Source organism: Coregonus clupeaformis, unplaced genomic scaffold (genome assembly GCF_020615455.1).
Source record: "Coregonus clupeaformis isolate EN_2021a unplaced genomic scaffold, ASM2061545v1 scaf0309, whole genome shotgun sequence".
Lineage (NCBI taxonomy): Eukaryota > Metazoa > Chordata > Actinopteri > Salmoniformes > Salmonidae > Coregonus > Coregonus clupeaformis.
Window position 1 is genome coordinate 48,448 of NW_025533764.1, and position 72,089 is coordinate 120,536.

Here is a 72,089-nt window from a genome sequence, read left to right on the forward strand (position 1 = left end):
GAAAATAAAATAGTAACTAACACATGAGGAATAAAATAACATACACAAGAATGGGAGTAGCAGGGAGTAGCAGATCAATGTGCAGATGTACAGTCGTGGTCAAAAGTTTTGAGAATGACACAAGTATTGGTCTTCACAAAGTTTGCTGCTTCAGTGTTTTTAGATATTTTTGTCAGATGTTACTATGGTATACTGAAGTATAATTACAAGCATTCCATAAGTGTCAAAGGCTTTTATTGACAATTACATTAAGTTTATGCAAAGAGTCAATATTTGCAGTGTTGACCCTTCTTTTCAAGACCTCTGCAATCCGCTCTGGCATGCTGTCAATTAACTTCTGGGCCACATCCTGACTGATGGCAGCCTATTCTTGCACAATCAATGCTTGGAGTTTGTCAGAATTTTGTGAGTTTTTGTTTGTCCACCCGCCTCTTGAGGATTGACCACAAGTTCTCAATGGGATTAAGGTCTGGGGAGTTTCTGGCCATGGACCCAAAATGTCGATGTTTTGTTCCCCAAGCCACTTAGTTATCACTTTTGCATTATGGCAAGGTGCTCCATCATGCTGGAAAAGGCATTGTTCGTCACCAAACTGTTCTTGGATGGTTGGGAGAAGTTGCTCTCAGAGGATGTTGGTACCATTCTTTATTAATGGCTGTGTTCTTAGGCAAAATTGTGAGTGAGCCCACTCCCTTGGCTGAGAAGCAACCCCACACATGAATGGTCTCAGGAGTGCTTTACTGTTGGCAGGACACAGGACTGATGGTAGCGCTCACCTTGTCTTCTCCGGACAAGCTTTTTTCCGGATGCCCCAAACAATCGGAAAGGGGATTAATGAGAGAAAATGACTTTACCCTAGTCCTCAGCAGTCCAATCCCTGTACCTTTTGCAGAATATCAGTCTGTCCCTGATGTTTTTCCTGGAGAGAAGTGGCTTCCTCGGTGCCCTTCTTGACACCAGGCCATCCTCCAAGGTGTGACTTGAAATCTATTTCAAGTTGTTCTGCCCATGCATACTAAGTGTAGTCCTAAAAGTACATGCCATCCCTTGAGAGCAATCTTGAATGTCTATGCACTCGTGCGCGTCACCTTGTCGCCTCTGCGGTCAACCTTTTTGTACAACCCTTCACGTTCCAAAGCCACGCGTCCAGCGGAGTCCGTTCCATTTTACACCTAGAAATAGGGGTGTGCATTAGAAGTATCTCTAGGCATGTAATATTAGCCACGCTGATGGACATTATTGTAGATTTTGTCAATGCTTTATTTTGAAAATACATTCCAATAATGTATTTTTTGTGCGTTTGTGTGCGCCTTTGTGAACGACCACAGAAAACTCCTGCTACCTATTTTGAGAATGTGGTATCGCCGCTAATTCTCTAATGGGGTATACAAAGAAAAGGTGTTTTGTTGTCAGGAAGAAGGGGTGAAATTCATGTCAAAACATAACTTTACCCTGTATATGCGTTGATAGTGCATGTAAACATTATAGACCCGAAAGGATACGTGCATAATCTTCAGTGATGTCCACTCCAGCGAGAAGGCGACTCAGAGGGATTTCAAAAGGTGATTTGTTGCGGGGTGTCAAGGCATTGAGTTTGTTTACTGTTTGACAAACCTACATAGTGATCTGGATACAGCGCTGCTTACAAATATGTTGATACATCGTAACACTCCGTCCCCTAGTCACTTTGTATTGATTTATTCTCTTCTCATGCATCTGACAGATTGCAAGAAGATCCCCCAGCTGGCGTCAGTGGCGCTCCCTCTGAGAACAACATCATGGTGTGGAATGCTGTTATATTTGGGTATGAAAAGTTGCTTATATTTGCATATCAAATCAAAGTTTATTGGTCACGTACGCAGTTTAGCAGGTTTTGTAGTGGTGCAGCGAAATGCTTACGATACTAGCTCCTAACAATGCAGTCAAATGTAAAACAATTAAAATGTAGCCCAAAAAAAGTCAAGAAATCAGGAACGGTGGGACGAATCCAATGAACAGAAATAGCACTGTAGCAGTATCAAAATGCAATCTATACATATGTACACCGGGGGAATTTACACAAGATAAACTAAGAATGATATGTACAGCAGTAGATATATTACAGTGAGCGTCAATAATTCAGTATATAAATAAATATGCGGTGTGTATAAACAGTGTAACTAAAATACAATTTACAGTAGTAGAAATATTAGAATAAGCTATGTCGGGGATACAACATTTAAATACATAGTGTGAAACGGGGAAGTGGCCAGTGGTTCAATGTCTCTATAACATGGAACAGCATCGTTGTGAGTGTGTATGTAGGAGTGGTGAGTGTGTGTATGTACGTGTGTTCGTGAGTATGATGTGTGTGTGTATGTGATTAGCTTGTGTGAGTGTGCATCACCCGGTAGATGGCTAGTGATGGCTGTTTATCAGTCTGGCCTGGTAATAGAAGCTGTTTTTTAGTCTCTCTCGGTCTTGGCTTTGATGCAGCTGTCGTCTCAATCTGTCTAACCGTAGCGGAGTGAATTCGGGCGACTGAGGTCGCCCGAAGACCCAGCGCCAGTATAAAGTGACAAAGGGGGCAGTTGAAATCGGCAAGGGGTCTACATTTTTGGAGGTTCTTGCATTTTAATTATATTGAATTCGCTTATATAATCATGCTATACCACAATAAACAAAGTTCAAATGCCGAGACTCGAGATCATTGAGTGCTTTTGAAATCTGTAGCCTATCTCTGCTGCGCTGTATCAGCACAATGAACAGCACGCAACAGCAAGGCCGTTTTGGTAATGAATATATACTACAAGATAGATTGGCTGTTTGTAATAGGTGAATTGCCGAATGTGAATGCAGCCATACACACAGCTGTCTTACCAAAATAATGCAAACTAAATGTTGAAAGTAGTAGCCTAGTTATTCATGCATGAAACAAAAAAACAGAATAGCAATTTGGCTTAGAATACCGACACAACTGCGAATGTGAACAGAACAAAACAATGGTACCAAGTAGTAGGCCTAGTAAACAAAATATCAGATCGATAAAGTTAGTTAAAAGTAAACAAACACTAAGTAAACTAAAGGCGAATAGAGATCCAAATAACCAAAACACAGCCTAAAGCCTACTACAGTGAGATGCAGCCATGCACAGCTGTCTTCCCAAATAAATACACCTATAGTCAAAGTTTTAGAACACCTACTCATTCAAGGTTTTTTCTTTATTTTTACAATTTTCTACATTGTAGAATAATAGTGAAGACATCAAAACTATGAAATAACACATATGGAATCATGTAGTAACCAAAAAAGTGTTAAACAAATCAAAATATGTTTTATATTTGAGATTCTTCAAATAGCCACCTTTGCCTTGATGTCAGCTTTGCACACAAATAAAGAAAACCCTTGAATGAGTAGCTGTTCTAAAACTTTTGACGGTAGTGTAGGCCTATACAGGCCCGCTTCAAACATGGAAAATCATGCCCCTAGCTCAAGAGTTCAACAAACACTTTTCCAATACGCACCGTTACATTTACAGCAACGAAAAATCAATAGGCTACCAAGTAAACCATAATAGAATGTATCTATTTCTATGATGAAACATACCAACATGTAGCTATACCCAGGGGCATCATTTGGGTTCCAGCATTGAATTATATTGAATACTGCTTATCATGCTATACCACAATAAACATGAAAGTTCAAATGCTTTTGACCAAGAAGTGACAGGTTCAATGGCACACAATCTCCACTGCACTCTATCAGCTCCATGGACAGCGCCCTACACACTAAAGCAAGATTTTGTTAAAAACCAGCCAGCTAAATTGTTTCAATCTTATCTTTCAAAAGTGTTGCAGCCTCCTTGATGCTCTGTGGAACTTCCTTAGTAATCAATCATTTCATAATCCCAGAAATCTTCTTGTAAGATCCCCATCAAATGCCAGTTGGATTATATTAGCTTCCCTCGGGTGTTGCATGCATCTTCTGTGCTGACTGAACATGTTTGTCAAAGTGGAAAATGAGTTCTCGCATGTAGCTGTGGACGCCCCCTAAAGTCAGTCCATGTTTCAGTGCAGTAACCACGGTGGCGAGAGGAGAGAGGCCCAGAGAATCATTGCAGGATATCAAGTGGGGGTCCATTTGTCCTCATTAGAACCAGAGCAGGCGATTTCAGTCTGCAAAAACAGGCGAGCAACGCTAAACTCAGCTTCCACAAAATCTGTTTTGTTTAGATCCAGCAGTGGTTTCACCTTTCTCACATCTAGAAAGTCATGGCTCTCTGTGTCAAGGGCACACAGGGCCTCCACCAGTTGGCTGTTGTGTTCGCTGAATCGTTCTGACATTTCACCAATGACAGCATCCAAGAACAGTCTCAAATGCTTGATGCGTGCCTAGCAAATCATTTAGTAATATTGCTTGATGTGTGCCTAGCAAATCCTTTGGTACTCTCATTCTTACAGTTAGAATACCCAGCTTGAGTGAAGTCCTTGTCTGCGTTAGCATTGGACCCAACAAAGAACATTCGACATGGGGAAACAAAATGCAGCATCTGCAGTAACCAAGTATTCCAGCCACTCTCTTCCTATGAACCAGTTGCTATTAAATTAACGTTTTGGACAGAACCTGTGGCTAGGGTAGGATTCTAGGCTAACCTGGGCAGCTCCACTGTTCCAAGATCATCAGGCAGCTATGGAGCCATTATCGTGGCGCCACTTGTGAAAGGGTGGGTAGGCTCTGCACACGGAGCTAGCTGGAACTCGGCAGCATCATCGCTGCTGGGCTTGGCGGCAACCTCGTGGTTTGATGCTGCTGCTGCTGCTCATTGCTCTCCTTATCCTTTTCCTTTGTTTGGGTATTTTGGCGAAGCCAATTTCTGATATCATCGTGGCAGATTAGCTGTATTTGCGCTAGCTAAATAGGCTAAGGCTAATAACACTAACCCTTTTTACAGCTAGCTAAGAAGCTAACTAAACTCTGTAATGGTGGGGCGTGAGGCAGAGTTGAGTGAAGCAGCTTCAACAGTAAACTTGACCCAGCAGGCCCGCCCCTTATAAATCAAAATCAATATTAGAGGTGGAGGCATATCATGTTATTCACTTAGCCTACCACAGAGATGAGAAGCGTTTTCCAGCTGTTTATGGAAACCCAAAGGAGTCGTACCTAATCACCCAGTGGCTTTCCATAACCCCCTTTACACACACCACGGTGCGCCCTGTCCATTGTGCTGACACAGCGCAGCGGGATACAGATATTTTCTGTGCCAACCTGTCACTCAATCATTTAAACATTTTAGCAATTTTTATATAGGGACATTAAACTAAAACTGAGTGGGCTCAAGTTTGAACTGAGGGGGCTAACCCCCTTTAACCCCCTCATGGAGCCGGGCCGAAATGATTTTCTTGGCCTTCCTTTGACACCGGATGCTGTAGGTGTCCTGGAGGGCAGGCAGCGTGGCCCCAGTGATGCGTTGGGCTTTCCTCACCACCCTCTAGAGCGCCATGCGGTTGAGGGCGGAGCAGTTGCTGTACATGGCGGTGATGCAGCCCAACAAAATGTAGTTATCTAAACAACAGGGTGAAACTGGAGTTTTATAGGAAGCATAGTCTCTTCTACCAGCTACGTGCTTAATCCATTATGCACAGTTTAGTGTAACCGATGTAAATGGAAAAATATTCTTTATATTCTTTATTTAACCATTGTTTATACAGGTTTTTCTCATTGAGATAAAAATCTATTTTTCAAGAGAGACCTGACAATTAGATGTACCAGTAAACTACTACCTACTATTGCCTACATGACTCACCAAGTTGGCAGTTGTAACCTAGCCCAAAGTTATCTCTAGTTCATCTCCCTGTAATATGGATATCTTCCATACAGGGTTCTAGCGCGATGCGCCTAGTAGAGTGTACCACCACTATGTCAAGTTGATACTTGTAAAGGAAAGTCAATTCTAATGCTTCCTTGTGCATATGTTTGTCCTGTGTAACTGCATGTTTTTCTTTGGGTGCTGAAATCTGTAGTTTTTGTCAACCTGCCCCCCGTAATCCACTGTTTTCCAATGGAGTAGAAAGTGACTTCAAACGTGCACTACCACTCGATACCTTTATAAATATCCATTCTTGAATCTTTACTGTGCACCTGTGCTTGTCCTAATTGTTATAGAGTTGTCAGTTGGATTTGGAATCCATATTTTTAAATACTGTATATTGCATTCTATGCATCCCCTGCCCAAACAAAGAAATCTGCCGTGCAAAGACGGCCTGCTCCTTCTCCTTTAACAAACAATGGCTTCCTTGGCAGAGGTCGTGTAAAATGCTACTTTTATAAAAAAACTATGGATTTCAGCACCAAAAGAAAGCTTGCAGTTACACAGGGCAAACATAGGTTAAGGGGAAAGCATTAAAGAATGGACATTTTTACAAGTATTTACTGATAGTGACTCGATGTCATCGGTGGTACACTCCGCCGACACTCATCGTATCTCAACTCGGAAGTTTGTTTAAATCAAATCAAATCAAATTGTATTTGTCACATGCGCCGAATACAACAGGTTACAGTGAAATGCTTACTTACAAGCCCTTACCCAAAAAGGTAAGGGGGGGTAGAAGGATTACTTTTATCCTATCCCAGGTATTCCTTAAAGAGGTGTGGTTTCAAATGTCTCCGGAAGGTGGTGAGTGACTCCGCTGTCCTGGCGTCGTGAGGGAGCTTGTTCCACCATTGGGGTGCCAGAGCAGCGAACAGTTTTGACTGGGCTGAGCGGGAACTGTGCTTCCGCAGAGGTAGGGAGCCAGCAGGCCAGAGGTGGATGAACGCAGTGCCCTCGTTTTGGTGTAGGGACTGATCAGAGCCTGAAGGTACGGAGGTGCCGTTCCCCTCACAGCTCCGTAGGCAAGCACCATGGTCTTGTAGCAGATGCGAGCTTCAACTGGAAGCCAGTGGAGTGTGCGGAGGAGCGGGGTGACGTGGAGAGAACTTGGGAAGGTTGAACACCAGACGGGCTGCGGCATTCTGGATGAGTTGTAGGGGTTTAATGGCACAGGCAGGGAGCCCAGCCAACAGCGAGTTGCAGTAATCAGACGGGAGATGACAAGTGCCTGGATTAGGACCTGTGCCGCTTCCTGTGTAAGGCAGGGTTGTACTCTCCGAATGTTGTAGAGCATGAACCTACAGGATCGGGTCACCGCCTTGATGTTAGCGGAGAACGACAGGGGTGTTGTCCAGGGTCACGCCAAGGCTCTTCGCACTCTGGGAGGAGGACACAACGGAGTTGTCAACCGTGATGGCGAGATCATGGAACGGGCAGTCCTTCCCGGGAGGAAGAGCAGCTCCGTCTTGCCAAGGTTCAGCTTGAGGTGGTGATCCGTCAACCATACTGATATGTCTGCCAGACATGCAGAGATGCGATTCGGCCACCTGGTTATCAGAAGGGGGAAAGGAGAAGATTAGTTGTGTGTCGTCTGCGTAGCAATGATAGGAGAGGCCATGTGAGGATATGACAGAGCCAAGTGACTTGGTGTATAGCGAGAATAGGAGAGGGCCTAGAACTGAGCCCTGGGGGACACCAGTGGTGAGAGCACGTGGTGCGGAGACAGCTTCTCGCCACGCCACTTGGTAGGAGCGACCGGTCAGGTAGGACGCAATCCAAGAGTGAGCCGCGCCGGAGATGCCCAGCTCGGAGAGGGTGGAGAGGAGGATCTGATGGTTCACAGTATCAAAGCAGGCAGACAGGTCTAGAAGGACAAGAGCAGAGGAGAGAGAGTTAGCTTTAGCAGTGCAGAGAGCCTCCGCGACACAGAGAAGAGTAGTCTCAGTTGAATGACCAGTCTTGAAACCTGACTGGTTTGGATCAAGAAGGTCATTCTGAGAGAGATAGCAAGAGAGTTGGCTAAAGACGGCACGCTCAATAGTTTTGGAGAGAAAAGAAAGAAGGGATACTGGTCTGTAGTTGTTGACATCAGAGGGATCGAGTGTTGGTTTTTTGAGAAGGGGTGCAACTCTCGCTCTCTTGAAGACGGAAGGGACATAGCCAGCGGTCAAGGATGAGTTGATCAGCGAGGTGAGGTAAGGGAGAAGGTCACCGGAGATGGTCTGGAGAAGAGAGGAGGGGATAGGGTCAAGCGGGCAGGTTGTTGGGCGGCCGGCCGTCAAGCAATTCGCAAGATTTTATCTGGAGAGAGAGGGGAGAAAGAAGTCAAAGCATAGGGTAGGGCAGTGTGAGCAGGACCAGCAGTGTCATTTGACTTAACAAACGAGGATCGGATGTCGTCAACCTTCTTTTCAAAATGGTTGATGAAGTCATCCACAGAGAGGGAGGAGGGAGGGGGAGGGGGGAGGAGGATTCAGCAGGGAGGAGAAGGTGGCAAAAGAGCTTCCTAGGGTTAGAGGCAGATGCTTGGAATTTAGAGTGGTAGAAAGTGGCCTTAGCAGCAGAAACAGATGAAGAAAATGTAGAGAGGAGGGAGTGAAAAGATGCCAGGTCCGCAGGGAGTCTAGTTTTCCTCCATTTCCGCTCGGCTGCCCGGAGCCCTGTTCTGTGAGCTCGCAATGAGTCATCAAGGCACGGAGCTGGAGGGGAGGTCCGAGCCGGCCGGGAGGATAGGGGACATAGAGAGTAAAAGGATGCAGAAAGGGAGGAGAGGAGGGTTGAGGAGGCAGAATCAGGAGATTGGAGGGAGAAGGATTGAGCAGAGGGAAGAGATGATAGGATGGAAGAGGAGAGAGTAGCGGGAGAGAGAGAGAGCCAAGGTTGCAACGGCGCATTACCATCTGAGTAGTGAGTAGTGTTGGAGGAGAGCGAGAGAGAAAAGGATACAAAGTAGTGGTCGGAGACATGGAGGGGAGTTGCAGTGAGGTTAGAAGAAGAACAGCATCTTGTAAAGATGAGGTCAAGCGTATTGCCTGCCTTGTGAGTAGGGGGGGACGGTGAGAGGGTGAGGTCAAAAGAGGAGAGGGAGTGGAAAGAAGGAGGCAGAGAGAAAGAGTCAAAGGTAGACGTAGGGAGGTTGAAGTCCCCCCAGAACTGTGAGGAGTGAGCCATCCTCAGGACAGGAACTTATCAAGGCGTCAAGCTCATTGATGAACCTCCAAGGGAACGTGGAGGGCGATAAATGACAAAGGATGTTAAGCTTAAATGGGCTAGTGACTGTGACAGCATGGAATTCAAATGAGGAGATAGACAGATGGGTCAGGGGAAAAATAGAGAATGTCCACTTGGGAGAGATGAGGATTCCTGTGCCACCACCCCGCTGACCAGATGCTCTCGGGGTATGCGAGAACACATGGTCAGACGAGGAGAGAGCAGTAGGAGTAGCAGTGTTTTCAGTGGTAATCCATGTTTCCGTCAGCGCCAAGAAGTCGAGGGACTGGAGGGAAGCATAGGCTGAGATGAACTCTGCCTTGTTGGCAGCAGAACGGGCAGTTCCAGAGGCTGCCTGAGACCTGAACTCCACGTGGGTGGTGCGTGCATGGACCACCAGGTTAGAGAGGCAGCAGCCACGTGGTGTGAGGCGTTTGTATAGCCTGTGCGGAGAGGAGAGAACAGGGATAGACAGAGGCATAGTTGACAGGCTACAGAAAATGGCTACAATAATGCAAAGCGAGATCGGAATGAAATGAACTAAACATCTGGTAAAGGAGAGCGGGGCCTCCTCACCACAACACCCAAATATAACTCTCCCAACTTCCACCTCAGAAACTATAATTGTTGTAAACTACAGCGGTTCAATGTTTTCTAGGAATAGACTAACTTAGTTTATTCAGCTAGCTAACTTGGTACAGTATTCTTCCGTGAAAATCGTCCAGGGCACCTAGTCATAAGACGCAACAGCCAGCTAGCATGCCGGACTCCAACAACACGGTTTAGCACCAATACTCGCCACAACAAAACCACCAGTGTGTCAACACGCCAAGCAGATCGTTCGTGTCCGTGTCTAACGTTGTGGGTTAGTCCCGACAGCTTGAGCGAGTCCGTTGTCAACTTATTCAGCCAGTTAGTTAGCTAGAATAGTTAGCATACTAGCTAGCATAGGACAAAGAAGAAACCCCTCCTTTCACAGCACGAACACACAGAGAGAGCCAAGCTAACGTTAACTAGTCACCCATGTCCCGAATTCCTTGAAACGACTCTGGCTACCAATATGAAAAAAACAAAACACAAATGTAGGTTATAACTTACCCCTAGCAGCTACTGTTAGCTAGCCAAGTGCAAAGCAAGCCACTGAATTGACTCAGCCAGTTCGCGTCTGTTCGCTAGGTCGTTCCAGCTATTGTTTACTAGTAGCTATCCAGGTAGCAACAAGCTAGCTAAATTTCAAGCACAGTAGCCACTTACTACCTAACGTTAACGGTTCAGACAATGAGGTTAGAAAACAGCTGAATGGTAGGCATTATTGTATGTAATTATTGTAGGAAGCCAGCTGGCGCAATTACAGGCACTCTCAGGCCTGAAACAACTATACCGTTGCTAATAGTTGCCAGCAGCTACCCGCCAGCTAGTCCAGGTAGTGGGTTAGCTAGCTAGCTTCGTGCTTCACCGTGCTCATTGAATACAATACTAACCTACAATAATTACATACAACAACCCACGATAACTACCTACAATACCTAACTACAATCTAAATACATAGTTTAAGCTTTAAGCTTTAAGCTTTACTCGACAAAGCCCAAACTATGTATAAAGCCAAAAGCTTACCCGACGACCTCACCCGACAACCTCCTCCTCTCCGACAACCTCCAACCAGGAACCTCACGATACTTCTGTAGGTTCTTTGAGAGTAAGTAATTCAATGCATTATTTTCATTGCAGGCCAGAGGGAACACCGTTTGAGGATGGTAAGTAGGCCAGCCTGCATTCTGACATCTGAAGCCTATACATGTCATGTCAAATACCATTGGTGTTGGTTCACTGGCTGCAGCTCTTCGTCTCACAACTCTCCCATCCATTACAGGCACATTTAAACTCACAGTGGAGTTCACGGAAGAGTATCCAAACAAACCACCCACAGTCAGATTCGTCTCCAAGATGTTTCATCCAAATGGTATGCCATTTGTCTTGTTTTCCTTTTAGGAATCTAATTTGTTACTATTGTGCTTTGATCCTGTTCTTGTGGTTTCCTATATCCCCCAGTGTATGCTGGTGGCAGTATATGTCTCGATATTCTTCAGAATCGCTGAGTCCAACCTATGATGTATCATCAATTCTCACCCTCTATCCAGGTATGTTGTATGGACAACCTCATTATCAAAGTTAACTGACCACATATGCACAGTATGTCTACACAGTGTGTTTGCGTAGCTCAAGGAAGTGACATGCATAACTCATGTACAGTGGACAATGACACTAGCGCAGGATTATCCAATCTTGTCCTAGAGAGCTACTGGTTGTGAAGCCCTGCAGTAACACACCTGCTTGAAATATTCAACTAATCATGGTCTTCTCTCTGTAGTCTGGACCATAAGTAGCTGGGTCAGGTGTGTTACTGCAAGGCTGGAACAAAAGCCTGCACAGCTAGTAGCTCCACTAGAGTTGGAGAACCCTGCAATAGTGTAATCTATCCATAATGTCTATGATCCAAACACAGTTTTAAACTTACCTGCATCATGTTTCATTGTTGCTGTTCGGTCATGGAACTTCTTCCTTGTCTTTCCAGTCTTTGCTGGACGAACCAAATCCCAACAGTCCGGCAAACAGCCAAGCGGCACAGCTGTACCAGGAAAACAAACGGGAGTACGAGAAGAGAGTCTCAGCCATCGTCGAGCAGAGCTGGAGGGACCGGACCCCTCCCGAACGACATCTCACCTCCCCAAAGAACGTTCTTGAACGTTGTGTGGTTTAGCATAGCTGAGTGATTGGTGAAGCATTTCTTACTTTCCTTTCTCTCCATTGTTTTTGAGAAATCATGTGCACTTTAATGGTTTGTTCTACCAAGGGGGGTATCTTGCAGGTTCTTCTGTCACCCCTCGTTTACGTCATCAGTTTACTCTCCCACTAACCTATCAATCAAGTTGGACTGGTCCGAGATGTGGGTCGGGACTCAATGACAGTGACCACATTTACATGCGCACAGTATTCCGGATAGTAGCTTATATCCTGCTTAAGGTCTTATTCGGGATAAGCTGTTTACATGTACCTTTGATATCCCACTCACGACTATCCCTGTAACCATGAATAAACAGAACATTCCTAATTTAAGTTCATATGCGTTAAATGGAATAGTAACAGAAATCTGGACACTGACTGTAGGCCTATAACCTCTCAAATGTAGCCTAATATAATATTAACTCCTGCAGAACTATGCGTTTCTTGCAGTAAAATGAACAAATGTTCATTTTGTCTCAGGAAGTGGAGACAATATGATTTCTTTCTTTCAGCATCTCTTAAGAAAATGCGAATGTGAGTGTAACATGTTATCTTTGACACTGTTATGCATGCAGACAGTATTTAAACCACATGCAATATGCACCCAAGATTAATTGAAGTCTTACCAGAAACGTGTTTCATCATTTTCTCAGCTTCTCATTTCGTTAAAACCGGTCAAACTGATCTTTCCACTGTTTTGGAGTTATTGCATTTTTTCCGGTCCCTAAACGAAATACAACTTAATCAGTGTTAAATAGATTACTAATGCATTCATTATATCGATGTAAGACATTGTTCTGGTGAGCACTGCTTGATTTAGTATTCTAGGGCAACAAGTTATGACAGAAGAGAACCTGCATGTATCTAACTATAGTTGACAAATAAATGGCCTACCAAATGTCAGAAATTATAATATGGCCTACCAAATGTCGGAAATTATAATCAGAAATGTATCTAAATTAGGGGTGAAAGTAGCCTAAGCCAGTAGGTACAAGGTCAAGTACAGAGTATCAGCAAAATAAATTATTATGGTGGATAGAACTGCGCAGGTAGCCTACTTTCTGAAGTGATTTCTTTGGACAATCAGATGAAAACATCACACAACACCCATGATATGTGAAACAGCCTGCGAGACCGTGAAAAACAACAGTAAACGGGATAAGATGTTTACATGCCACTGTATCCTGTCTAAAATCAGCATATCCCAGGCATCTTATCCAGGTTTCTCATAACTGTGATTCAAGCATTTTTGGGATATTGTAAACGGGATATGATGTTTATGTGTTTATATAACTCAAAAACAGAATACTTGAGTATCCTGAATAATAATGGGATATTGGTGTGCATGTAAACGTGATCAGTGATATGCAAGGGCATACTTTGGGGGAGGTGGAGATGCAGCTCTTCCTCAGTGTAGCATCAACTGGACATGTACTGTTACTATCCTGCCCCCATTCAGAATGTACCCCATAGACTTGATTGACCCACATGCAATCCACAACCCGCCACGCCATACTCCCTGTGTTTATGCACGAATGCCTCCGGCAGTGTATGTCTGTCTCAAGAGAACACGTCTGACTTCATGTACAGGTTTTTAAAATGTCATTTTTTCTGCACTTGTAATAAAAAGGGCAACCTTTATTTAAAAAAAATATATATATATAATAAAAAAGCATTTTGTTTTCTTTATTCAAAACGAGAAATACCAGGATGTAATGCAGAGATTGAGATATTGAGCGACGTCGACGTTATATTTTAACGACCATCTAATTTTGCCATTAATCTTAAATAAATATTATATGGAATGTTAATTGTTTAGATCCACTGTGTAACCCACAATAGATCAGGTGAAAAGAGCAACATTCACTTTGCTGCACATTATGCATATTACAAATGGCTACATAAAACCACATACAGTTGAAGTCGGAAGTTTACATACACCTTAGCCAAATACATTTAAACTCAGTTTTTCACAATTCCTGACATTTAATCCTTGTAAAAATGCCCTATCTTAGGTCAGTTAGGATCACCACTTCATTTTAAGAATGTGACATGTCAGAATAATAGTAGAGAGTGATTTATTTCAGCTTTTATTTCTTTCATCACATTCCCAGTGGGTCAGAAGTTTACATACACTCAATTAGTATTTGGTAGCATTGCCTTTAAATTGTTTAACTTGGGTCAAACGTTTTGGGTAGCCTTCCACAAGCGTCCCCACAATAAGTTGGGTGAATTTTGGCCCATTCCTCCTGACAGAGATGGTGTAACTGAGCCAGGTTTGTAGGCCTCCTTGCTCCCGCACACTTTTTCAGTTCTGCCCACACATTTTCTATAGGATTGAGGTCAGGGCTTTGTGATGGCCACTCCAATACCTTGACTTTGTTGTCCTTAAGCCATTTTGCCACAACTTTGGAAGTATGCTTGGGGTCATTGTCCATTTGGAAGACCCATTTGCGACCAAGCTTTAACTTCCTGACTGATGTCTTGAGATGTGGTCCTCTGTAGCTCAGCTGGTAGAGCACGGCGCTTGTAACGCCAAGGTAGTGGGTTCGATCCCCGGGACCACCCATACACAAAATGTATGCATGCATGACTGTAAGTTGCTTTTGGATAAAAGCGTCTGCTAAATGGCATATTATTATATTATTATGTGCTTCAATATATCCACATAATTTTCCTTCCTCATGATGCCATCTATTTTGTGAAGTGTACCAGTCCCTCCTGCAGCAAAGCACCCCCACAGCATGATGCTGCCACCCCCGTGCTTCACGGTTGGGATGGTGTTCTTCCGCTTGCAAGCAACCCCCTTTTCCTCCAAACATAACGATGATCATTATGGCCAAACAGTTCTATATTTGTTTCATCAGACCAGAGGACATTTCTCCAAAAAGTATGATCTTTGTCCCCATGTGCAGTTGCAAACCGTAATCTGGCTTTTTTATGGCAGTTTTGGAGCAGTGGCTTCTTCCTTTGCTGGCGGCCTTTCAGGTTATGTCGATATAGGACTCGTTTTACTGTGGATATAGATACCTTTGTACCCTGTTTCCTCCAGCATCTTCACAAGGTCCTTTGCGGTTGTTCTGGGATTGATTTCCACTTTTCGCACCAAAGCACGTTCATCTCTAGGAGACAGAAAGCGTCTCCTTCCTGAAGCGGTAATGACGGCTACTGTGGTCCCATGGTGTTTATACTTGCCTACTATTGTTTGTTCATTTGGAAATTGGTCCCAAGGGTGAACCAGACTTGTGGAGGTCTACAAATCTTTTTCTGGCGTCTTGGCTGATTTCTTTTGATTTTCCCATGATGTGAAGCAAAGAGGCATTGAGTTTGAAGGTAGGCCTTGAAATACATCCACAAGTACACCTCAATTGACTCAAATGATGTCAATTAGCCTATCAGAAGCTTCTAAAGCCATGACATAATTTTCTGGAATTTTCCAAGCTGTTTAAGGCACAGTCATCTTAGTGTATGTAACCTTCTGACCCACTGGAATTGTGTGATACAGTGAATTATAAGTGAAATAATCTGTCTGGAAACAATTGTTGGAAAAATTACTTTTGTCATGCACAAAGTAGACGTCCTAACCGACTTGCCAAAACTATAGTTTGTTAACAAGAAATTTGTGGAGTGGTTGAAAAACAAGTTTTAATGACTCCAACCTAAGTGTATGTAAACTTCCCACTTCAACTGTAACAAGACCCATGGGGCGGTTGTACGACAATTGGCCCATGCGTCGTCCAGGGTAGGGGAGGGATTGGCCGGCAGGGATATAGCTCAGTTGGTAGATCTCCCCTGACTCCTGACGGGAGAGGTTGTGTTTTCTCTAGCAGGAGGTAAGCTTGGCTTTCGTTTATGGTGTTGAGTTGAGCTTAAACCATGTATTTAGTTTGTAGGTAGGTATTGTAGTTTGGTATTATAGGTAGCTTACTCCGGTAGTTATTGTAGGTTATTACTGTAGGTAATTATTGTAGGTAAGGATTTTATTCCGGAGCCCAGGCCCGAAGATCTGAAGCTAGCACCCACTACCTGGACCAACAAAGCTAGCTAGCTAGAGGGTAGCTACCGGTAACTTTTAGCAACTGTGGGTAACTTTTAGCAACTGTGGTTAGCTGTTTCAATGTTATTTCACGCTTAAGAGTACCTGTAATTGAGCCAGCTAGCTGCCACCTTCCTGTGTTTTCTAACCTCATTATCATTAACGTTAGGTGGTCGGTAGCTGCTGTACCTAATTTCAAGCTACTGATTGCAGTCTGCCAGTTTGGCTTTATACATAGCTTGGGCTTTGTCGACTAAGGCCCAAACTGTATTTAGATTGTAGTTAGGTACTATAGGTAGGCATCGTGGGCTGTCATATTATTAAGTAGTATAGGTAGGCATCGTGGGCTGTTGCGGGTAGCTGTTGTGTGTAATTATTGTAGGTTACTTTTGTATTCGGCGAGTGCCGGATGTAGCACGAAGCTAGCTAGCTAACTCACCTCCTGGATTAGCTGGCGGTAGCTATTAGTACGGTAGCAACTAAAAACAATATCCTTTTAGCCAGCTACATTCACGTCACAGCGACGCCAGCAAACAAAGTCAACACAGTAGCCATTGCTAGCTAGCCAACACTACCAGCAGGCTGTGGTAACTAAATACAATGTCTTTGTGCTAGCTACCCAACGTTTAATCATTGCTGCGTTTATGAAAGGTAAGCTTGACTTCTTATAGTGGTGTTGAGTTGCTTAAACCATGTATTTAGATTTGTAGGTAGGTATTGTAGTTTGGTATTATAGGTAGCTTACTCCGGTAGTTATTTATTACTGTAGGTAATTATTGTAGGTAAGGATTTTATTCGGCGGAGCCCAGTGGCGGCAACGAGGCTAGCTTACCCACTACCTGGATAACAAAGCTAGCTAGCTAGAGGGTAGCTACCAGTAACTTTTAGCAACTGTGGGTAACTTTTTAGCAACTGTGGTTAGCTGTTTCCAATGTTATTTCATGCTTGAGAGTACCTGTGATTGGGCCAGCTAGCTGCTACCATTCAGCTTGTTTTTCTAACCTCATCCGAGGCATTAACGTTAGGTGGTTGGTAGCTGCTGTACTTAATTGCAGCTACTGATAACAGTCTGCTGTGAAGCTTCAGCAATTCTAATTTCTAAAGTGGAAGTTGGGAGAGTTTTATTGGGTGGTTCAGTGAAACAACTATAGTTTCTGAGGTGGAAGTTGGGAGAGTTATATATTTATTTATTTTTTGGTGAGGGAGGCCTGCTCTCTCCTTTCCCTGATGTTCAGTTCATTTCATCCCGATCTCCTCTGCATTATTGTAGCCATCTGTTGCAGCCTGTCAACTATGTCTCTGCCTATCCCTGTTCTCTCCTCTCGCGCCTACAGGCTACACAACGCCCCACACCGCGTGGCTGCTGCTCTCTCTAACCTGGTGGTCCCTGCACGCACCCCACACCTGGAGTTCAGGTCTCAGGCAGCCTCTGGAACTGCCGTTCTGCTGCCAACAAAGCTGACTTCATCCCAGCCTATGCTAATCTCCAGTCCCTCGACTTCCTGGCGCTGACGGAAACATGGATTAACACTGAAAACACTGCTACTCCTACTGCATCCTCCTCATCTGACCATGTGTTCTCGCATACCCCGAGAGCATCTGGTCAGAGGGGTGGTGGCACAGAATCCTCATCTCTCCCAAGTGGACATTCTCAATTTTTCCCCTAACCCATCTGTCTATCTTCTCATTTGAATTCCATGCTGTCACAGTCACTAGCCCATTTAAGCTTAATATCCTTGTCATCTATCGCCCTCCGGGTTCCCTTGGAGAGTTCATCAATGAGCTTGACGCCTTGATAAGTTCCTTTCCTGAGGATGGCTCACCCCTCACAGTTTTGGGGATTTCAACCTCCCCTATGTCCACATTTGACTCATTTCTCTCTCGCTCCTTCTTTCCACTTCTCTCCTCTTTTGACCTCACCCTCTCACCGTCCCCTACTCAAAGGCAGGCAATACGCTTGACCTCATCTTTACTAGATGCTGCTCTTCTACTAATCTCACTGCAACTCCCCTCCATGTCTCCGACCACTACTTTATTTCCTTTTCTCTCTACGCTCTCTCCTCCCACACTACTCACTCTGCCCCTACACAGATGGTGCCTTGCCCTTCTCCAAGCTCTCTCTCTCCCACTACTCTCTCCTCTTCCCCCATCCTATCATCTCTTCCTCTGCTCAATCCTTCTCCCTCCAATCTCTGATTCTGCCTCCTCAACCCTCCTCTCCTCCCTTTCTGCATCCTTTGGCTCTCTGTGCCCCTATCCTCCCCGGCCTGCTCGGCCCCTCCAGCTCACGTGGCTTGATGACTCATTGCGAGCTCACAGAACAGAGCTCCCGATGGCCCAGACGAAATGGAAGAAAACTAAACTCCTACTGCCGACCTGGCATCTTTTCCCTCCCTCCTCTCTACATTTTCTTCATCTGTTTCTGCTGCTAAAGGCCACTTTCTACCACTCTGAAATTCCAAGCATCTGCCTCTAACCCCAGGAAGCTCTTTGCCACTTTCTCCTCCCTGAATCCTCCCCCCCCCCCCCCCTCCTCTCTCTCTGTGGGTAACTCCGTCAACCACTTTGAAAAGAAAGGTTGACGACGTGCGATCCTCGTTTTGTTAGAGTCTAATGACACTGCTGGTCCTACTCACACTGCCCTACCCTATGCTTTGACTTAACTTTCTCCCCTCTCTCTCAGATAAAATCCTGCGACTTGTGACTGCAGAGCCGCCCAACAACCCTGCCCGCTTGACCCCCCCTCTCTCTTCTCAAGATCATCTCCGGTGACCTTTCTCCCCTACCTCCACCTCGCTGGTCAACTCATCCTTGACCGCTGGCCATGTCCCTTCCGTCTTCAAGAGAGCAAGAGTTGCTCCCCTCCTCAAGAAACCAGCTTGCTCGATCCCACTGATGTCAGCAACTACAGACCAGTATCCCTTCTTTCTTTTCTTTCCCAGACTGGCCAATTGGCGTGCCGTCTTTAGCCAACTCTCTTGCTGAGCCAAACCAGTCAGGTTTCAGGACTGGTCATTCAACTGAACTGCTCTTCTCTGTGTCACGGAGTCTCTCCGCACTGCTCACCAAGCTAACTCTCTCTCCTCTGCTCTTGTCCTTCTAGACCTGTCTCCTGCCTTTGATACATGTGAACCATCAGATCCTCCTCCTCCACCCTCTCCGAGCTGGGCATCTCCGGCGTGGCTCACTCCCCTAGTTTGCGTCACCGCCTGCGGTCGCTCCCACTGCAAAGTGGCGTGGCGAGCTGGCATCTCCACAGCCTCCACGTGCTCTCACCACTAGGTGTCCCCAGGGCTCAGTTCTAGGCCCTCTCCTTTTCTTCCTATACACCAAGTCACTTGGCTCTGTCCCTACGCATATCCTCACCACTGGCCTCTCCTATCATTGCTACGCTGACGATACACAGCTAATCTTCTCCCTTTCCCCCTTCTGATAACCAGGTGGCGCGAATCGCATCTCTGCCATATCTGGCAGACATATCGAGTATAGATGTGATGATCACCACCTCCAAGCTGAGCCCTGGCAAGACGGAGCTGCTCTTCCTCCCGCGGAAGGACTGCCCGGTCCATGATCCTGCGCCATCACACGGTTTGGCTGCAACTCCGCTGTGTCCTCCTCCCAGAGTGCGAAAGAGCCTTGGCGTGACCCTGGAAACACCCTGTCGTTCTCCGCCAACATCAAGGCGGTGACGGCGCTTCTGCCCGAGTTCATGCTCTACAGCATTCAGAATGCGACCCTGCCTTACACAGAGGCGGCACAGGTCTAATCCAGGCACTTTGCATCATCCTCCCAGTCTGGACTACCTTTCGCTGTTGGCTGGCTCCCCTGCCTGTGCCATTAAACCCCTACAACTCATCCAGAATCGCCGCAGCCGTCTGGTGTTCAACCTTCCCAAGTTCTCTCACGTCACCCCCTCCTCCGCACACTGCAACCTGGTCCAGTTGAAGCTCGCATCCGCTACAAGACCATAGTGCTCCTATGGAGCAGTGAGGGGCTTACGGCACCTCTGTACCTTCGGGCTCATGATCAGTCCCTACACCCAAAGCGAGGAGCATTGCGTTCATCCACCTCTGGCCTGCTGGCTCCCTTCCTCTGCGATGCTGGTTCCCGCTCAGCCCAGTCAAAACTGTTAGGGCTGTCTGGCTCCCCAATGGTGGAACAAGCTCCCTCACGGGCCTTGAGGACAGGCGGAGTCACTCACCACCTTCCGGAGGGCATTTGAAACCCCACCTCTTTAAGGAATACACCGGGATAGGATAAAGTCATCCTTCTACCCCCCAAAATTGTAAAGTGGTTGTCCCACTGGCTCTCAGAGAACGCACCTTTACATTGGTGAGTCGCTCTGGATAAGAGCGTCTGCTAAATAGACAGTAAATGTGCCTGTGAGCAAGGCACTTAACCTAAGTGCTCCTGTAAGTCGCTCTGGATAAGAGCGTCTGCTAAATGACTAAAATGTAAATGTAAATGTAAATGTAGAGCATGGAGTTTGCAACGCCAGGGTTGTGGAGTTCGAATTCACACGGGGGCCAGTATGAAAAATGAAAAATAATGCTCTATGCACTCACCTTGCTAACTGTGAAGTACGCTCTGGATAAGAGCGTCTGCTAAATGCCTAACTATTTATGTAAATGTAAATGTAATGCTAATAATAATATCAGAACTAGTTTGTATAGAAACACAAAGGGCACCAATTGCAGCAACACAATTGTACATGTTGAGGGATGAAAATCTGTTGAAACAACCGGAAACCTTTTCAGGTTGTTTTATTGAAAGTAAAGGAGTCATATACACGTTTTTTGGTAAGTATTTTACAGCTGCTTTATGGTGTGCATTTTCCATGACTATTCATATACACTGAGTATACAAAAACATCTTTCCATGACAGACTGACCAGATGAATCCAGGTGAAAGCTATGATCCCTTACTGATTTCACTTGTTAAATCCCGCTTCAATCCAGTGTAAAGATGAAGGGGAAGGAGACCGGTTAAGAGAAGAATTTTTAAGTCTTGAGACAATTGAGGCATGGGATTGTGTGTGTGTGCCATTCAGAGGTGAATGGGAAAGACAAAAAAATCTAAGTGCCTTTGGATGGGATATAGGAAGTAGGTGCCAGGCACACGGTTTGTGTCGAACTGCAACGCGCTACAATGTTTTTCACGCTCAACAGTTTCCCATGTGTATCAATAATGGTCCACATCCAGCCAGCTTGACACAGCTGTGTGAAGCATAAAGCATTAGGAGTCAGCATGGGCCAGCAAATCCCAGTGGAACACTTTAGACACCTAGTAGAGCATACCCTGGCGTGGTTGAGGCTGGTCTGAGGAGCAAAGATTGAGTGCAGCTCAGAGGAAGGTGTACTAATGTTTGCTAAAATTCTGTGTCTGGAATAATCTTCGCTTCATGGGTTGGCTTAACTAAGGTCCCCGTCCTTCAGCTCGTTCAGTAGGCGTCAGCGAGAAGTGATGTGGTTACTGAGTATCTTCATTGTGAGCTGCGAGATAACAGCGGCCCGAAGACTTGGCTTCAAAGCTGGACAGTATATAGCTTTAAGGATATGTATTGGTGCATTTAAATCAACATCTGTTTGTGCCTTACTATTCAGGCGGGTGAATGCCTTTGGATATACAGATAAATAGTCATTAGCTTATTTATTGGGTTAGGTTGAAAAGCTGTGAGGAGTTGAGCATCCCACTGCTACTGTTCTAGATGACTGTTGGGAATACAGTGGGGGAAAAAAGTATTTGGTCAGCCACCAATTGTACAGAGTTCTCCACTTAAAAAGATGAGAGAGGCCTGCTTAACTTTTCATCATGGGTACCACGTCAACTATGACAGACAAAATGAAATGTTTTTTCCAGAAAATCACATTGTAGGATTTTTATGAATTTATTTGCAAATTATGGTGGAAAATAAGTATTTGGTCAGCCAACAAAAGTTTCTCAATACTTTGTTATTATGCCCTTTGTTTGGCAATGACACAGGTCAAACGTTTTCTGTGTAAGTCTTCCACAGGGTTTTCACACACTGTTGCTGGTATCTTGGCCGCATCACTCCATGCAGATCTCCTCCTAGAGCAGTGATGTTTTAGGGGCTGTCGCTGGGCAACACAGACTTTCAACTCCCACTCCAAAGATTTTCTATGGGTTGAGATCTAGAACTGGCTAGGAGCCACTCCAGAGCAACTTAAATGCTTCTTCTGAAGCCACTCCTTACGTTGCCCGGGCGGTGTGTTTGGGAGTCATTGTGTGCTGAAGACCCAGCCACGTTTCATCTTCAATGCCCTTGCTGATGATGGAAGGAGAGTTTTCACTCCAAAAAATCCTCCACGATCCATAGCCCCATTCATTCTTTCGCTTTACACGGATCAGTCGTCTGGTCCTTTGAAAAAAAAGCCCCAAAGCATGTGTTTCCACCCCATACTTCACAGTAGGCCATGGTGTTCTTTGGATGCAACTCCTAGCATTCTTTGTCCTCCAAACAAAAGACGAGTTGAGTTTTCACTATTTTGGTTTCATCTGACCGCCTATGACATTCTCCCAATCCTCTTCTGGATCATCCAAATGCCTCTAGCAAACTTCAGACAGGCCTTTGGACATGTACTGGCTTAAGCAGGGGTGACACATCTGGCACTGCAGGATTTGAGGTCCTGGCGGCGTAGTGTGTTACTGATGGTAGGCTTTGTTACTTTTTGGTCCCAGCTCTCTGCAGGTCATTCACTAGGTCCCCCGTATGGTTCTGGGATTTTTGCTCACCGTTCTTGTGATCATTTTATTGACCAAAAAAATTTCTCAATTTGTCTGTCACTAGTTGACGATACTATGATGAAATTACAGGCCTCTCTCATCTTTTTAAGTGGGAGAACTTGCACATGGTGGTGGCTGACTAAAACCTTTTTCCCCCACTGTGCCTTGCAAAAGTATTCATCCCCCTTGGCGTTTTCCTATTTTGTTGCATTACAACGTGCAATTTAAATTGATTTTTATTTAGATTTTATATAATGGACATACACAAAATAGTCAATTGGTGAAAGTGAAATAGAAAAAAATAACTTGTTTCAAAAAAATTCTACAAAATAAATAACTTGGAAAAGAAATAATGCGTGCATACCTGTGATAATTTCTGGCTCAGTTGGCTTCTCCTCTGTCGATCCGCCATGCTATGTTTTGTTGTCTTTCTCCTTTGCGCTGCTGCTGTGTGAAGCCGATGGCGTCACGGATAGGCAGACTGAATGCAGAGTAATGTTTAAAATATATCATTAAAAGTGCTAAGAGTAAGCTATCCATATAAAGTCTGACGTGCTTAAATACAATGGGTTATTTCCTAAGTATCGATACAATCGATTTATTGCAATTTAAAGCGATGTTGGGATTGATATATGTTGTCCAAAGGCCAACTCGCCGAGCACAAATCGATGTAGTTGGATCATAGGGCTGTACATGATACACCTTCGATGTAGTAGATGAATCGTTACACCCTAGTATTCACCCCCTTTACTATGAAGCCCCTAAAATAAGATCTGGTGTAACCAATTACCTTCAGAATTGTCGCGATCATTGAGAGGCGGGTCAGACCAGGTGCGGCGTGGTATGCGAACATGTTTATTAAACTCAATAAACATAAACAAAACAAGGAAACAACGTAACTTGTGAAGTCCTCAGGCTATACACAGACAGGCCTAAACACGGAACAAGATCTACAACTAAGGTGGCAAACAGGCTGCTTTAGTATGATCCCCAATAAGAGACAGCTGCCTCACGATTGGGAATCCCCCGGCCAAACCTAGAAATACACATCTAGATCCCAAACATAGAACTACTAACATAAATCCTCATGCCCTGACCAAACCAACTAAAGACAACGGGCCTCTCAAGGCCAGGGCGTGTTTCACCCCTCCCCCCAAAGGTCGCGTAATCGGCCGCACCAACTGACTCATTGGGAGGGTCGGGTGGGCATTCAGCTTCGGAGGCGGATCCGGCGCTCCGGGCGTGCGACCTCTCCCTCTCTCTGCGCCCCGTTGCGCCCCTGGTCTGGTCCTGGACCTCGGCGCGATGCTTCCCCTCTCCTTCACTCCCACGATGCCCCAAGCCCTGTCTGGACCTGGTGTGGGAAACCCCGGTTCACTGAGGGGCTGATGTCTGGGCCTGGATCGGCAATCCTCTACAGCGATACCAAGCCCTGTCTGGACCCTGGTGTGGGAGACCCCCGAACCTGGAGAGGGGTTGGCGTCTGGGCCTGGATCGGCAATCCCCACGATGCACCAAGCCCTGTCTGGACCTGGTGTGGGAGGCCCCAGCACTGGAGGGGGGCTCACTTCTGGGTCTGAAGTGGAGTCGCTGACCCCGGAGCTGAACTTCTGGGACCCGGTGGAGCGGGCTGCTCTGGCTCCCGGAATGGAGCAGCTGACCCGGTGCTGGACCCAGGCACCGGTGGACCGAGGCACGAGACGTGCCGGACCCACAGGAACACGCACCACTGGTCTGATGCGGTGACGGGCCGGCGGACTGGACACGCACCACAGGTCTGGAGTCGTGAAGCAGGAGTAGGGCCGGGCTGGACTGGAAGACACGCACCACTGGTCTGGTGCGGGGAGCAGGCAATAGGGTGTTCACCGGGCTGGCGGACACGCACGCACTGGCCTGGTCGCGGCGGAGCAAATGCGGGCGCTACCCGGGCTGGCGGCGACGCGCACCACTGGTCTGGTGCGAGGAGCCGAGAGCGGGCCAGGGCTGGGCTGGGGACCCAGCTGCACCACAGGTCTGTTCACTGCGCGGGGGAAGGCGGGCCGGGCAGGACTGGGAACCGCGCACCACAGGTCTGGGTGCGAGGAGCAGAAACGAGGCCGGGCCCGACAGTTTGAAACTCTGCCTGGCCCAGTGCGGGGAGCAGGTACGGGTGGCGTGCTGGACTGGATACACGCTCCACTGTGGTTGGGTGCGGGGAGCAAGTATGGGAGCTTGCGGGCTGGTGAGGCGCACTGGTGACACAGGGCGTGGGAGCCCAGGGCAGGATATACTGGACCGTGAGCGTGCTGGAGGTCTGGAGTGTAAATAGCTGGAAACCGTCCTGGCTGGATGCCCACTTTCCGCCACGACACGTGCGGGCTGCTGGCACAGGCGCACTTGGGCTGTGCATGCGCACTGCGACACAGTGCCTATCTCCGCATGCCTAGGTTTCTCTCTATGAACACCACGCTCGCTTCTGTTGCCTGGCCAGCTCCTTTCTCCTTACACTCCACCGCTTCCTTCTCCCTTTGAGCCTCCTGTAGTGCCTCCCTCTGGACGGATAACTCCTGCTCCCTCTGAGCTTCAGGCCCCGTAGCGTGGTGGCCTCCTCTCTCCAAGTCTCCGATCCGCCCAGGACTTGGAGGACCTCTAGTAGCGGCCTCCTCCTCTCTGGTCAGCCACCTTTCACAGCCTCCTGCTGCCTGCGCCGATCCACCCCGCCTGAGCCCCCCAAAATGTTTTCTTGGGGCTGCTTTCGGAGCTTCCTCTTCGGCCGGCACCGTGGGTGTCGCCGTTGCTCCTCTCTTCCCGGGTCCTCAGTCTGTTCCCAGGACGGCGATCCTTCCCAGCTTGGATCTCCTCCCCATGTCCAAGATCCCCTACCATCCAGGATCTCCTCCCATGTCCAGGATGTCTGCTCCCTGAAAGCCCGCGCTGCTTGGTCCTCGTTTGGTGGGATCTTCTGTCCGTTCGTTGAGGGAGCGGGTCAGACCAAGGTGCAGCGTGGTATGCGAACATGTTTATTAAAGCTCAATAAACATAAACAAAACAAGAAACAACTGTAGCGTGGGGTCCTCCAGGCTATTACACACAAGCCTAAACACGGAACAAGATCCCACAGCTACAGGTAGGCAAACAGGCTACTTAGTATGATCCCCAATCAAACAAAAGCGACAGTACTGCCTCTGATTAGGGAATCACAGGTCAATCCAACAAATACACATCTAGATCCTAAACATAGAAATACTAACATACAGTGAGGGGAAAAAAGTATTTGATCCCCTGCTGATTTTTACGTTTGCCCACTGACAAAGAAATGATCATCTATAATTTTAAGGTAGGTTTATTTGAACAGTGAGAGACAAGAAAATCCTCAAAACAATCCAGAAAAAACGCATGTCAAAAAATTTTAATGATTTACATTTTAATGGAAATAAGTATTTGACCCCCTCTCAATCACAAAGTTTTTTGGCTCTCAGGTGTCTTTTTTACAGATAGCGAGCTGAGATTAGGAGCACACTCTCAAAGGAGTGCTCTAATCTCAGTTGTTCCTTACAAAAGACACCTGTCCAAAAGCAATCAATCAGTCAGATTACAAACTCTCCACCATAGCCAAGACCAAAGAGCTCTCCAAGTGTCAGGACAATTGTAGACCTACACAAGGCTGGAATGGGCTGCACAGACCATCTCCAAGCAGCTTGGTGAGAAGATGACAACAGTTTGGTGTGATTATTCGCAAATGGAAGAAACAGAAAATAACTGTCAATCTCCCTGCCGGGGCTCCATGCGATCTCATCTCGTGGAGTTGCAATGATCACTGAAGCGGTGAGAATCAGCCCAGAACTACACAGAAAGGATCTTGTCCAATAATCTCAAGGCGCGGACCAAGTCACCAAGAAAATAATTGGTAACACACTGCGCCGTGAAGGACTGAAATCCTGCAGCGCCCATAAGGACCCCCTGCTCAAGAAAGCACACATATACAGGCCACGTCTGAAAGTTTGCCAATGCAACATCTGAATGATTCAGAGGAGAACTGGACTTGTGAAAGTGTTGTGGTCAGATGAGACCCAAATCGGAGCTCTTTGGCATCTCTGCTGTGTTGGAGGAGGAGGAATACTGCCTATGACCCCTAGAACACCATCCCCACCGTCAAACGAGGTGCGAAACATGTGCTTTGGGGTGTTTTTTCTGCTAAGGGGTCAGGACAACTACACCGCATCAAAGGGATGATGGATGGGGCCATGTACCATCAAATCTTGGATGGGAACACTCCTTCCCTCAGCCAGGGCATTGAAAATGGAGTCGTGGATGGGTATTCAACATGACAATGACCCAAAATTTACACGGCCAAGGCAACAAATGGAGTAAGCTCAAGAAGAATCACATTAAGGCCTTGGAGTGGCAGCCAGTCTCCAGACCTTATATCCCATAGAAAAATCTGTGGAAGGAGCTGAAGGTTCGGGGTGCCCAAGCGTGCCTTCGAAGCCTTAACGACAGAAGAAGATCTGCAAAGAGAAGTTGAACAAAATCCCTCCTGAGATGTGCTGGAAACCTGGTGGCCGCTACAAGCGTCGGCCTCTGTGATTGCCAACAAGGGCTCACCACCAAGTACTAAGTCGCATGTTTTGCAGAGGGGTCAAATACTTACTCCCCTCATTAAAATGCAAATCAATTTATAAAACCTTTTTTGACATCGTTTCTAGATTTTTTTTTTGTATTCTGTCTTTCTCTGTTCAATAACCCTACCAATAAAATTATAGACTGATCCTGTCTTTGTCGGTGTTTCTTTGGCAGGTAAAATCATCATACTTTTTTCCCTCCCTCAGGCATCCTCATACCCTGACCAAACCAACTAAAACTTTACCACACGGCCTCTCTCAAGGCCAGGGCGTGACAAGAAGTCACATAATTACTCAAATAAAGTCCACCTGTGGCCAATCTAAGTGTCACATGAGTCTGTCACATGATCTCAGTATATATACACCTGATTCTGAAAGGCCCCAGGGTTTGCAACACCGTAGAAGGGGCTTTTACCCACCAAGCAAGCGGCACCATGAAGACCAAGGAGCTCTCCAAACCAGGTCCAGGGACAAAGTTGTGGAGAAGTACAGATCAGGGTTGGGTTAGAAAAAAAATATCCGAAACTTTGAGCATCCCACAGAGCACCATTTTTAAATCCATTATAAAAAAATTGAAAGAATATGGCACCACAACAAACCTGCCAAAAAGAGAAGGCCGCCCACAAAACTCGCTGGAGCAGTTTTGCCTTGAAGAATGGGCAAAAACCTCCAGTAGCTAGATGTGCTAGCTTATGGGGACATACCCAGGGGACTTGCAGCTGTAATTTCTTGCAAAAAGGTGGCTCTACAAGTATTGACTTTTGGGGGTGAATAGTTATGCATCGCTCAAGTTTTCTGATTTTTTGTCTTATTTCTTGTTTGTTTCATAATATTCAAATATTTTGCATCTTCAAAGTGTAGGCATGTTGTATAAATCCAAATGTTGTGTAAATCAGTAAACCCCCAAAATCCATTTTAATTCCAGTTGTAGGGCAGCAAAATATGAGAAAAGCCAAGGGGGTGAATACTTGCATGCAAGCCACTGTACTAGTAGACAAGGCAGTGGTGTTGGTTGGACAGTTGGAAAGCTTGCTGATGAGTCCTTTGACGGAGTTCCAGGTTGGCCCTTCTGTGGTGATAGGATGTTTTCTCCATCGTTACTCCCAGATCCTGTTGGTGATCTAACCTTGGTAGCAGAAAAGGAGCGATTGGTCAGAGAGTCAGTGATCTGGGAAACTGGTTGACAATTACATTGGTATACGTTTTTATGCTTTTCACTAAGCTGGATCCAAGGACCCAGATAGTGGGCGCACAGGAGCAGGCGTTTACGTTCCTTAATTTGATGTGCAGATATGTAGAAAAAGACTAATAGATGAACTGTCCAGTATGCCTCAGTTGAACTGTTAGCGATGTGAATATTGCTTCCAGTGAGTGGAGGGTTTACAACCTGTGCGAATTCATGGTATGCTCAAGATTCTCTGCTCTGCATTGGAGTAGTTTATCATCACTGTTAAGTGACCTAAATCAAATTGTATTTTGCCACATGTGCAGAATACAACATGTGTAGGTATTACAGTGAAATGTATTTTACAAGCCTTAACCAACAATTGCAGTTTTAAGAAAAAAAAGAAAAAAGTAAATAAATAAAGGCAGCTAAAATCTCAAATAACTTAGTGAAAGGTTATATACAGGGGGTGCGATTTCAAGTCAATGTCTTGAGAGGCACCGGTTAGGAGTCAAGGTAATTGAGGTAGTATGTACATGTGGGTCTAGAGTTAAAGTGACTATGCATAAATAACAAACAGAGTAGCAGCAGCGTAAAAGAGTAGGGTGGGGTGGGGTGGGGTGTGGTGGGGAAGTGCAAATCGTCATGGTAGCCATAATTAAGCTGTTCAATCTTATGGCTTGGGAACCTCGTTGAACTTTTGGACCTAGACTTGGCGCTCTGGTACGCTTGCCGTGCGGTAGGAGAAAACAGTCTATGACTCGTGGCTGGAGTCTTTGATCACTTTTTAGGGCCTTCCTCTGACACCGTCTGGTATAGAGGTCCTGGATGGCAGAAGCTTGGCGGATGTCTGCTGGGCCGTAAGCACTACCCTCTGTAGTGCATTGCGGTCGGAGGCCGAGCAGTTGCCACTTACCAGGCTGGTGTATGCAAGGGATGCTCTCGATGGTACGCAGCTGTAGAATTTTTGAGGATCTGAGGACCCATTCCAAATCTTTTCCAGTCTCCTGAGGGGGAATAGGCTTTTGTCGTGCCCTCTTCATGACTGTCTTGGTGTGTTTGGACCTATGATAGTTTGTTTGGTGATGTGGACACTCCAAGGAGCCTGAAGCTCTCAACCTGTTCCCACTACAGCCCCGTCGATGAGTAGTAGGGGGTGTGATCAATCCCTCTTTTTTTCCTGTAGTCCCACAATCATCTCCTTTGTCTAGATCCACGTTGAGGGAAAGGTTGTTATCCTGCACGGCCAGTCTCTGACCCCTCCCTATAGGCTGTCTCGTCGTTGTCGGTGATCAGGCCTGCCACTGTTGTGTGATAGGCTTTCAATACTTAATGATGGTGTTAGAGTCATGCCTGGCCATGCAGTCATGGGTGAACCGGGAGTACAGGAGGGGACTGGTGCTGCCCGCACCCCTGAGGGGCACCCATTTTGAGGATCAGTGTGGCAGATGTGTTGTCTACCTACCCACCTGCCACCTACGGGGGCAGCCCGTCAGGGAAGTCCAGGATCCAGTTGCAAGGGAGGTGTTTAGTCCCAGGATCCTTAGCTTAGTGATGAGCTTTTGGGCACTTACATGGTGTTGTATGCTGAGCTGTAGTCAATGAATAGCATTCTCACGGGTGTTCTCTCTTATCCAGGTGGGAAAAGGGCAGTGCAATGGGATTGCATCATCTGTGGATCTGTTGGCGGTATGCAAATTTGGAGTGGGTCTAGGGTTTCTGGGATAATGCTGTTGTGTTGAGCATGACCAGCCTTCAAAGCACTTCATGGCTAAACCCGTCAGTGCCCTACGGGTCAGTAGTCACTTGGCGGTATCTTGGTCTGACTATGGTGGTCTGCTCGAAACATGTTAGTATTACAGACTCAGTCGGGGCCATGTTGAAATGTCAGTGAAGACACTTGCAGTTGGTAGCTCATGCTCGGAGTACCGCGTCCTTGGTAATCCGTCTGGCCCCTGCGGCCTTGCGTCGATGTTGACCTGCCTAAAAGTCTTCACTCGCATCGCTGCAGAGGGCGTGATCACATAGCCGTCATCGGAACAGCTGGTGCTCTCATGCATGCTTCAGCGTTGCTTGCCTCGGCGCGAGCATAATGTTTAGCTCGTCTGGAAGTCTTGTGTCACTGGGCAGCTCGGGCTGTGCTTCCCTTTAGTAATAGTTTTCACCTGCCACATCCGGCAAGCGAATCAGAGGCGGTGTAATACGATTCAATCTTAGTCCTGTATTGACTCTTTTGCCTGTTTTGATGGTTGCGGGGGGCATACAGATTTCTTATGCGTGGGGTTGGATTTCCGCTCCCTGAGCGGCAGCTCTACCCGCTAGCTCATGCGGATGTTTCCTGTTATCCGATGGCTGGTTGGGGTGTGTGCGCGGTCACTGTGGGGGGGCATCATCGTGCACTTTTGATGAACCAGCGACTCAATGCTATCTCGAAGAATCCCGGAACGTGTTCAGTCTGTGCTAGCAAAACAGTCCTGTAGCTTAGCATCTCGTCATCTGACCACTTTTTTATTAACCGAGTCACTGGTGCCTTCCTGCTTTAGTTTTTGCTTATAAGCAGGAATCAGGAGATAAAGTTATGGTCGATTTGCCAAATGGAAGGCGGGAGAGCTTTGAATGCGTCTTTGTGTGTGGAGTAAAGTGTCTAGAGTTTTTTTTCCCTCTGGTTGCCATTTAACATGCTGGAAGAAATTAGGTAGAGCGGTTTAAGTTTCCCTGCATTAAAGTCCCGGTAAACCACTAGGAGCGCTGCATCTGTGGCGTTTTCTGTTGGCTTATGCGCCCTCTACGCTCATTCAGTGCAATCTTAATGCCCAGCATTGGTTTGTGGTGGTAAATAGAAGTATCTGAAAAATATAGATGAAAACTCTCTTGGGAAAGTCTCTGAAATATCCTTGTGGCCCAGCCAGACGGACTTAAACAGATCAAACTTCTCTGGAGAGACCGAAAACAGCTGTGCAGCAACCTCCCCATCCAGCCTGACATGAGCTTGAAGAAAATCTGCAAGAGAATCGGAGAAACTTCTCAAATACAGGTGTGCCAAGCTTGTGGCGTCATACCCAAAAGACTCGAGCTGTCAATTGCTGCCAAAGCGATTCAACAAGTACTATTAAGGTCGATACTTATGTAATGTGTTTTTCGATTTTTATTTAGAATAAATTTGCAGTTCTAATATCCTGTTTTTGCTTTGTCATTATGGGAATTGTGTTTAGATTGATGAGGGGAAAAAACAATGTAATCAATTTTAGAATAAGGCTTTAGCACGTGAGGAAATGTGGGAAAAAGTCAAAGGCTGGTACTTTCTTAATGACTGTGCCCTCCAAAGAAAGATCAGTGGACCAAGATTCAAAGGTCAGATTAGGAAGGAAGAGGTGGTGTTTGCTCGATTGTGCTTAGAAATTGTACCTTGAACTTCGTCGTTACATCTGGTTGGCAAGCATGCTGAATGGTTTGTGTCCGGAGTGTATGGTCGATGAAGCGGTGGGCTGCATGTGTTGTTATATTTGTTGTAATTATGTTGAAAAGAGGAAAGATTGGATTGCAGGGTCATTGAGGTTGGATGGGGTGGGGGGGGGTTGGGAGGGATTTTGAGGGAGGGGGGGGTCTATTAGATGTTAGTAGGGCTCTTTTTTATTTTCTCTGAAGTACTGAGTTAGGTAGGAGGATTTAGAATGTTCTAAACCGTGATTGACCACACACTCCATTACAGTAGGTGGCGCCATGCACTCCTTTAGCGTTGGTTTGCAGGCCATTATATCATAGAAGAAGAAGAAGAAGAACAAGAACAAAAACAAAACAAGAGCTCGCGAGATCTGGATGTAAACTCCTGGAAGTTGGAAGCAGGCGATAGTGGTGCCAATAGAAACCTGGGAAAGAGCCCTACTAGTCCTTCAAGCTAGTATGCACTGACATCTCAGTTGTAAACTTATGGAAAGGATGATAGAAAGGTGACTTACTTTCTGAGAGTAGGGGACTACTACTATTACATTTACATTCCACGTCATTTAGCAAGACGCTCTTATCCGCGACTTACAGTTTTGCATACATTATTCGTTTTATTTTAATTTTTTTTTATACTGGCCCCCGTGGAGGTTCAAACCCACAACCCTGGCGTTGCAAGCGCCATGACTCTCCCAGCAGAGCTACGTCCCTGCCACGCCCATTCCCTCCCCTACCCTGGGGCTGTCATGCTGGGCCAATTGTGCGCCGCCCCATTGGTCTTCCCGGTTCCGGCCGGCTACAGCAGAGCCACTGGATTCGAACCAGGATCTCTAGTGGCACAGCTGGACTGCTTTCTTGATGCAGTGCCTTAGAACACTTTCGCGCCAGATCAATGTCACCCAGATCCAAGGTGGGTTCCAGGAAAGGCATCGGAGCGGTGGATCCTGTTCCCTGTGCCTTGAGTCAGTCATCCGGAAGCCAGCAAACTAGAGTGGTGGGGGTTTTCTTTGATAGGCTTATGATATGATATGGAGGAAGGCCTACGTATCAAGCTGGATATCATGGGGGTTGAAGGAAGGGTTTTTTCTCGATAAATTTTCTTTTGGCGATCAATACAGAAGTGAGGGTGGGCGCTTATGTCAGAAAGCTAAGAGGTGGATATTGGTATCCCCCTGGAAGTGTCATTAGTCCTTTGGTGTTCTCCATTATGATTGACAATGTCTTCTCTCAGGGAGACCTATATTGGGAGGTCATTGTTTGCAGATGCGGTGCGCTGTGGAAAGAGGAAGAAAATATTACCCATACAGCCAGAAGAGTTCAGAAGTGATTAGTGAAGTAGAGCCCAGTGGTCCCTCAGGTGGGGCTTGAAGTTTTCAGTTGAATTCACCGTGTTTTCTTCTAGAAGGAAGGTTGGGGGGAAATATACTTGAAGTTGTATGGGATTGGAGAGGGGGGAGGGTTTAGTTTCTGGTCTGGTTTACACCACGAATGACATGTGGAGCATATTAACAGAGTAGTTATCAAAAGGAAATCAAAATATTGAATGTGTGCGTTGCTTGTCGAATGGAGTGGGGGGCAGATAGAATGGCGTTGAAAATGATATATTCCCACGCGTTTGGTCATGATTATGAAGTATGCTATGGATCAGCAGCTCAGACATCTTTAAAAAAAGTTAGATGTTATCCAGGCCCAAGCCCTAAGAATATGTTGCGGAGCACTCAGGACCTCCCCGGTGGCAGCGCAGTAGGGTTGGGAGAATGAAGTAAAAAAATACTACCATGACATATGGGGTAAATCTACAAGGACATAAGGTTCACATCCTACAAAAAAGGTGCTCCTAGAGTGCTGGGAACATGATCAAAAATCCAGTGAAGAAAAACGTTACTCCAATTCTCATACCTGTAAAGTAAGATACCTTAATAGAACATGACTCAAGTAAAGTGAAAGTCACCCAGTAAAATACTACTTGGGTAAAAGTATTTGATTTTAATATATACTTAAGTATCAAAAGTAAATGTAGTTGCTAAAATATACTTAAGTATCAAAAGTGAATAAAATATGAATAATTAAAAATTCCTTATATTAAGCAAACCAGATGGCACAATTTTTTTTTTTTTAGTTTATGGATAGCGAGGTCACACTCCAACACTCAGACATCATTTTAAGCATTGTTGTTTATTCCCCAGATCAGAGCAGTAGGATGACCAGCATGTTCTCTTGATATAGTGTGCAAATTTGACCATTTTCTGTCCCTGCTAAGCATTCAAAATGTAATTAATACTTTTGGGTGTCCAGGGAAAATGTATGGAGTAAAAAAGTACATAATTTTCTTTAGGAGTGTTAGTGAAGTAAAAAGTTGTCAGAAATATAAATAGTAAAGTAAGTGCAGATAACCAAAAAAACGACTTACGTAGTACTTTATAAAGTATTTTTACTTAAGTACTTTACACCACTGACAAAATCTGAATACAAGCTTTGGGTGGATAAGCTTAATTGCATGGCGAGAGAGATGGGGTGTTTTGGGAGAGAGTTTTGGCCCCCTCTGTGGTTTCTTCCTGCCTATCTCCCACCTTGGTTTCTCTCCTCAACCAGTGATAGATCTAGGGTTTGTTGAGAGGGTAAGAGATGTCGAGGAAGGAGTAGAGTCAGTTGTAAGTGAGACATTTAAGAACACATTATTATGCTTTCTTGAATATATTCACAGATGGATCTAAGGACCCTAAAACAGGGGGACAGGAGCAGCTTTTAGTGTTCCTGGATTTTAACTCATGTGCAGCACTGGTGAGCTTAAATTATGTGAGTCTCAGAGCAGACAGGATGTATTGTTGAGGTTTTGCAGTGTTTGTATAGGGTGAAACAGATGGGGGGTATTTTGTGATGTTCCTCAGCTCATGTGGGAGTAGAAAGGAATAAGGATGTGGATATTATTGCTGCAAGAAGGCTCTTAAACATCTGTATGTTGAGATGGAGGTGTCAATCAGTAAACCAGAATCCAAGAGATTAACTAGAACAGTGGTTAAAAATAGGTGGCAAGAGTTGTGGAACAGGGAGAGTAAGAGAAGACACCTGTATAAGATCCAGAGGAAAATGGTTGGGGGCAGGAGGGTCCTCAACACGAGAGAGAATGGAGGAGAAAGAGTGTAGTCACAAGGCTGGGATAGGTACACACAAGGCTAAATAGTACATTGTAAGTGATGGGGAAGCTTATCAATGGGAGGTGTGATCATTGTCAGAGAGATGGAGACAGTGAACATGTTTTATTTCAGTGCCTGAAATATTTGAGAAAAAGAAGCGATTATTATTAGGTTTGAGGAGTAATGGGGGATTTGAAGTAGCCAGGATTAAGTGAACTTGCTGGGAAATCTTCAGGGGATGTAGTATTTAATTATGGTATTTCGTTTCCTTAGGGAGACAAGATTATTGGGTAAGATTTAGACACCTTGCGGTCTCTGGTCCACGCTCCAGTCCACAGTTGGTGGCGCGTAATGCAAAAGTTGGTGTGCCAACCGCCAGTAAAATCCACAGAAGAAGAAGAAGATCTGGTGTTGAAGTGTCACATGAGCAAGGCAGAGGCAAAAAGACTCATATATACAGTGATGGTAAGAAAGAGATGGCAGGAACAGTGGAATAGAAATAATAAAAAGAAGGCATTTTATTTCAAGTACAGAGGAAAGTCGGGGGGGCCGGGCAGGAAGGGACAGAAGAGAAGAGGCTATTTTTCCAAGATTAAGGGTCGGGACACGATTGAATAAGACATTAAACGTGATAGGAAGCATCCATCAGAAGTGTGATTTTGTCAGGAACTGTGGAGGATGAGATTTGGTATGAGGGAGAAGGGGATACAGGAAATTAGTTTAAAGTATATTGAGTAGAGGTCATTAGATGTCAGTTGTTATATCTAGCCTACTGCTGTGTAGAAAGCAGACATCTGCACACATTTATCACTCTGTCGATTTAATCGACATGTGCCACACATTCTGACAATAACCCATTCATCCGTAAAGCAGACGCTTTGTCAGTAAACCATAACAGCTTACAGTACTGGCGTGACCGTCTACTCATACCCATTCCCCCCTTCCCACCAAACCAGGACATTGTACCATATATAAAATGTCCATAGGGCAAAGAGCCTCGAGTGATACCTGTAAGAAATAAACATTAACCCTTAAACGGATGGACTCTCCAAACTAGCGAGTTTCAGTCCATTAACCTGGAGGTTGACTAAAACACCTAGAGACCTAAGAATGAAAAAGAGGTTAAGTCTGGGGTGTCAAACATCCGGCCTCGCCGGATCCAGGCCATAAGCGGCAGTTTAATCCCACGAGATGATTTCGAAAAAAATAAAATAAAAAATTAAAAAAATAATAATAATAATTTTGTAAAAGTATAAAAATGCGCTGCAATTTTTCAGCAAAATAAACTGCCATTCCAATTGCGTCCACTGGATGGCAGCAACAGCAGTGGTGTGTTAAGCAAGCAAACTGTTTATAACGGGGCAGAGCAAGTGGGAATAAAACACGTACAGCCAATAGGCTACTTTGTTTTACCACTTTCCTTGATACCCATACGCTTCTACCTTTAATTTGTGTTTGCAGCACCCTCATTGCCCCAATATGCCTCTGTCAAAAAAAGAAAAGTGGACGCAGAGTGCAAGTGTTCCCAAGAAAAATGGTCATCCCCTATTTATTCACCAAATTGAATGCAGGAAAGCTGCATTCATGTTTGGTGTGTTCAGAGCATGTTGCAGAGCTGAAAAGTAATATCAGCTAGTCGCCACTATGTGAGTCTTCATGCTACGACAAATATGGCAACTTTCACGGACAGCTGAGATGAGAGAAGGTGGATGAACTGGTGGCAGGTCTGAAGAGACAGCTTCAGTCTGTGTTTACTCCCCACAACCGAGACATCATTGGCGCTATGCAGTGAAAGCTAGCTTTACCTCATTGCTAGTGAAATCGCGGTGGCTTCAAAACCGTTTAGTGAGGGTGAATTTGTAAAAACATGCATGATGAACAGCCCGGAGATTGTGTGCCCTGAAAAGCGGGGGCTTTTTGCAAATATCAGCTGACCAAAGAACACAGTTGCCGACCAGGATTTCCAATCTTTCCCAGTGGATTTGGACAGCCAGTTGAAGCGTAAAAGTAAATCATTTATTGCGTTTTTTGGTTGCAATTGATGAAAGCTTACCCGGACATTACAGATGTTGCACAACTGGCCACTTTTCATCCGGAGTTGATGACATCATTGACCGTCTTACCGAGGGGTTGCGTGGAGTTGGTGCCGTGTCAGGTCCAGGCGACAGCAGCTGATATTGTTACCGCTTTCGTCATGCGCGTCTGGACGGGGTCGGGGTGGACTGGTCACGCGCTGTCAGCCTGGCTACAGATGGTGCGCCCTCACATCGCGGGGAAAAAAACAGGCGTTGTGACAAAGTTCAGAGAGAAAGTGCAATCTGCAAATGGAGGACGTGATTTTTGGACTTTTCACTGTATTTTGCACCAGGAGGCTTTTGTGTTGCAAGTCATTAAAGATGGATAACTATCATCCGAAGGTGGTCATCCAAACTGTTAATTTCATCCGATCCAGAAGCCTGAATCACGTCAGTTTGAAGCTTCCTTCTCAGAAGAACCACATCTATGGCCTGCCTTACCACACTGAGGTAGATGGTTAAGCCGAGGAGTGCCTGTGCTGGGCGTTTGATTTACGAAGAAGAAATAGAACAGTTCATGGAAAAAAGGGCAAACCAGTGTTAAATTTCATTCTGCCGAATGGATGCAGGACCTTGCATTTATGGTGGATGTTACAGAGCACCTGATTAACTTGACAAACAGCTGCAAGGGCGCAACAAAGTTGTCACGCAGTATTACGACAGCATACGTTCTTTCAAGTTGAAGCTGTCATTGTGGGAACGCAACTTGCCGGTGGTGATGCAGCTCCCACTTCCCCTGTCTGAAAAATGTGTGCGCTGACCCAACATGTGGCAGACATGAAGCGGTTCAAGATAAAATAACAGGACTATTCCAGAGTTTGAGCTCAGATTTATGTTTATATGTTTTTTATGTTGATGTGCTATTGTTTTTAATTGATTTTATTTTATTTGAATATTTAACCTTCTTGACTCTGTGGTTCTTGCACTTGTTTGGGGAACATGATTTCATTATTTTTATCTACATTTCTGCCTCAGAAATGACACCTGAATCGTTATGTGATCTGTGAAACAGTTATGTTAATCACTGAGGCATTGTGTGTTTGTGTGTTCTTTGTCCTCAAACTTTCAAATAGCTTAGGTGTTTTATGATTAATAGTGATGTTGTGCTTTTTGGACACTTGTCCTCAGGCTCCCAGCTTTATGTTTATATGTTTTTATGTTGATGTGCTATTGTTTTAATTGATTTTATTTTATTTGTATATTTAACCTATTCTTGACTCTGTGGTTCTTGCACTTGTTGGGGGGAACATGATTTCGTTATTTGTATCTACATTTCTGCCTGAGAAATGACACCTGCATATAGTTCTGTGATCTGTGAAACAGTTATGTTTAATCACTGAGGCATTGTGTGTTTGTGTGTTCTTTGTCCTCAGAATTTCAAATAGCTGGTGTTTTATGATTTAATAGTGATGTTGTGCCTTGTACTTTTTAGCACACTGTCCCACTCAGGCTCCAGCTTTATGTTGTATGTTGATCGTATTAAAACAAAGAAAACAATCTGAAGTTGTTGTTTTTTAAGTTATATATACCATAATTTTTTCGGTCCGGCCCACTTGAGAATAGATTTTCCTCCATCTTTGTGGCCCCTAAGCTAAAATGAGTTTCGACTACCCCTGGGTTACGTAGTCCCCCAGATAAGCAGGGCATGTTACGTTGCGCGCATTTCTTCAACCGCCACCGCTTGTGGCTCTGGCCCTTGGAACCCACAGACGCTGGGGCTCAGGTGGTAGTGGTAGAGGAGGTCCATCCGGTGGCGTCTCTCTGGCCTGCATGTCTGTTTTGTGTGCCTTCGGTTCCTTGAGAGGCAGGGACTTTTCTGAGGCGGCTGGGTGCCGCGCGTGATCGCTGCTCTCATCATGAATGTGGCGGGCCCCAGTTGTCGACTGACCTGCAAAGGTCCGACCAGAGTGAGGCCATTTTGTTGCACCGCTGAGGCCGTCGGGCTCGGACCCAGTCTGACACTTGGATGATCGACTTCTTCACCCTGTGTGCCTTGTCAAAGCGCTTGTTTCATTGCTCTTTGGTGCCTGGTCGCTGCCTGCTGTTCTTGGGTGCGCCTAGCGGCGGTTCTGCTATCTCTCTGTGTTCTGAGTCTGTCCAGTAGCATTCCATCTCCGACCGCAGAGCGGGGGAACGTTTGTTGTTATGTGTTCGCTTGCTCTGTAGTGCATTAGCGTTCGATTCAAAAGCAGTTTGGAGCGTGCACCCCTGGACCAGGTGCGCTCTGATGCCGATTCTTCCAGCGTTTGGTTGAAGCGTTCCACCCCTCAGTTCAGCACTTGTGGGTTGTAGTAGGCCGTGCGGATGTGTTTGATTCCCTTGTTGCTGAGATATGAGGGGAGCTCGGCAGAGGTTGGCTGGGGCCCATTGTCCGTGGTAAGGGGTGAGGGTAGGCCCCCACCTTGTGTCAATCAGGCTGTCTAGGATGTCCACGATGGCCTGTGCTGTGACAGTTCCGACAGGAACCACTTCTGGCCACTTAGAGTGGAGGTCATACACCACCACCAGGAAGCGCTGATGGTGAGGGACTGCGTGTCCATGGATCTCGCTTCAGGGTCCAGTTGGATGTGCTCCCAGGGGTGGGATGGCCATGCGAGAGGCTGCAGGGGGGGGGGGCGGACTCCTGTTTTCCCACTGAGGAGGCATGCAGCACAATCCCTGACAGGGCTTCAATTCGTGGTCGATGCCTGGCTTTCACACACAAGGTCTCGACATCGGCTGTTTGACCTTCACTATGCCCTAGTGACCCTCGTGCTGCCTGTGGATAGAACACGCGCCGCCTAGGCCACTCGAGACCACAGTGCTAAACCCTCGAGAGACACAGACTTCTTCCCAGCAAGAAAGTTAGGTGCTTCACTTCTGCTTGCGAGTGGCCACTCTTCGATTACTGTGCTGCCATCCCTCTGTGCGTATAAGCAGGTGCGCCCAGAGTAGCGGCAGTGTGGGATCCTGTTCTCGATGCTTGCTTCAGCTCCTCCAGTGAGGCATGACTGAGGAGCGTAGATTACATTTTACAAGCTCTGTTCCGTTGTGCGTCTGTGGCAAGGCTGGTGTGTTCGGAGTAAGGCGTCAAAGGTAGAGGAGGTCTGCCACCACGTTATCCCTCCCCGGAGTGAGCTTCAGCTGATAGTCATCACAGTCAGGGTTCGGCCCATCTTTGCACCCGGGAAGTGGCTTGTGGCCAGTTCCTGATGCTGACAGTAGCGTTGTGAGGGACTAGGTGTGGGCTGGTTCGAGTGTGAGCAGATGGCCATATAGGTAGAGGTGCCACCTCTTCGCTTCGCCCGGGCTACAGGCCAGTGCTTCTCGTTGCGCCCACATGCCACCGTTGTTCTGTAGGGCTCCAGGGCCCACTTGCGTGCGGCGGGCCTCTCAGTGCCATTCTGCAGCTGTGAGAGGACAGCTCTAGTGCTCCAGCTTGAGGCGTCACATGTGACAATCGGTGTGGCAGAGGGGTCAAAGTGAGCCATGACTGGGGCTGTGGTGAGCTGGCTCTTCCAGTGAGCGGACCGCGTCTGGGCAGGCTGCCGTCCAGGCCCGCTGGCTCACATCCCTTCTTGGGGAGCTGGCGAAGGGCGCTGTGGTCTGAGAGTGAGTGGGGCAGAAAACTCGGAGGTAGTAAGCTGTCATGCCCAAGAAATGAGCCACCCATGAGAGGCCGAGGTCGGTTCCGGGATCAGTGGGACGGCTTCAATGTTCGGCATGAGTGGGCATACGCCTTTGGCGGCACGGTGTTTCCGCGGCTGGAGCTGCCAAGGTGCACTTTCCAGTTGGGGGTCAGGTTGTTCCGCCGTGTAGAGCACTGAGTATACTCTGTGGATTCGATAATCATGGATGTTGAGGTCAGGGCCGTGGGCCGCGATGTCATCCAGAAATGAACGCCACCCCAGGTATTCCAGGGGTTGGTGCTCATCACCTTCTGGGGAAGCAGCTGGGGCGGAGCTGAAGTCCAAAAGGCATGCGTGTATTCTGAACACGCCAGCATGTGTGACAAAGGCGTGAGGTTCTGCTAGCTGCATGGAGGGGTGCCTGAAGATAAGCCTGACGAAGGTCAAGCTTCGTGGATCGTGGAGCCATGGGGTTGTGCGGTCAGTTCCTACTCAGCTGTAGGCAGGGGGTACTTATGTACAACGGCCTTGTTCCCGGCAAGAATCCACACGGGTCGGATTCCACTGACTTTTTAGTTAGCAATGACCAAGTTTGAAATCCAGGGGGCAGCGTTGACTAGCTCAATGATGCCTCGCATTCAACTGTGACTGGAAGATCTTTTTGTGACTCATCCCCTGCAGTGCTGCGCGCGACTGGTGCATGCTGTACTGGGGTCACTTGCGGGTTCACTGGGGCCTGTGAGTAAAGGCTGTGAGGCAGCCCAGTCCATCAAACAAGTCGCAGTTCTGTTTGCCATGTGCCAGGTAACCTGGTAGATAGCTGACCCACCTCATCTCTCGGTGTGAATCCCAAGCATGGCTGAAAATCTCAAGGCCCAGGAGGTTGGCGCCCGCTTTGCAGCATGAAATATGAATGATGGCAGATGTTTGGTGCCGTGGTGTGCTGGGGCCTGGAGGGTGCCTACAATGTTATCTTGGATCTACTGTGCCCTCACAGGGCAGTGGAGGGCTGTTGGAGTGGTAGAGTGGCTGAAAAAATTATAGTAAGTGGCAGGGTTGAGCTTACAACGCCATGGCGCCCATATCCAGCAGCAAAGACAAACCACACAACTCCACCCAGCCTGCACAGTTCCATGTCCTGAATGGCACATGGTTGGTGGGGGGCGGTTCGGATTTCCGTGTGTTTTCCATGTTGGGAGTGAAGGTGGGGCAAGGGCCTGTTCTGGGTGGAGCTAGTAGCAGGGGCAGAGCGCATTACACACTTTCGCTTATAGTGATTGTATTTTGAACAGTTCTTGCATATTTTCCCACAGGCTGGAGCAGTTTGAAGCCCTTGAATTGCGTGAGCTAGCCCCACAGTTGCCACAGCTACTTCTGTCTGTTTGTCTGTGTGCCCTGCTGCACGGGCATGTACGGTGTCTGTGTCCTTGCAGCTGTCGAGCGGCAGGGCGATCTTGCGGCGTGGCAATCGTTGTAGTGCGCCTGCCGGGGCACAAGCTGCTGTGTGGAATGGCCTGGGGCCGAGTGTATGCTACAGAGCTGTCTCTGTTAAAAAGAGCATTCCAACGTTCTTCTTCAGCCTGGAGTGCTATTTGAATCGCTCCATCGAGTCTGTAAATTATCCGATTCCAAAAGCAGTTTCTCCCTTGTCTTCCTTCCATAGCGTCCCTCTATCAACTGATACCTGATGATCTCGTCCTGAAGTGTCCCGTAAGTTACAAAGAGCAAATCCCTAGATTATGCCAGGGCTTTGAATGGATCTCCCGACCGTTGGTGTCTCTTCCGCGGTGGCGTGGGAAGAGCTCTTTCGCTCTTTCAGCGAAGTGGTTCCGGTAAGAGGCTGACTGCTGCAGTGAATGTGGGCGATCCAAAGCGCTCTGAAAATCCTCCTGTCCCTCTGTAGCAAGGCATGTGCGGAACAGTGCTGTCCTCCGCTCGTCGGAGATTTTAGAAAAGTCCATAGCTTCTAGATAAGTGTTAAAACTATCAAGCCAGTTATTCCACGGGGACTGGAGGTCGCGGCTAATGGTGCTGGCGGTGGTAGCTCAATTCAGCCCATCTTCGTCGCCAATGTTATATCTAGCTTCTGGCTGTAAAGAACGGACATCTGCACAGTTTCACATTGTACATCACTCTGTCGTTTTAACAACCTGCCACACATTCGGACCAACCCATTCATCCGTAAAGCAGCACACTGGTAACCTAACAGCATTACAGTACAGCGTACACACGTCGTACCATACATAACAGTAGTCTCAAATATTTGATATTTTTACGGGGTTGGCAGGTGGATTTGGTCATCCCCGTGTCTGGCCCACACTCCAGTATGGTGGGTTGGCAGTAATGACCATAACGTTGGATGCCAACCGCGATATATCCCCACTGAAGAAGAAGAAAATCTGGATGTTTCGTACGAGGCTAGTTGTGACCGCGCTTTTGCTGGTGTGAACGGAATGGAACTTTGTAATTCTGGTACATCTGCAGCTTTCAATATTCTATTTACACACGTGCGCTTTACAATGAATGTTGAAGCATTTTCGACGCAGCTTCGTACAACGGACACTGTAGGACTTACATTTTGAGGTGGCAGTTGAGTTGCCTGCTAATCAGCCATTAGCTATATTGTACTGTCAAGCTAGCTAGCTATCTGTCCTGTCACACTGGACACAGACTGTGGACGCGCGTGGCTCTTCGCCATCTAAATCCTATTATTTTGCACTCAGTTGTAACCTTGTGGCCCAGCATAACAATATGTGAGGCCGCTTCTGGTAGAAATTAAGAGCGGGTATGCTTTCTCCAAGGACACTCAGCTAACGTTAGTGTCACCAAGCAAGCTGATCTTTAGACCCAGTGCTATCATGTTCCGGGGTGGTGAAGAAATGGACTCACGACCAACTAGGATCACGACACACAGGGTTGAAGACCTACAACAGCCTCACCAAACAGAAAGAACCACTGGTATTGGCTCAGGAAGGAATTGCTTACTTGGTATGGAAAAATTAGATTTCATATAGCTACTACTACTGACCTTTCTGGTATTGAGGGTAGTAACTATTTGTACTGTCACTGCAGGTATAGCTGTGGACCCACTGTCTATGACCATGCTCACCTGGGGCATGCATGGTAACCCACTCTCAAAGTATTTTTTTCAATGATACAAAAAATGAAATGTCATAAGATGATTTTGCTATACTGAAACCGCTGAACTTTTCTCTGCTCATAGCTCCTATGTCAGATTTGACATCATCCAGAGGGTTCTATCCAGGGTCTTTGGCATCAATGTCATCCATGTCATGGTCATCACTGACATCGATGATAAAATCATCAGAAGAGCTTTGGAGGTAGGCTTATTATACCTCCGATGCAGCCCCCTATAATTGAGATGCTGTTGTGCGGATGATTTTGATGTATTTTTCATGCTTTGATTATATTTTTGATGACATTGCAGAAAAGCATATCTCCTACAGTCCTGGCCAGAATGTGAGGAGGAATTTAAAAAATGACATGTTAGCCCTGAAGGTGTGTGAGTATGTAATATTTGCTGGGTGGAAGAAATTTGAGCTTTTTGTAAGCTGTGTACTATATAGTACTTACCATGCATACATTAATTACTGTACATACACTACCGTTCAAAAGTTTGGGATCACTTGTCCTTGTTTTCGAAAGAAAATCATATTTTTGTCCATTAAAAGAACATCAAATTGATCAGAAATACAGTGTAGACAATGTTAATGTTGTAAATGCTATTGTAGCTGGAAACGGCTGATAAAAAAAAAAAAAAAAAAAGGAATATCTACAGTACGTGGTCAAAAGTTTTGAGAATTACACAAATACTAATTTTCACAGTCTGCTGCCTCAGTTTTGATGATGTCAATTTGCATATACTCCAGAATGTAATGAAGAGTGATCAGATGAGTGCAATTAATTGCAAAGTCCCTCTTTGCCATGAACTTAATCCAAAAACATTTCCACTGCATTTCAGCCCTGCCACAAAGGACCAGCTGCCATCATGTCAGTCATTCTCTCGTTAACACTGGTGAGTGTTGACGAGGACAAGGCTGGAGATCACTCTGTCAGGCTTGATTGAGTTAGAATAACAGACTGGAAGCTTTAAAAGGAGGGTGGTAATTGAAATCAACTTCCAACAGGAGACTCCCGGGATGTTGACCTTCTGGTAGAGTTGCAAGAAAAATCCATATCTCAGATTCTGGCCAATAAAAAGAAAATATTAGGATGGGCAGTCTTGAGATATGGCTTTTTCTTTGCACACTCTGCCTAGAAGGTCAGCATCCAGTCCGCTTCACTGTTGAGTTGAGACTGGTGTTTTGCGGGTACTATTTAATGAAGCTGCCAGTTGAGGACCTGTGAGGGGCCTGTTTCTCAAACTAGACACTCTAATGTATTTGTCCTCTTGCTCAGTTGTACCGAGGCCTCCCACTCCTCTTTCTATTCTGGTTAGAGCCAGTTTGCGCTGTTCTGTGAGGGAGTAACGAGATCTTCTTTCTTTTTCTTGGCAATTTCTCGCATGGAGTAGCCTTCATTTCTCAGAACAAGAATAGACTGGCGAGTTTCAGAAGAAAGTTATTTGTTTCTGGCCATTTTAGCCTGTAATCGAACCCACAATTGCTGATGCTCCAGATACTCAACTAGTCTCAAGAAGCCAATTTGATGTGCTTATTTAATCAGCACAACAGTTTTTCAGCTATGCTAACATAATTGCAAAAAGGGTTTTCTAATGATCAATTAGGCTTTAAAATGATCAACTTGGATTAGCAAACACAATGCCATTGGAACACAGGACTGATGGTTGCTGATAATCGGCTTCTGTACGCCTATGTAGATATTCCATTAAAAATCAAACGTTTCCAGCTAAAATAGCCATTTACAACATTAACAATGTCTACACTGTATTTCTGATCAATTTGATGTTATTTTAATGGACAAAAAATTTGCTTTTCTTTAGAAAACAAGGACATTTCTAAGTGACACCAAACTTTTGAATGGTAGTGTATATTTGATATGTTGGCAAAGATATGCATGTTTGTTTATATTTTTCAAGGTTCTTCTCCTGCAGTGTACTTGAGGGTCACTGAGAATATACCTCAAATCGTGGCTTTCATCGAGGGCATCATCAGAAATGAACACGCTATGCCACAAAACAAGGTATATGTAAAAGTCATGTTGATACGTTCTCGTTGTTACTTTCTCAAGCCAAGATCAGTTTGCAAATAGTTGCAGGATCTGAATTCTGTGTGTTCATTCTGCTGCAGGGGACGTGGTATTTCGATATCAGGTCCATCGGGGGACCGTACCGGCAAACTTATGGGTGCTGGAGATGTAGCGGTGAGCCTGGTACGTGTTTACATCACTTCAGTGTGGCATGTTTTTGTCATACTGTGACTCTTACTTCCTTTGTGTTTGGAAGACTACAGTCTACAGTATGCTTTTTCAAACCATAGGGAAGGCAATGATTGACTGACTGATACATGTTTTTGGTAGGAACTAAGCTTTAACATACTGTTTCCTAGGGGACACAGAGAAACGGGACAGCAGGGATTTTGCCCTGTGGAAGGCATCCAAGCCGCAGGAGCCCTCCTGGGAGTCTCCCTGGGGCAAGGGAAGACCCGGCTGGCACATCGAATGTCTCCACCATTGCCAGGTGCCGACCTCATTTTACTAACCCTTTATTGAAGAATAACCCTATATTCATCATTTAGGTCTAGCATAGTCCCAGATCTGTTTGTGCTGTCTTGCCAAGAAAATGACCACAGGAGTTGGCAAGACGGCACAGATAGATCTGGAAGCAGGCTATTTTTAGGTCATCATTATAAGTCTTTGCTTTTGTTTTCAACTCATTCTCTGTCACAGCAAGAAATATCTACTACGATGGCTTGTGTTAATCTGAAAGAATATGCATCTTATTATCACCCTGTAATGTTATGTCATGAGTTCACTGTATGGAGTTAAATAATCCCCCTGGTGTCTGTCACTTTGGACCGAAAGTATGAGAATGCATATAGGTCAGTTTCTGAAGGTTTACTTTCACCTCTCTGGTCTCCAGCTCTGTGTTTGGAAGTCAGCTGGACATTCACTCTGGGGCATCGATCTGGCCTTCCCTCACCATGAGAATGAGATCGCCCAGTGTGAGGCCTACCACCAGTGTGGCCAGTGGGGGGAACTACTTCTGCACTCAGGTAGGACTCCACAGTCCTGTGACACGTAGGTCGTGTTCAGTAGGGCACACCGTAGCAAAACGAAAAAGGAGAGTTTCTTATTGTACATGTCCAAGGAACTCCCTCTCTGTTTCAGTCAGTTTTATTTAGTTGGAAAGATAATTAACATGACTGTGTTGTCCACTTATATGGAAGATGCTTTACTTAAGTCCTCCATGGGTAATGATGGAGAATGGCAAAAGGAGACAATTCATATCTGCATTTCTACTTTTACTTTATTTTCTTATGCAGGACATTTACATCTAAAAGGAAGTGCTGAGAAAATGTCAAAGTCCTTGAATAATTATATAACGATAAAGGTAAAGTGTTGATCTACAGTACATTTATTACTTTTAAATAAATAAACATCAGTAAATGGTTTCCAGGCTTGCACTATAGAAAAGGTCATTTGTTTTATAACAAGTCTGCATTCTTCCTAATTGAGGTAATATCTACCTCATGTGTATCCATATCTCTCACTTGTAGGATTTCCTAGAATCTTACTCCGCCAATGAATTCCGGATGTTCTGCCTACTGACCAAATACAGATCAGGTCTGAACCCTTTTTGGTTGTTTTTATGATGGTAAAAATGGTTTTCATTTTACTCAAGTGATGTTGTGCTCGGGGTCATTTTTGTTGTTGTTCACAGCAATCGACTACAGTGACGCCAGCTTGAACGAAGGCCGGAGCTCCCTGGCAACCATTACTGCCTTCACTCATGATGCCCAGGCTTACATGAGGGGCCAGCTACAGTGCCAGGCTGTGCAGGAGGGGGCGCTATGGGAAAGGTAGAGCCTATATCTCCTTTCTGCTATTATATTTATATGCAGTGTAGTACAGCGTTGAATACACACACACACACAAGTTCATTCTAGTGCAGGAACGTCTCATCAGGAAGCATCAGGAGAATCATATGAATTCTCAGTTGATTGAGACACTACTGCCATTTTCTGTTCTCATGATGCCTTTGTCAGGGTGATATATTTGCTTGCATATTTTACACAAGGTGGGTCGCTTATATCTATGTTTAACTGTCATTAGTCGGGTTGAACAGTTCATTTTCCTTACATGAAGGAAAGCAAATAAACCTTGACCAATTCCTTGGTGTCTGTGTTTTCAAGGTTAGCTGAAACCAAAGCAAACGTCGTCAGAGCACTGGCAGATGACTTTGATACGCCGAGGGTCAGTCAATGCCATCATGAGCCTTGTTTACTATGGGAACTGCCATCTTCAGCCAATCACTAAGGTAACCTGTCAAGATGAGAACCATGACAAACGTAGCGTGCCCTCTGAGGAACAGGTTCAGGTGAAGAAAGTCAACATCTCAGCATGTCATCACACAACTAACCTGAATAAGATGTTACATAATCACAAGTCATACCTAGGACTGTGGCGGTCACGAAATTTCGTCAGCCGGTGATTGTCAAGCAAATAACTGTCGGTCTCACGGTAATTGACCGTTAATTAACATAAACACATTTAGCATCTCCTGGCTTCCACACATAGCCTACAAGCCACTGATGCTGACCTTTGGAACATCTACATTTAAAAAAGTATAATAAATGCATGTAATATAGCCTACACCTTCACAAAAAATCCATTATTTATTTTATACAGGTCTAAAGAAGCATGATATGAAGAAAATGTCTATTTCAGTAGAACAGAATAGCATACTCAGAGTTGTCCTTATGTTAGGTCCTGATCTGGCTATGCCAAATGGCTATGGGCTACACTAGTTCATTTAGCAGACAAGATTTGCTTAGAATTCCGTGGCATTATTTTATAGTATGAAGAATATAATTGAACAAAGCTGAATAAAATAGAAAGGATATTTTCTCCAAACGATTTGAGGGAGTGCGCACATGCGGCTGTTCTGTGTTGAGTGGTTAAAGAAATACAGTGAGGGAAAAAAGTATTTGATCCCCTGCTGATTTTGTACGTTTTCCCACTGACAAAGACATGATCAGTCTATAATTTTAATGGTAGGTTTATTTGAACAGTGAGAGACAGAATAACAACAACAAAAAACAGAAAAATGTATGTCAAAATGTTATAAATTGATTTGCATTTTAATGAGGGAAATAAGTATTTGACCCCTCTGCAAAACATGACTTAGTACTTAGTGGCAAAACCCTTGTTGGCAATCACAGAGGTCAGACATTTCTTGTAGTTGGCCACCAGGTTTGCACATCTCAGGAGGGATTTTGTCCCACTCCTCTTTGCAGATCTTCTCCAAGTCATTAAGGTTTCGAGGCTGACGTTTGGCAACTCGAACCTTCAGCTCCCTCCACAGATTTTCTATGGGATTAAGGTCTGGAGATTGGCTAGGCCACTCCAGGACCTTAATGTGCTTCTTCTTGAGCCACTCCTTTGTTGCCTTGGCCGTGTGTTTTGGGTCATTGTCATGCTGGAATACCCATCCTGTGCTGAGGGAAGGAGGTTCTCACCCAAGATTTGACGGTACATGGCCCCGTCCATCGTCCCATTGATGCGGTGAAGTTGTCCTGTCCCCTTAGCAGAAAAACACCCCCAAAGCAATGTTTCCACCTCCATGTTTGACGGTGGGGATGGTGTTCTTGGGGTCATAGGCAGCATTCCTCCTCCTCCAAACACGGCGAGTTGAGTTGATGCCAAAGAGCTCGATTTTGGCCTCATCTGACCACATCACTTTCACCCATTCTCCTCTGAATCATTCAGATGTTCATTGGCAAACTTCAGACGGCCCTGTATATGTGCTTTCTTGAGCAGGGGTCCTTGCGGGCGCTGCAGGATTTCAGTCCTTTACGGCGTAGGTGTTACCAATTGTTTTCTTGGTGACTATGGTCCCAGCTGCCTTGAGATCATTGACAAGATCCTCCCTTGTAGTTCTGGGCTGATTCCTCACCGTTCTCGTGATCATTGCAACTCCACGAGGTGAGATCTTGCATGGAGCCCCAGGCCGAGGGAGATTGACAGTTATTTTGTGTTTCTTCCATTTGCGAATAATCGCACCAACTGTTGTTACCTTCTCACCAAGCTGCTTGGCGATGGTCTTGTAGCCCATTCCAGCCTTGTGTAGGTCTACAATCTTGTCCCTGACATCCTTGGAGAGCTCTTTGGTCTTGGCCATGGTGGAGAGTTTGGAATCTGATTGATTGATTGCTTCTGTGGACAGGTGTCTTTTATACAGGAAACAAGGTGAGATTAGGAGCACTCCCTTTAAGAGTGTGCTCCTAATCTCAGCTCGTTACCTGTATAAAAGACACCTGGGAGCCAGAAATCTTTGTGATTGAGAGGGGGTCAAATACTTATTTCCCTCATTTAAAATGCAAATCAGTTTATAACATTTTTGACATGCGTTTTTCTGGATTTTTTTGTTGTTATTCTGTCTGTCACTGTTCAAATAAACCTGCCATTAAAATTATAGACTGATCATGTCTTTGTCAGTGGGAAAACGACAAAATCAGCAGGGGATCAAATACTTTTTTTCCCTCACTGTAGGTATTCCTATATGATTAATTTAGAGTTATTAATGTAATTTTAGTTGTTCTACAAACATTGGGCTAAATGTTTTGATTTTTAATACATTGTAAGGCTGCATGATGCGACTGATGATTTGAAAAAAGTTGCTTGAAAGGCATGAGCTCTGCTTTATTTTTTTGCGCAGGCTGTACACTCTACACCATTCACAATTTGACAAGCAACTAGAAGTTCACGGTGGCATCCCCATTTGTGTGGCTGTAATGCATATTGAAGATATTGGAAGTACTGTCCACATTTACTTTTCATCAGCCAACAAGATGAGTAGGCCTGTCAATCTACTAATAGTACAAAGGTCGACCTATTCTGTGCGAGAAATAAATATTCCAAACATAGTCTGGGACAGTTGTGGGATGCGATAGATCCCAAATTAATACAACCATAGATCAAAAACATTTTTTACGCAATGTGGCTGACGCAACAGATCAGAACGTTTAGCTTAAAATGTTAATAAACCTTTAGGCTATTTCTTCACATTATAAGCGCAGCAATGCGCACATGGTAGTAGGCTATAAGCGCAAATGTTCCATTAGCGGAAAACACCATTATCAAAAGTGACCGCAATTTATGCATGTAATGCTTTTATTATAAAGGTGCATTTTTATGGTGAATATTATCTTCCCCCAAACTTGAAACTCACGCTCTGTCTATGTATGCCAGTTAGGCAATACACCCCTTTGTAAATCAGATTAATGTGCTTAATAAAAAAAAAATATTTGGCCACTTAGGTTGTGATATAAACCTTATTAAAACATATAGGCCTATGGGATATGGCTACATAAGGTGTGCGACTATGATTTGAAAAAAAGACATTGTTTCTTATGCTGGGCATCATTCACAAGTGATAGGCTAATATTGTCACCCATCAGACTATTCTTGATTTAATCATGTCTTTACGTATACTAAATAATATGTGTGAAATTTGTTTTGATTTAGAATGGACCATTATCATACCCCTGAATCGAAACAGGGGCAGCGGGAAAAAATACATGTAATCTATGCACTTAAATAGCGAATGGAGGACGCTTTTCCCCGTGGTTTATTTTCATGCCAGCCAGGTAGGCTATACTCCTGTTGTAAATATACGCAATGTGCTTAATATTAGGAAAGTTGAAAAATAAATATAGTAGGCCTAGCCTATAGAAAGCTGATCCTCCTCTTTTTAGTAGAGGCCAACACTCTGTTTTCTCGCGCAGTTGCATAGCCTACTGAAATGTTGCGCAACATGAGCTCATGGGCTCTCATTAAGTATTTGATTTAGATTTTCGAATACATTTGTATTGATGTCAGAGTGATTAGAGGGACGATAGCGTGCTGAGTACTAGGCAGTTAGCAAGTTTGGTAGGCTACTAATGACCATCAGCAGCATCATAGCTTGGAGAAGCCTAATTACCGTGACTAAACGGTCACGTGGAATTTGACAGCCTTCATGACTCGTGACCGCCAGTGTGGCGGTAATACGGTCACCGCAACAGCCCTAGTCATACCTTCACACATTGCATTGAATTGTTAAAAGATGACACAATTTCTCATGGAGATTTTCCTGTGTTTCATAAGGGGATGGCTTGTACTGTATGGTTCCTTATTGTGCCTTGTCTGATTAGCCTGACGGATCACCAAGGACCCCAGCTGTGTTTGGGGCCATCCTCGCCTACATCAGGGAAACCTTTGAGGTCCTGGGGTCGACCTGCTAGACAGAAAGGTCAGAGATTAAAGTTCATAGTTAACACATAGCTGACTGACATTATGACAACACCATGACAACACAATAGGAGTGTATCACCTCAAATACTCAGCGCAGCACCAGGGCCGGGGTTCAATCCGATCGGGCTTTGCACCTTTTTATAGGCAATGTTCCTCGTTCGCGGAGACTGTATTCACAGTAAACGCTGTATATGTCGGCTCAATCAGAAATCGATTTAAAACCTCTTAAGGATCGGACCCTTTTTTCAATTTTCGCCTAAAATGACATACACAAATCTAACTGTTTGTAGCTTAGGACCTGAAGCAAGGATATGCATATCCTTGATATCATTTGAAAGGAAACACTTTGAAGTTTGTGGAAATGTGAAATTAATGTAGGAGAATATAACACATTAGATCTGGTAAAAGATAATACAAACAAAAAAACTTGTTTTTTCATCTTTGAAATGCAATAGAAAGGCCAGACAGTGATGTAGGATTCTAAATGTAATTGAGATGTTGTCCAACAGATGGCAGCAGTGTGTGTGCAAAGTTTCAGACTGATCCAGTGAATAATTACATCACTACACAATATTTTGTATGAAGTCTGCCAGGAGTTTTCCCAAATGTGCCGAATTGGTTTTCAAGTACATAACTATAGAGAACATACAAAAATGCTATGGTAATACAAAATGTAAGTTTGCACACTCCAAGGAATGTCATAAATGATGGATCATTAGCATCCCTACAGAAAAGCACACTAACCTTCACACATCTAGATGGCCGGGCGGGTGGGTGTGGAGTCAAACAAAATTACACTACATTTTCTATCTCTGGGACCCTCAGGATGACAAATCAGAGCAAGATTACTGAATGTAAGTACATTATTTACCTTCAGAGGTGAATGTACCAAACCAGTTGCCGTGATAAGTGTTTTGTTGTTGTGCAACTATCCTCAAACAATAGCATGGTCTTTTTAGCTGTAATAGCTACTGTAAATTGGACACTGCAGTTAGATTAACAAGAATTTAAGCTTTCTGCCCATATAAGATATGTATATGTCCTGGAAAGTTGGCTGTTGTTTACAACACCATTTTAGTCACATCGCATATTGAGTAACAACCGTCGATTCGATTCCCTAGAGGTTAAATATCAAGAAGCACTATTACGCGGATCTACCACTTGATTGGATTGAATCCGGCCTTATTTCAGTGCAACATATGATTGTGTACATTGTGTGTCTGCACCATTTTAATGGTAATGTCCATAAACGATTGCCACCATCTCATTGAAGTAAATGCCAGCTGTATTGGTAGTATGGGGTAGTATGTTGTCTTTTTGATGCAAGTGACACTTTTCTTCTGTGGTTAAAATGGCACCTATTATGGGCCTAAAATCAGGTTAATTATAACCATTTTACGTTACTTTTGACATACTTTAGTCATTTAGCAGACGCTTTTATCCAGAGCGACTTACAGTAGTAAGTACATACATTTTCGTGGGAATCCAAGCCACAACCCCTGGCGTTGCAACCGCCATGCATGACCAACTGAGCCATAAGGGACCATAACCCTAACTGGTTTACTTGTTCCCATATCTCACCTCTCTTCATCTTCAGGAGGCTCATTCTGTAGATTCTTGGGGACCCTAGAGAACGTGGTGGAGCAGTTGGCTCGTTTCCGTGAGCGACGTGCGGGCCTTCGCTTTGTCCGTGGAAGACACGCCCCCTGGAGAGCCTGTCCCTGCCAGTCAAAGACCACGCTCAGAAAGGTTACCCCTACTCAAGGCCTGCGACACACCTGCGGAAAGACCTTGCACCTTTGGGAGTGCACATAAGGGTTAGTGTGTGTAGGTCGGGTGGAGGCTCCTCAAAGGATTAAGACCATCCTAATCAGTGAATTTCATAAAAATAGTGAAACATTAAGAAAGTTATCCTTTTTAGATAAAACTATACTAAATATATTTACACCAAATAGCTGATTAAAACACACTGTTTTGCAATTAAGGTCTACAGTAGCCTCAACAGCACTCTCTCGGGGAGCACCATGGTGTAGCCGGAGGACAGCTATTTTCAGTCCTCCCCTGGGTACATTGACTTCAATACAAAACCTAGGAGGCTCATGGTTCTCACCCCTTCCATAGATTTACACAGTAATTATGACAACATATCAGAGCTCTTGCAACATGAACTGACATGTTATCCTACCAATCAAAGAAGTGTGGACATTTACAAGCGAAAGTGAACAAGAGAAATTGTGCAAATATTGTGCTAATTTTGTTGGCATTTTGGTAATAGACGCCCAATGTTCTTTTTGCATTTTTAGCGCCCCCTTGCATGCTAAGCTTGTGATAACGTAAATCCCGGAATGGAAATCTAGATAACGCCCAAGCTTACTGTACTGCGTGATTGTAGCGGGTTTACTAACGCTACTTCTAGTAGCTATGTTGACTATGACATTAGCTAATATGGTGACAATGATGTAGACTGTGTGTAGCGGTTAGCGGGTATGTTATGAAAGTTTGTCTTGGAGTTTTTTTTGCTGTGTCACAGACAGCTGTTGTGCACTGAAGTCCACAAGCAAAGAAGAAAGGTGAGAGAAGGAGAGCTCATAGATGCGAGAAGGAATTATACATCGAGCAAAGTGATGATGCTGTTTGAATGTGGCTGCTATGAAAGTGAAGTGTGTGTGTGGGTGATCAGGGGTGTATTCGTTCTGCCGATTCTGTTGCAAAACATTTCTTAAACGTAAGTAAAGACCGACCGACAATAAACTCTTGTTTTGGTTGCAAAACGGAACAACTGTTTGGACTAATGATTACAACCTAGATCAGCTAGGTGCAGGCAAGAGTGTGCGATACATTATTGAATGTGTCACTGTCACCTTTGTCGCCAACCTCCTATGCACCTAAGTTAATACGTTATAAACTTACATACAGTACCTTCGGAAAGTATTCAGACCCCTTGACTTTTCCACACTTTGTTAGGTTACAGCCTTATTCTAAAATTGATTCAATTGTTTTTTTCCCCTCATCAATTTAACACAATACCCATAATGACAAAGCAAAAACAGGTTTTTTAGAAATGTTTGCATTTAAATAAGTATTCAGACCCTTTACTCAGTCCTTTGTTGAAGTACCTATGGCAGCGATTACAGCTTCGAGTCTTCTTGGGTATGATGCTAGAAGCTTGGCACACCTGTATTTGGGGAGTTTCTCCCATTCTTCTCTGCAGATCCTCTCAAGCTCTGTCAGGTTAGATGGGGAGCGTCGCTGCACAGCTATTTTCAGGTCTCTCCAGAGATGTTACATCGGGTTCAAGTCCGGGCTCTTGCTGGGCCACTCAAGGACATTCAGAGACTTGTTCTTCGCCCCAGTCTGAGGTCCTGAGCGCTTTGGAGCAGGTTTTCATCAAGGATCTCTCTGTACTTTGCTCCGTTCATCTTTGTGTCGATCCTGACTAGTCTACCAGTCCATGCCGCTGAAAAACATCCCCACAGCATGATGCTGCCACCACCATGCTTCACCGTAGGGATGGTGCCAGGTTTCCTCCAGACCTGACGCTTGGCATTCAGCCCAAAGAGTTCAATCTTATTTCTCATGGTCTGAGAGTCTTTAGGTGCCTTTGGCAAACTCCAAGCGGGCTGTCATGTGCCTTTTACTGAGGAGTGGCTTCTGTCTGGTCACTCTACCATAAACGCCTGATTGGTGGAGTGCTGCAGAGATGGTTATCCTTCTGGAAGGTTCTCCCATCTCCATAGAGGAACTCTAGAGCTCTGTCAGAGTGACCATCATGTTCTTGGTCACCTCCCTGACTAAGGCCCTCCTCCCCCGATTGCTCAGTTTGGCCGGACGGCCAGCTCTAGGAATAGTCTTGGCGGTTCCAAACTTCTTCCATTTAAGAATGGAGGCCACTGTGTTCTTGGGGACCTTCATTGCTGCATACAATTTTTTTGTACCCTTCCCCAGATCTGTGACTCAAGAAAATCCTGTCTCGGAGCTCTACGGACAATTCCTTCGACCTCATGGCTAGGGTTTTTGCTCTGACATGCACTGTCAACTGTGGGGGCCTTTATATAGGCAGGTGTGTGCCTTTCCAAATCATGTCCAATCAATTGAATTTACCACAGGTGGACTCCAATCAAGTTCTAGAAACATCTGAAGGATGATCAATGGAAACCAGATGAGCTCAATTTCGAGTCTCATAGCAAAGGGTCTGAATACTTATGCAAATAAGGTATCTTTTTTATTTGTAATACATTTGCAAAAATGTCTAAAAACCGGTTTTCGCTTTGTCATTATGGGGTATTGTGTGTAGATTGCTGAGGATGTTATTCATTTTTTTTAATAAGGCTGTAACGTAACAAAATATGGAAAAAGTCAAGGGGTCTGAATGTTTTCCGAAGGTTGTAGCAACCTCATGATGGGTATAAGGCAAATTTGAGTATCATGTTGTAGCCTAAACCTATCGATGTTACATTGAGCTGTTTGAATGGAATGTGAATGACAGTCATCCAATATGCTGTAATAGAAATATGGCCATGCTCGTAAAAAAATTAGCATTTAATAGTCAGAGTTCCTTTAGGCAAGTAATATTTGAATGAAAAAAACAACAAAACATTTAACACTTGAAATATTTTTCCTCAAAGGTTGCAGCATAGGATAAAACTAACCCAAGTAGTGGGCGGGAGGTAGTTTAGTGGTTAAGAGCATTGTGCCAGTAACCGAAAGGTCGCTGGTTCTAATCCCCGAGCCGACTAGGTGAAAAATCTGTCTGTGCCCTTGAGAAAGGCACTTAACCCTAATTGCTCCTGTAAGTCGCTCTGGATAAGAGCGTCTGCTAAATTACTAAAATGTAAAACATTTAAACACTTGGATACTTTATGCCATCTAGTGTCCAAAAATACATCCTGCATCAATGAAGCACATTCATCTAATAAAGCCTTATTATACATTAAATTAACATCTTTAGCTATGTACTGATATTGCAAAATAAACCATACTGTTATAGCTTGCTTGGAAGACTTGAGTGTTTGTAGTATGAAGAGGTCTAACTGGGTGACATTCCTTCATCATATTACTCAAGTTGTTCTTTTTTTCTGGATTCAGGACAGAGGCCCCAACTCCACGTGGGAGATTTCTCAGAAGAGGTCAGCTGGCCAGGACAAGGAAAAGTAGAACAGAATTGCGAACAGAATGTGCTTAGATTTCGAGTTTTGTATGTCCTGGTTTGGATGAAGATTGAGGACTACCACAAAGACTGAGAGACATGGAATTGTGGGTTGTAGCTGCTATTATGTTGTTGACGATTTACTCAAGACTTTGGAAGGATTGGTATAATGGAATTTCAGTCATAGGGCAGGTTGGACTATGACACTGGCAATGGATATGATATCGATCGCATTGTTTTCTTAAATGGACATTCAAGTCATCATAAATGATACTGAGGTCTGCAGAAAGTTCTTGATAGAATTGTGTATTAACTATTGTGTTCATGTAAAATATTTTTCACCTTAAGCTATTTGATTCAAAGTACAATGTATTTCAGGGGAATGACTATCAAATATGTACATATTTTTAAATCAGAATTGTCACATTATTCCTGTGCAAAATGCCATTTAAATTATTACACACAAAAAATATATATAAACGCAACATGTAAAGTGTTGGACCCATGTTTCATGAGCTGAAGAAGAAAATTCAAGAAAAATTCCATACGCACAAAAGGCTTATTTGCTCTAAAAATGTTGTGCACAAATTTGTTTGCATCCCTGTTAGTGAGCATTTCACCTTTGCCAAGATAATCTATCCGCTTGACAGGGTTGGCGTATCAAGAGGCTGATTAAACAGCATGGTTATTACACAGGTGCACCTTGTGCTGGGGACAAAAGGCCACTTTAAAATGTGCAGTTTTGAGGGAGTGTGCAATTGGCATGCTGACTACAGTTATGTCCACCAAAGCTTTTGCCAGATAATTGAATGTTCATTTCTCTACCATAAGCTGCCTCCAAAATTGTCCAGTGGATGGCTTTTGCCTGCTATGTTTGTTCAGTATTTGTCTTTCTGTTGTTGCTACATTATACAATTTGCTACTGATTTCATAATTAGAGGGGGTGGAAATATAGAAGTAAAAGGATGCCAACCTTTGTGATTACATTTCTCAGTTTATTAATTGTTATAAAATAAAGGTCACAAGACTAAAATATACACACATGCATTTATAAACGGAAACCCTTTTGGCTTGGTGAGTACATTTACATTTTCCAATCAAATCTCAGTTATTTGATTGATTGATCCTGCATGCTCGTTGGCCAGATACTATAAAACGTCCAGCAGTCTTTCGCACAAGTTTCCCCAGTCGTCATTTTCTGAGTGAACTCTGAGCATTGAGCAAGCTGTGTCACAATTTCATTGATATATCCGTTCGTAGAAACGAGTCATATGCCTTTTATTCTGCGGGGGATGCTAAATGGGTAGAAGTTGACTCACGGTTGGTTTGGTCAATCCTATGCATTCATTCACTTTAGACCTACACATGTTCTATGCATGTCAAAACCGAAGGCCACATGACAGACTGTAACGGTAGTGAAGCTTAATTTGCGTTCTGACAATTTTATTAAACACGTTTTTAATGAAAGTCAATTGCACTTTTGAGATATTGTCGCCTGTTCGGGTAACCAGACAGAGAATGAAAAGAACCATGCCTGAAACGAAAAGGGCGAGGGAGGCCCGACGTGAAACTGGTTATATTGGGGGACATGAACGTTGGAAAGACCTCTCTGTTACACAGGTACATGGATAAAAAAGTTAAGTGATACCATTAGTACTGTCGGCGGTGCGTTCTACTTAAAGCAGTGGGGACCCTACAACATATCGCTTTGGGACACCGCAGGTAGGTATTTTTTATGATAAAATCTATTATTTCTATTTTCATTACTAGTATTGCACATGGGGAAAGTGCAGTGTGAATTTCTACCTTTATTTTGCATTTTTAAATGCACAGGCAGACTAATTGCAACAAATTAGGCTATACACATAAGAGTATTTGTTGAGAACCAAGCTTCAATATATATTTTCCAAATTCACAGTAGGGTTTCAAGAAAATATTTTTGGAACTTTTATTTTATGTCTAAGTTTTGGGGGATTTGTTTTCAGTGGGGGAATGAGGGGGGGGGGTTAGTGCTTGACATAGTAGTTAGGCCTACTTTGCATACAGAGCTACACTGAAGATAACCTTCTCTTATCTTGAGTGACAAACCTCACTAGACCCTGCTCCTCAATCCCAAACTGGATTTTTCCATTCAATACAGCAATCAGTAGCTTTTGTGTGTGGAATACCTACAGCATAATGAAAATGGGTATATATGGTAAAAGTTTATGTCTGCCCATGTGTATATCTCTGTTGGTTTATGTCTGTTCTTACTGTATTGTAGAGTGACCTGCGTTCATAAACACGTATATTGACTCCCCCAAGGGGAGATCGGTGTCTTGGAGCAGTTGACAGCGTGCAGGTCTTTTCGACCAGAAGGTTGAGGGTTTGCAGACCACCTTGGACAAGCATAATCTCCCTTCTTGTTTCATTACACTATGTAACCATCTAAACATGCTTAATGTTTCACTACCAGGTCGGGAGCAGTTCCACGGGCTCGGCTCCATGTACTGCCGGGGCGCGTCCGCTGTCATCCTCACCTACGACGTGACCAACTGGCAGAGCCTGGCCGAGCTGGAGGAGCGCTTCCTGTCTCTCACCGACACGGCCAATCATGACTGCATCTACGCCGTGGTGGGTAACAAGGCTGACCTTACTGACCCCCCCAATGAAGAAGAAGACTATGAGGGGGGTTGCCCCATCCACAAACCGCACTATGCCTCCCACCTCACCCCTCCAGTCTCCCCCACTACGGGCTCCCCCGTGGCCAACCGAGAGGTTCGAAAGGAGGACGCCGTGGCACTCTACCAGCGTATCCTCCGGTACAAGGTGCTGGATGAGCGTTCTTGGCCACCTGCAGAGAAGATGTGCTTTGAGACGAGCGCCAAGACGGGTGCCAACGTGGACGTGTTATTCGAGACGCTATTCGACATGGTGCTGCCGGTCCATCCTGAGGATGAGGTCAGGAGAGCGAGGCCTCACCCACCGTAGACCTGGGAGGACTATGGGTCGGGTGTCCAGCAAGCAGACCAAGGGGGCTGCTGCTGAACGGAGTAGGGTGAAGTTGCCCCAAGACGCTGATCTTGGGTCTATTTTGCATTTCCCCACAAATGGGTAAGGTTAGGATTGGGGGAGGGGAAACTGATCCTAGATCTGTACCTTGGGGAAAGTTTACCCCAGAGGTCCCTCCCCTCTGACCATCTCCTCCAATAGGTTTTGAGATGGAGGCGAGGAGTATGTAATTGAGAATCTCCCCTGGGGTTGGGGGTTGGTTTTCACAGACACACACACACACACACACGTATGTACACCCACATAGTTTCTACTTTAATACAGAGGGATTCCTCATCAAGTGAGCTCAACTGTTCAGCACGGCCGGATGACCAAACAGGCACTCTGGGCACGTGCCCCGGGGCCCCCAACCCATGTTTTTGTTGCTTATGATACCAAAATGTGTAGAATTGTAGGAAATTAACTTTAAAACTACAAAATTCTCTTATCCTCATGGCAAAATGTGAACAAAATGAGATGAGCTATAAAATACCAAAAAATAATCTCTGCCCAATGGCAAAAAGTGTAGAATTGCAGGAAATTTAAAACTGTATGTCCACATTTTCTCTTAGCCTCATGACAAAATTCGTAGAATAGCATTATAAAACTTTATCTTTGTTTACAATCTGCCTAAATTAAACACATTCTACCTCAATAATGGTTATTGAATTTCAGCTTTCTGTGAATAACATGGTTTTTAATTTTGAAGGCACAATGTTGTTATTCTACATAATGGTGTAGAATGCTACCACCAGGGGGTAGTGTAGAGACTGTTTTTAGTGAGCTCCCATTGAATATGGAGGACTAAGAATATGGCCAAAGAACCAAAAGATCCTCTTTTGGACCCCCAAGACATTCTGTTGCCACCTTGATTAAGAAATAGAACAGAATTAATGTACTGGTGAGACCGAGTGACTGATGAGATTTCAAACTACTGTCCTTCATTTAACCAACATTTTCACACATACGCTTCTCAATAATGTTCTTAGAGCATTTTGATTCTCTGGGAATTTAGAACGTAAACATTTTGATATGTTCAGAATCCCAACGAGGGCTGAGTGACTTGTTATTGGGGGCCACTTTACTCACCTGTCACCTTAGACATTGGAACAAGTGTTCTAGTAAGAGGTTTACGTGGCCGAGTGTCTGTCTAAAACTGTGCCATGGATATGATGGTGTTTGTTTCAGTGTCTTGAGCCGATTAAACTAAGCTCCCTACCTGACAATCTGGGGCGGACTGGGACCAAAAACAAACAACACTGTGAAGCATTTATTTGGGCTGTAATCTGAGGTGCAGTTAACGCTATTAAACGTATCCTCTGCAGCAGAGGTAACTCTGGGTCTTCCTTTCCTAAAGGAGGATTTTTAAGCCTTGAGACAATTGAGACATGGATTGTGTATGTGTGCCATTCAGAGGGTGAATGGGCAAGACAAAATATTTAAGTGCCTTTGAACAGGGTATGGTAGGTAGTACGCACCGGTTGTGTCAAGAACTGCAACTCTGCTGGGTTTTTCAGCCTCAACAGTGGTCCACCTCCAAAGGACATCCAGCCAACTTGACACAACTGTGGGAAGCATTGGGAGTCAACATGGGCCAGCATCCCTGTGGAACACTTTGACCCCATGAATTGAGGCTGTTCTGAGGGTAAAAGGGAGAGTGCAACTCAATATTAGGAAGGTGTTCCTAATGTTTGGTATACTCAGTGGATGTCACATAGCCAAAGAAATGGTTCCTATTTACACAGTCAGCAATGACAGCTTCAAGAAGATGATAAACAAGCTGGACAGGACAGATACAAGATTCCATCTCGCACATATTTCTCCCAAGTCACCATCCCAACACTGTAAAACAAAATTAAGGGAGAAGTTCAAACAGAGCTCACACGTTGATAATTAAGCTATGAGACTACAACAGACCTTTGGTCTAGGAAAACAACAGAGCCCTACTGTACATTAGTTTGACAGTAGACTTCATTGATGAGGTGTTTCCAACTGAACGGTCGGTGTTTGCAAACGTCATAGGCTACTTCCCGAGATCACACGGGAGAAAATATTGCTCTTGGGTTGAGAGAATGCCTGGGACCTGAATGAGGAGCAACAAGTGTGCATAAGGATAACGGCGCAAACGTTTTAAAGGCCATCACATTGAATGGACCAGACTCCATGTTTTGGACACAGGCGGCACCTTGCAATCGGTTACATGTTTTTAAGGCATTTAGATTCGTAATTTCAATTATAATAATGATTGAGCCTACACATACAGGGTAATTACACAATCATAAGCTTCCTATTCCATCTGATGCATATGGCTGCCTGAATAAATAACTGGTTATTTAAGAACTCATAATGGTAAAATAGGAAATATGAACTCAATGTTATTTGTTAATTAATGAACAAGTGCTGCGCCTATGGCACACTATATTTTGATGATCATGTTTGTTAATATGTACAGTACCAGTCAAAAGTTTGGACACACCTACTCATTCCAGGGTTTTTCTTTATTTTTACTATTTTCTACATTGTAGAATAATAGTGAAGACATCAAAACTATGAAATAACACATATGGAATCATGTAGTAACCCAAAAAGTGTTCAACAAATCAAAATATATGTTATATTTGAAATTCTTCAAATAGCCACCCTTTGTCTTGATGACAGCTTTGCACACTCTTGGAATTCTCTCAACCAGCTTCACCTGGAATGCTTTTCCAACAGTCTTGAAGGAGTTCCCACATATGTTGAGCACTTGTTGGCTGCTTTTCCTTCACTCTGCGGTCCGACTCATCCCAAACCATCTCAATTTGGTTGATGTTGGGGGATTGTGGAGGCCAGGTCTTCTGATGCAGCACTCCATCACTCTCCTTCTTGGTAAAATAGCCCTTACACAGCCTGAAGGTGTGTTGGGTCATTGTCCTGTTGAAAAACAAATGATAGTCCCACTAAGCCCAAACCAGATGGGATGGCGTATCACTGCAGAATGCTGTGGTAGCCATGCTGGTTAAGTGTGACTTGAATTCTAAATAAATCACAGACAATGTCACCAGCAAAGTACCCCACACCATAACACCTCCTCCATGCTTTACGGTGGGAAATACACATGCGGAGATCATCCGTTCACCCACACCGCGCTCCTCACAAAGCAATGGCGGTTGGAACCAAAAATCTCAAATTTGGACTCATTAGACCAAAGGACAGATTTCCACCGGTCTAATATCCATTGCTCGTGTTTCTTGGCCCCAGCAAGACTCTTTCTTCTTATTGGTGTCCTTTAGTAGAGGTTTCTTTGCAGAAATTCGACCATGAAGGCCTGATTCACACAGTCTCCTCTGAACAGTTGATGTTGAGATGTGTCTGTTACTTGAACTCTGTGAAGCATTTATTTGTGCTGCAGTTTCTGAGGCTGGTAACTCTAATACACTTATCCTCTGCAGCAGAGGTAACTCTGGGTCTTCCATTCCTGTGATGGTCCTCATGAGAGCCAAGTTTTATCATAGCGCTTGATGGTTTTTGCGACTGCACTTGAAGAAACGTTCAAAGTTCTTGAAATGTTCCGTATTGACTGACCTTCATGTCTTAAAGTAATGATGGACTTTGCTTATTTGAGCTGTTCTTGGACTTGGTCTTTTACCAAATAGGGCTATCTTCTGTATACCCCCTCTGGCCCCATAGACCAATCCCAGAGGTTTGCAGGAAGAGGAAGTTATGGTCGGGGGTCAAGTGTCTAGCACTGGCCCTATAATTCCTCAGTAGGATTATACAGAGCGAAATGGCCCAAGAGTAGCATGGTCCCAGATATGTTTGGTGTCACAATGACCATAGGAGTTGGCAAGGCAACACAAACAGATCTTCGACTACGCTAGCTCAAGGGTCCCCTTAAAACCAAATTATGTCATAGGGTCCCCATGGACTTGTGTCAAATGGCCACCCCCTTGACGCCCTCTCTCGCTCTCTCTCTGGGTGAAGTCCCTTGTTCTGATCACAGTGTGGATTTAAGCTCACCCCACACTGGCACTATGTTCGGGCACCATATGGATGAATGAGGGGGTCAGTATCCTCAGATTGTATGATTAAAGCACAAGGGGTTAAACTTTTGTCTCTCCGTTGCAGCTCCGCGATTACTGACGTTGAATAACCTTAGTAGGACTTCGCCTTAAACAAGCCGAGATTCGGTGTCCCGGACTGACCCCGTAAGTATGACCTGCTAGCAGGGCCATTGATTGCCCGGGCACTTGTTCACCACCGGGCCCCGGCCAAAGCCTCTGCTGGTGTGGACCTGGCATCCTGGCAGCCGAAAGCCACCACCCTGAAGGATACTTTCCTTCTCCCCCCCTCCCCCCTGGTCCGTAGATCTAGTAGGGTTTTCAGCCCCTAAGCCTAACAGAGGTTAGTTCGGGTCACCCTCACCCATAAAACTCTCCTCCCAAATCATTGTGGATGCCTTAAAATTAGATGGTTGGTGCTTAAGGCTTACAGTACGGGATGAATTGGATATTTATTATTTGGTTCTTCTTATGGTGTCTAGTAATTTGAGATCTCATGGTTCTCTGTGTCGTTGGATCTTGATTGCTGTGCAAGTTTGACAATCAGTAGAGTTGAGAGTGAGCTGATCTTCTCTGGTAATCTGTGACCACTCACCAGAAATGGGATAACATGCACAGAAATGTGTCTAGTCATAAGATATACAGTATATACAGAAATATGTATGCAAAAATATGCATGCAAAAATGTAAAATTTGGCACTCTGAGAAACACATTTTCACGAAATAAATACATAAGACGAGAACCACACAAACAACAGAATGTACATTCGGAAATATTTGGATTTTGCGTGCTCGTCCTCACTTAGCATATGCCCTCGACAGCTCCCCCATGGATCTCCTAACCACCCAAACAACAACCCCCTCAACCCGCCCCCCCCCCCCCACCCCCCTGTGGCTTCGAGCCTCCAAGCCGATCTCTGCTCACGAACGCACATCAACCCAGAGAGAAAGCATAAAGCAGGAATTGGGAGGATGGAAAGGGAAGCGCATATAGGAGCTTATTATGGTATTGAATGGAGAACTGAGATATAAATTTATTTATCAATTGTTGGCTATTTGTAGTATTGCTTTAGATATTGTGTGTGTGTGTGTGTGTGTGTGTGTGTGTGTGCGTGTGTGCCTGTGTGTTTCTGTGTACGTGTGCCCCTGCATGTGCATGCATGTGGCGGAAAGTAACAGAATATTTTTAGATCAGTGGGACAAGGTTACACACACTGCCTGAAAATAACTGCTGTAACTTGATAGCATGTAAACAAAGTGGTGATTCCTAAATACTCTGCTGCTCTTGCTAACACGTCCAGTCACCTCCAGAACAGCTGGCTAGCCTCTCAATCACTGACCAGTCACTGAGCTGTCCTTCATCTGACATAGCCAGTGACGGCCTCTTTGTCTTTCCTTAACATTATCAATAAGGGCCTATAGATAGAGATACAACCCACAACAGAGACCCACAGCAGCAGGGACATGGATGATTGACAGTTAAGGGGGTGGTGGACCATCCTTGATACACATGGGAAACTTTTGAGCATGAAAAACTCAGCATCGTTGCAGTTCCCGACACACTCAAACCGGTGCGCCTGGCACCTACTACCATAGCCCGTTCAAAGGCACCTAAATATTTTGTCTTGCCCATCTGTCTCAAGGCTTAAAATCCTTCTTTAACCTGTATCTTCCCCCTTCATCTACACTGATTGAAGTGGATTTAACAGGTGACATAAATAAGGGATCATAGCTTTCACCTGGATTCACCTGGTCCGTCTATGTCATGGAAAGAGCAGGTGTTCATAATGCTTTGTACACTCAGTGTAGAAACATAGAGGAGGAGAGGAAATAGAGGAAGACAGGTGAGGAGAGTGAAGGGGATCAGAATTGTCACGAAATGAGTTGTGAGGTCAAAATGGCAAGCCATGAACAAAGACAAGACAAGACAATGACTATGTCCCAAATGGCACTCTATTCCCTATATAGTGCACTACTTCTGACCTAGGGCTCTGGTCAAAACTAATACACTATGTAGGGAATCAGGTGACAGGTGTGTTTAATCCATCATCATATAGGTAATCGTATCAACTCAGTTCACACTCAACTGACGGTTTTTGGAATTGATGTGTACTTAATGTGTTCTGGAACCATTCCAGCACTCTACATCTACATACTGTACATACAAACACACACTCACACATGCACGCACTCACCCCTCCTGTGGGCATGGCAGCATCTTCCTGTGATGAAGATGGATCTCAGTCTTATCTCAGTTAGTGTAAATCTCTTTATTTCATCACGGTTTATGTAAATGTATTTATGGTGGTGTCCAATACCCTCCTTACCAAACATGGGCCGGTGCTTCTGCCAAGTTACGCTAACAACCTTAGCTAAACTTCTGGCTGATAAAAAGAGGGTTAGAGCATGAACAAGGATATTTGTCTCACATCCTAAATGGCACCTATTCCCATAGTGCACTACTTTTGACCAGGGCCCATTGGGCTCTGGTCAAAAGTAGTGAACTATATAGGTAATAGGGTGCCATTTGGGACACCATCCATATTGCCAGCGGTATCCCTTAGCGGCTTAGCTGACGTCTCTTCATACAGTATGTATCTCGTGGACAGATGCATCGTAACACAAATGGTAGTAGCATCTGTCGACAGACTAACAGACTGTGGGATGCGACAACTAACGAGGAACTTTGTTCTGGTACGCAGATTTTTCATTACTGTTTACATTTTGACAGGGATGACATGGGTTTCAATGTTAAGCTGTGAGGCAGTGTGTGCCCCACATAACCTTTTAGAGAGTTATAGTAGAGATATTGTAGATGCACCAAAGTCACTCACTCACTCACTCACTCACCCAACCATGCCTCTCGGCACACAAGGCCTTGACAAAAGATGACCAATGCTTTGTGGACTGCTGGTGTCTCCAGCCTTCCTCTCTACCTATCCTCCACCACGTCTCTCTTTTTCCCTTCAGTGCCTCTCTTTTCCCTTCAGAGGTGAGGAGAAAGGAAGCAAGGAATCAAGGAAAGGGTAAATGAGATTGACCCAGAAGAGGCTGCAGACACTGATATGGCGCTACACACTTTAATCCCCATCCCAGTCACGTCCCAGCCAGGCCAGATGTACACCTGACATCAATACACGCTAATCAGACATGAAAGCAAATATGTAAATGACCCCAACCACCCACTTGAAGAGGTAATGCAGGCTGATTGGCACTGATGCATCCATGTGTGAGTCATGTCTTACAGTGAGTAACTGTGAATAATTAAGTAATTATGGTGCTGTGATTCACTGTTTGCGGTGACCCTGTCGTCATGCTGTGCCCGAACTCTCATTTGCTACAAGTCTGTTATGATTTGACTGTTCTTTTTAAAAGCTTCATAATCATTTAAGAAACATTAGTTGGACGGGTTAAGTGTTTCTCAGCAGCAGTTCTAACTTCGCCACCATCTTGTCCATGCTGATTGGTCCTTGGCTAAAGTAGAATGCTGTTTTACTTATGCCCCAAATACTGCATCTCTTATGAGTCCACACCAGATGGGTGCAACACTGTGAGGAAAGGGGGCCTTCTGATTTGAATTTCAGACGGGATGGCCTGGCATAAACAAAATACTTGTTTTGAAATATCATCCGGCTTAATGGTTATTGAATGTAGGGCACTGGTATAAATGACAACTAATAACCTGAATAAGTATAGAATACATTAGTGAGTGTACATTAGTACATTAGATGTAGTGGCCATCTGGCCATATTAGGATTCTAGGAAAGAAGAAGGCTCATGACTATTCAATGTTCACCATCCCCCTTTTGAGGAAAACAGCACTTAGCCTTTGCTATATACAGTGCATTCGGAAAGTATTCAGACCCCTTGACTTTTTCCACATTTTGTTACGTTACAGCCTTTTTCTAAAATTGATTACATTGTTTTTTTCCCCTCATCAATCTACACACAATACCCCATAATGACAAAGCAAAAACAGGTTTTTAGAAATTATAGCAAATTTATTTAAAATACAAAACTGAAATATCACATTTACGTAAGTATTCAGACACCTTTACTCAGTCCTTTGTTGAAGCACATTTGGCAGCGATTACAGCCTCGAGTCTTCTTGGGTATGATGCTACAAGCTTGGCACACCTGTATTTGGGGAGTTTTCCCATTCTTCTCTGCAGATCCTCTCAAGCTCTGTCAGGTTGGATGGGGAGCATCGCTGCACAGCTATTTTCAGGTCTCTCCAGAGATGTTAGATCGGGTTCAAGTCCGGGCTCTGGCTGGGCCACTCAAGGACATTCAAAGACTTGTCCCGAAGCCACTTCTGCGTTGTCGAGGCAGTGCTTAGGGCATCGTCCTGTTGGAAAATGAACCTTCGCCAGTCTGAGGTCCTGAGCGCTCTGGAGCAGAGTTTTCATCAAGGATCTCTCTGTACTTTGCTCCGTTTATCTTTCCCTCGATTCTGACTAGTCTCCCAGTCCCTGCCGCTGAAAAATATTTCCACAGTATGATGCTGCTACCACCATGCTTCACCGTAGGGATGGTGCCAGGTTTCCCCCAGACGTGACACTTGGCATTCAGGCCAGAGTTAAATCTGAGTTTCATCAGACCAGAGAATCTTGTCCTCATGGTCTGAGAGTCCCTTAGGTGCCTTTTGGCAAACGCCAAGTGGGCTGTCATGTGCCTTTTACTGAGGAGTGGCTTCGTCTGGCCACTCTACGATAAAGGCCCAATGTGGAGTGCTGCAGAGATGGTTGTCCTTCTGGAAGGTTTCTCCCATCTCCACAGAGGAACTCTGGAGCTCTGTCAGAGTGACCATCGGGTTCTTGGTCACCTCCCTGACCAAGGCCCTTCTCCCCCAATTGCTCAGTTTGGGGCGGCCAGCTATAGGGGAAGAGTCTTGGTGGATCCAAACTTCTTCCATTCAAGAATGATGGAGGCCACTGTGTTCTTGGGCACCTTCAATGTTGCAGAAATGTTTTGGTACCCTTCCCCAGATCTGTGCCTCGACACAATCCTGTTTCAGAGCTCTACGGACAATTCCTTCGACCGGCTATGTTTTTGCTCTGACATGCACTGTCAACTGTGGGACCTTATATAGACAGGTGTGTGCCTTTCCAAATCATGTCCAATCAATTGGATTTACATTTACATTTACATTTTAGTCATTTAGCAGACTTACCACAGGTGGACTCCAATCAAGTTATAGAAACATCTAGGGATGATCAATGGAAACAGGATGTGCCTGAGCTGAATTTGGAGTCTCATAGCAAAGGGTCTGAATACTTGTGTAAATAAGGTAATTCCGTTTTTTATTTTTAATAAATGTACTAACATTTCTAAAAACCTGTTTTCACTTTGTCAATATGGGATATTGTGTGTAGATTGATGTAACGTAACAAAATGTGGAAAAAGTCAAGGGGTCTGAATACTTTCCAAATGCACTGTATATGTTTTATGAGATTGGAGAACACATTGGGAGGGATCTTAGACCATTTATCCATCCAGAATCTTTACAGATCCTTGATATCCTTCGGTCTGTGCTTATGGACTCTTCAATTAAAACCACAGGTGTTCAATGGGGGCAAGTCCAAGGACTTTGTAAAACATTGATTTTGTGGTCAATTAACCATTTATTTGTGGATTTTGAGTGTGTGCTTTGGGTCATTGTCTTGTCCACTTGCAGCTAAGTTTCAGCCTCATGGAAGAGGAAACAGGTTTTGGACTAAAATGTCCTGATACTTGTTCATGATGCCGTTGAACTTGACAAGGGACCCTGGACCAGTGGGAAAGCAAAACAGCTCCATAACATCAAAGATCCACCACCATACTTATTTTATGCATATGCATCCTTCTTTCTAGGCAAAACCGACCACTTTGGTGTGCATGGCCAAAGAGCTCTATTTTGGTTTCATCTGACCATAGCACCCAGTTCCAACCAAGTGCCAATGCCGTTTAGCAAACTCCAGGTGTTAAAATATTTTGGTTGCTCTCAATAAAGGCTTTTTTATGGCAACCATTCCAAATAGCCTATTGGCATGGAGGTGGTGTCTAATTGTAGATTTGGAGACTGGTGACCCCAAGAAATGACCAAGTTCTGTATTTCTCCAACTGTTGTCCCTTGGACTTTTCTTTACCTTCCAAACCACTTCCTCACTGTATGTGGGGACAAGATACAAGCGTCCTCTACCAGGGCAAGTTTACCACTGTTCCAGTGGTTTTAAACATCTTCATTGTTGCCCCTAATAGTGGTAAGTGGTATATTCAATTTTTCAGTTGTTATTTTGTACCCATTGCCTGATTTATAAAAAGTCACAAACCATCTTTCTGTTTTTTAATTGTGAGTTCTTTTTGCCTTTCCGAATGGTGATGGAAGACAAAGGGGATTGTACATGTGTGTTACCAAATTGTTACACCCCAGTGAAACAGGAAGCCATGGAAGGCCACATAACAGTTCCTTAAAATGAGATTAACCTAAAAAGTAGAATGTTAATGCAGATTAAATGTTGTTTGATTTTATTTATAAAAATCTTTAGGGGTGCCAATCATTTTACACCTATGTTCACATATGCTCTGTATAATTAACATACACACACACACACACACACACACACACACACACACACACACACACACACACCCGCACACACACACACACAGTGCCACTAATCCAGTTCGCCAGACAGGAAAATGCAGTGTGGAAGATATTAAATGGAAGGTATTTTAGATTGGAGACCAATCGACTTCCCTGAAACTGGGGGTGATCATTTGGTTATCAGGGAGGCCGGTAAACTAATCCTATGAATCGAATGAAAACAAACAAGCAGCATCTGAAATTACACCCATTCCCTATGTAGTGCGGATCACCAGGGTCCATATAGGACCCTGGTCAAAAGGCTGCATCTGAAACGGCACCCTATTCCCCTGTTTGCAGTTTTTAATATGATAATATGATCAATGGGGCCCCACCCTGGTTGGTAATTCGACCAGACTTACTGCAAGTTTAGATAGTTGGCCCCTATCTAAAAGGTTTTAGCTGACATGGGCTAATTGAGGACTGCTGATGCACAACCATATTTTGAAATTGCACATTGTGTATTCTATTATTCTAACTCTCAACAGTAAGTTGAGACCAACTGAGTCCCCCCCCCAAAAAAAAAAATATATATACACAGTATATATATATTTTTGGGGGAATTGGTCCGTGGGCCTACAAAATGGGGACCACAGGTGCGCCAGTTCCCATTCCTGCCCTATATAGTGCTCTACTTTTGAGCACGGCCCAATAGGATCGTCAAAAGTAGTGTATTATATAGGGGACAAGGTGACTTTTCAAATAAAATAAAATAAAATGTTATTTGTCACATGCGCCGAACTACAGCAGGTGTAGACCTTACAGTGAAATGCTTACTTAGGCCCTTAACCAACAATGCAGTTTTAAGAAAGAAAAAAAAAAAAAAAGTAACAAATAATTAAAGAGCAGCAGTAAAAATAAGAATAGCGAGGCTATATACAGGGGGTACAGGTACCGAGTCAATGTTGTGTCATCAGCAAACTTAATGATGGTGTTGGAGTCGATGCAGTCATGAGAGAGTAGGGAGTACAGGAGGGGACTGGAGCACGCAGCCCCTGAGGGGCCCCCCGTGTTGAGGATCAGCTTGGCAGATGTGTTGTTACCTACTCTCCCCGACCACCTGGGGGCGGCCCGTCAGGAGGTTCAGGATCCAGTTGCAGAGGGAGGTGTTTAATCCCAGGGTCCTTAGCTTAGTGATGAGCTTTGAGGGCACTATGGTGGTGAATCGC

At 44.8% G+C, this 72,089-nt stretch overlaps 2 pseudogenes; both read left to right on the plus strand.

Annotated features, from left to right (window-relative positions):
- The first annotated feature begins 41,715 nt into the window (after nucleotides 1–41,715).
- Nucleotides 41,716–52,069, plus strand: LOC121558767 (annotated as a pseudogene).
- Nucleotides 52,070–58,786: 6,717 nt separating this feature from the next.
- Nucleotides 58,787–60,195, plus strand: LOC121558718 (annotated as a pseudogene).
- The last annotated feature ends 11,894 nt before the right edge of the window (nucleotides 60,196–72,089 follow it).